Genomic DNA, 72,089 nt, shown 5'->3' with positions numbered 1-72,089 from the left:
CGATGGCACGTTCAAGATCTTCGACATCATCAACCGCAAGCAACGCAATGGATCGAGGTAAACAGATCGCTGCTGGTCCTGTCGATTTTGTTCCTCACCCACCCTCCCGTTTGGATGCATATGCGTATCTGGCGGAGCCTATGGAGATGACGTTCGGAAGGTTTCGCTTTCGCGTCGAGAAGGAAGGATCGTATCGTGTCGAAATTCCGATTTCGTCGGGATTGTCGGCGGTCGATTCTGATTTTTCAAGCTATACATCGTGAACCGAATCAGGAGAAGAAGAAACTTCGTCGTCACGCTACATCAGCACCAGGGCAAGAGAGAAACTCGCCAAGATCTTCAGCGACATGTCGTTTGAGTCATCTGCGGACTCATATATAAGCGATGACTCAAGCAGTGTCGACAGTTACGACTTCATCGACAAATCTACTACAGTGGGCAAGGTCTTCACCAATCTCAACGATGGTGTCACCAAACCCAACATAGATCTGAATACAAAATATCATCAGATTTATGTCATTGGAGAGCCAAGCAATGACCAAGAGGAAACGTCTGAGGCTTTCGACGATCTGGGAAATCCATACGTCGATCCCTCCGATCTACGACGAGGCTTGGGCAACAAATACGTCGGGCCACAGCCGCGGCACAGAGTTCGACTCCCGCAAGCAGCATGGGATAGAGCCGCGGGAGCTATGTACGGCTCAGAACCAATGGCCACCATAGCCACGCCAGAGGAATTACAAGCATATCAATATAGGCTCGCACGAGCGGCAAGGGAATTGGAAAAATAGACAGCTGAGTTAAACAGAAGAAAGGAGGCAGCTTCTGCATCCAGCAGGAGAAGGGCAGAGCTGAGTCGACAATCTAGAACTTCGGGTGATAGCCACAGGGAGGCTCGGAACAGAGCAAGATCAAGGTTACAGCATATACCCGAAGCAGAAAGAGAGCACCTGGTCCAAAACCTCGATATGTCCTTTATGTCGATAGACACAAGAGGAAACATCATCCCTAAGACACCAGAGGCTGGTTATATGGCGACACATGCTTTTATCCTCGCATCTAAACCACCTCCAGGAGATCCAAGGGAAACACTGTACAACATGGCGATAGCAGGAGTTGGAGCCATGGGGACGGCGTTTGTATCAACACCTCCCGAAGGAACAGCAAGGCAAAATAGTCCACGACCTGCGGCAGCAATAGCAGCAGTTCCTGAAGGACCAAGTGGAGCAAGAGATACGGCAGCACAAGCAAGGGTCGACAGAGCGTGACAAAGCATAAGAGAACATCGACAGTCCCCAGAGTTAAGCGATGAGGATATGTGCGGTTTGCCGTGCTTCACGAGGAGAGTGCGGAAAACTCGAGTACCTTCGGGATTCAAGTTGCCTGACAATTTCAAAAAATTCGACGGCCTTCAAGATCCAGAAGATTGGCTAGTTGATTATCTCGAGACGGTGAAACTCACAGGAGGAACCAGAGCAACAGCTATGCAAAGCATCCAGGTGCATTTGAGTGGAGCCGCACGGTCTTGGATAAAGAAACTCCCTCCAGGATCTATCGACAGTTGGGAAAGCTTCGAGGACGTGTTCGTCAAGAACTTCAGGTCCACGTCCAAAAAACCTGCGTCATTAGAGGAGTTGAGAGCATGTCGACAAAAGCCAGACGAGCCAATGAGAAAATATATCCAAAGGTGGAACATCATCAAAAACTCGACAGAAAATATATCTGACGAGAGAGCGATAGATGCGTTTGTCGCAGGAATCAGGCGTGGAGATTTTGTCGAGGACTTGGGGAGGACCAACCCAAAGACAGTATCCGCGTTAATGGAAATAGCAAACAGATGGGCAGATGGAGAAGATGCTGTCCACAATAAATGGCACAGGTCACCAGAGGAGGACCATGGTCGAAATTATCAACCGAGGCGACGATTTCCTCGGCAGTACCCGAACTATGATGCTCCAGGACAAATTTCGGCAGGCTTTCGAGCAAACGCAGGAGGAAACAACAGAGACGATTATCAGAGAAGCAATGAGCAGCGAGGCGATAACAGAGACGATTCTCGAAACAACAGGCAAAATAGCGGGCCTAGGTTCCCGAGGCCTTTCGTGTCTCCTGAAGAGATGATGAATGGGCCGTGTCAGATGCACTTTTTCCTCGATAGCAACGGAAAAAGACAGTCAGGACATCTGCAGAAAGATTGTCGCAATTTCCAGGCAATGTTAAGGTGGGCAGAGCATGCTAACGCTCGAGCAGCACAGAGAAATCCTCGAGAACCCAGGAGCGAGATTCACTTTCCACCTCCTCCCGCAATTACGGAAGACAATCGACATCAGCTCAGAATAGCGGCAGCACCACCACCACCACCTTACGTTGATCCTAACTCCAACGGAGCGGTGTCGATGATTCAGAAGGGAAGGCCATCCAATAGAGCTCAGAAAGTAATCTCGCGACAGGTGTTCATGGCAGAAAAAATGCCTCCACCAACAGTGGAGTATCTTAATTGGTCAGGGCAAGATATTGGCTTCACCATAGCAGATCATCCGCAGCAAGTTCCTCGACCAGGGCAGTCATCACTTATTCTACCAGCGGTCATTGCGGGATTTGATGTCTCTCGAGTGTTCATAGATGGCGGCAGCAGCTTAAACCTTATGTATGCAGATACATTGAGGAAGATGAATATATCTTTAGCAAACTTGAAGCCAACAGACACGAGGTTCCATGGTATCACACCGGAGAAACCAAGTTATCCATTGGGAAAGATTAATCTCGACATTCAGTTTGGAACCCGAGAGAATTATAGAATCGAGAAGCTGGAGTTTGAAGTTGTGGATTTTCCGTCGCAGTATCACGCTCTGTTGGGACGACCAGCATATGCTAGATTTATGGCGGTACCACATTATACATATCTGCTGTGGAGGATGCCTGGACCTAAGGGACCAATCACAGTCAAAGGAAGCTTCGCCTTAGCTGATAAGTGCGATAAGGATTTTCATCGGATATCAGAAACTTTCGGGATGCAAGCTGAGTATTTGGCGTCAAGGAGTATGACTGACTACGACGTGCTGCCAGACGTTGGAAGGCCAAATAAAGAATCAACTTTTAATACCGAGAAAAATTCTAAGGAGGTGCAGATTCACCCGACAGACCCAAAAAAGACGACGTCCATCGCAAACGACATGGACCTCGCATAGGAAAGCGCACTCGTCGAGTTCCTCCGTGAGAACTGGAAAATCTTCGCATGGTGTCCAGCTGACATGCCAGGAGTACCCAGGGAACTTGCCGAGCACCACCTAAACTTGGATCCACTAGCGAGACCAATCAAACAACCTTTGCGGCGTTTTTCGGAACCAAACCGCAAGGCTATGCTGTCAGAAATAGACCGACTACGAGAAGCTGGTTTCATCAAGGAGTTGCATACAGAAGCCACATGGGTAGCAAATCCTGTGTTGGTGCCGAAGAAAAACACTAAGGTCCTCCGCATGTGCGTCGACTTTACGTGTCTCAATAAACATTGTCCAAAGGATCACTTTCCCCTCCCGAGGATCGATCAAATTATCGACTCGACGGCTGGATGTGAATATCTTTCCTTCCTGGACGCATATTCTGGTTATAACCAGATTAGATTGAAAGAAGAAGACGAAGTAAAGACAGCGTTCATCACACCTTATGGCGTGTTTTGCTACAGAACAATGCCCTTTGGTCTGAAAAACGCGGGAGCAACATATCAGAGGATGATGCAGAAGTGTTTGGCGACACAGATTGGGAAAAACGTGCAAGTATACATCGACGATGTCGTCATAACGTCAAAAAAGGGGGCGACGCTGATCGAGGATCTCAAGGAAACCTTTGACAACCTCGACAAATTCTGCCTCAAGCTGAACCCGACGAAGTGTTCTTTCGGCGTCCCAGCAGGAGAACTTCTGGGCTTTCTAGTTTCAGCAAGAGGAATTGAAGCAAATCCCGACAAAATACAAGCTATCGTGACAATGAGGAAGCCAACAAAGTTGAAAGAAATACAGCAGCTAACTGGGCGAGTCGCAGCTTTGAGCAGATTCGTCGCCAGGCTAGGAGAAAAAGCATTACCATTTTACGCTTTGATAAAGCAAGGGGAGAAATTCCAGTGGAACGAAGAGGCCGACAGAGCTTTCGAGGATCTGAAGCGCACAATCTCGACACCACCAATCCTGGTGGCGCCGAAGGAAAAAGAACCTCTCCTGTTGCACATTGCAGCCACGCCCCAAGTGGTTAGCACGGTGCTAGTTGTTGAAAGAGAAGAGGAAGGGAAACTTCATGGAGTGCAAAGGCCAGTATATTTCATCAGTGAAGTTTTATCGCCTTCCAAACAGCGGTACCCGCAGTACCAGAAACTAGCATATGGAGTAATTACAACGGCAAGGAAGTTGCGCCACTATTTTTTGGCACACCCGATAATAGTAGTCAACGAAGTACCTCTTTCAAATATACTGAACAATCCAGAAGCTACAGGGCGTGTCTCCCTTTGGGGAATAGAACTTTCCCCTCGGGACATCACGTATGAAAAAAGAAAGGCAATCAAGTCGCAAGTTCTACCAGATTTCATCACAGAGTGGATGGAGCTGCAAAACACGGGACCCCCAGATTTGTCGAGAACCTGGACCATGAACTTCGATGGGTCCAAGAGAGTAGAAGGAGCTGGCGCAGGAGTGGTACTTATATCACCTGAAGGCGACAAGTTAAAATACGTCCTCCGGATGACGTTCCCTAACGCATCTAACAATGAAGCAGAATACGAAGCCCTCATACACGGGATGAAGATGGCGAAAGCTTGTGGTGCAACTCGATTAAAAATCTTTGGCGACTCACAATTGGTGGCTCAGCAAGTTATGAACCAATGTGATGCAGTCAATGATAGCATGATGGCATACAAGGAGGTGTACAATGAGCTCGAGAAGCTGTTTGATGGGTGCGAGGTAAATCACATCAGTAGATTGAGCAATGATGAAGCCGATGTTCTCGCGAACATCGGGTCGCAGTGCCTCCCAATCCCGCCAGGAGTATTTTGGGAAGAAATAGCGGAGAGATCCACGAAGCCGAAAAAGGTGCAGAAAAAAGCAAAGGAAGAAAAAACTTCGGCGCCTCTCAAAGAAACCACGGAGGACGAAGAGGACCAAGAGCTTGTGATGATGGTAGAAGTTCCTTGGATGCAAGCATATATATCATATATCCTCAGGAAAGAAATACCCGATGATCCAGTTGAGGCAAGGCGAGTTATTCGACGATCCAAGGCTTTCACAGTGATCAAAGGGGAGTTGTACAAGCGAAGCATTTCAGGCGTCCTGCAAAGGTGTGTCACACCCGAAGAAGGAAGAATAATTCTAAAGGATGTACATGAAGGAATATGTGGCCACCACGCAAGTAGTCGAGCTATTGCAGCCAAGGTTTTTCGGGCAGGATTCTATTGGTTGACAGCAATCGAGGATGCCAAGGAAATAGTACGAACCTGCGACGCGTGTCAAAGATTTGCCGCAAAACCTCACTCTCCAGCGGCAGAATTAACACCAATACCATTGTCGTGGCCCTTTGCCCAATGGGGACTTGATATGGTGGGCAAGTTGCACAAAGCTTCGCCAGGAGGATATGAGTACTTGCTGGTCGCTGTCGACAAATTCACCAAGTGGGTAGAAGCAAAGCCAATAAATTCACCAGATGCAGCGTCGGCAATAAAGTTTGTGAAAGGCCTCGTTTTTCGGTTTGGAGTGCCTCATAGCATTGTTACAGATAATGGTTCAAACTTTACATCCAAGGAATTCAAGGAATACTGCGCAGAAGTAGGCATTAAATTGCACTTTGCGTCAGTTGGGCACCCACAAACTAACGGACAAGTCGAGAAAGCCAATGGTATCATCTGCAACGGCCTCAAGAAGCGCCTGCTAGGACCGCTTGAAAAAGCTTGACATACTTGGCCAGAAGAATTACCAAGTGTTTTGTGGAGTATCCGAACAACACCAAATACGGCGACACAAGAAACTCCGTTTTTTCTCGTCCACGGAGCCGAAGCAGTATTACCAATCGAAATAGAGCATGATTCTCCAAGAGTAGCAGAGTATGACGAAGAAACATCACAAAAAGCTCGGGAGGATGATATGGACGCACTCGACGAAGCTCGAGATGAAGTACTTTCAAGAGTCACCAAATACCAGCAAGACCTCAAAAACTACCATAGTCAACGGTTAAGGCCAAGATCTTTTCAGGTCGGGGATTTGGTCTTGCGGTTAAATCAAAAAAGTACTGAGAAGCTCGAATCACCATGGTTAGGGCCTTACGTTGTCACGGAAGTCATCGACGGAGGAGCATACAGGATCAAGGACAAGAAGACGGGGGCTCCAGAGAAAAACCCCTGGAACGTGGCGCAGCTCAGGCGGTTCTACGCCTAGAGTTGAAATATAGTCCTCCTCTGTAAAAATACAATGTACTGAAACGCCCGCGAGTTTTCAAACGCACTCTTTTCCTTTTCGGGGCACCGAGTGGGGCCGGAAAGGTTTTTAATGAGGCGGGCTCGCGGTGCTGCAATATAATAAAGATAGTGGAGATATACTTCTTATTCTTCGACACGCTCGGGGGCTCAACGCCTTCAAGTCTCAAAATACGTACAATATAGACAAACTAGACTTACCAAAATATTTCGCCTTGGTACACTAACACCTCGCCAAATATAAACATCGGAAGTTAATAGTTATAAATATAGTGTACACGTCAAAAATCTTATTGCTTTGGTCCAAGAACCTCGCAACAAAAAATATAGAACTTCGACACTAAGATACTCGAGGGTTTGCAACCCATCAATGAAAAAACAAAGATGTCTTATTACAACAGGAGGGAAAATCTTCGAAACAGTATAAACTCCAGCCAAAGGCTCGGGGGCTCGGTGGTAAAAAACAGAAAAAAATACAGAGTTGACAGCTTTACAATATAGATTGTGTTTACACATACACAAAGATATATCAATGATGGAAATACAGCAAGAAGAGGGAAAGGTATTCAAGGGAAACCTAGCACATGGTCTATGGTTATTCGCTCAGTAGAAGGATGAGTACTATGCTCAGCATAGTTTCCCTTCACGAAGAACTCAGAATCCATCCGAAGAAGTTCATCCATCATATCTTCGGCAACAGGAGTAACCAAATCATCAATCTTGCCCATATTTCTCTTTTTCTTTGCCATCTTCGCCAAGCAAGTAGGAACAATTTGATCTATGGGCAATTTTGGATGGCAAATTTTTATCATCATCATGGCAAATCTAGCGCCAGCAGAAAGTTGAGCCCGCACAAAGCCATGGATTCGAGGAGCATCTCGAAATTTTTCCATTAAAGCTGGAAGGGTCTCTGGCATCTTGTTCCGAGGGAACATGGTCCCATAAACCAAGAATAAAGTCTTTGTACAGAAGTCAAGGAAGTCACGGACCTGAGCCGCGCGATCTTGAAATCTGACGATTTGGCGAGTACGCTCAGGAGTAACCCAAAAGTTAGATCCATGTTGCGCAGCCAGTCTCAGCAAAACAGTGGTTCGAGCTTCAACACGTTGGTCTTCGGCAGCAGTATCCAGAAACGAGCCTGACACAACAAGCAAAATATCAAGGAACGAATAAAAAAGAACAACATCCAACACGGTTATGAGCAGGAAACATACCTGTCATGTCCAAACTGGCGTCAGTCATTAGCTGAAGCATATAATTCTCGCGAGAAGAAGTTTCAGCAACCTCAGCAATAGCAGCATCCTTCGCAGCGATGGCCTCTTTTGCCTGTTGAAGAGCAATTTTCTCTCCTTCAGATGCTTTTCGAGATTGTTCCATCATTGCCAGAGTCTGTTTCTTCATGGATTGAAGTTGTTGTCGAAGTTCTTGCAAATCTTCGGACAAATGTTTGCTGGAAGAACCTTCGAGGGGATTATCATCGACTAGTATTTTCTTCGAGAAGGAAGAAGCAGGTGAAGCATCGGCAGAGCAAGGGTTGGTCGAATAGTTGTCAAATGTTAACTGGAAAAGAAAGTCCCATGCTCAATGATAGTGCCAAGAGGAATTTCATTGATTTTTGGAAAGTTTACACGGACATTACAAAAGAAGTTCTCCAAAGGGACTAACAGGATAATCGTCGCCAAAGCTAAAATGGCGACAATAGCAAAAGAAATAGAGAAAGCAAGGAAAGAAAAAGAAAAGGCATTCAACTAGACCTCCGGCCTTGATGAGCTAGGAGTTGCAGATGGCTTGATCCCGAGATAGGCCAGGATTTTCTTCGTGTTGGGTTTGGCTGCCTTGATCAACGACCGCCATTTTGTTTGCTCTATCTGCTCGGTGTCGCCAACCTTCATCCAGTCAACAGTTTGTTGGCTGTTAGCGACCAAGGCAATAGTGTTCTCGACAGCAACCTTCATGTTCTCCTGGCGCATCTTCAGTCCAAGATCCTCCAGTGGATTGAAGTCCTTGGCAAGGGCAAGGAAAGTTTTAGGCTCCTCTTTCTTCGGGAAGAAGTAGGGGAACAGCTTCGACAATCCTGCGTCAGCATTCACCACGCCTTCGCGAATTTCTTGGCCATGGAACTCCAGATAAGAAAGTGCGTCAAGCAGAGGATCATTGGTGGGATTCTCAAGATCAAACTCTTGGCTTGTTTGACCTGCCATAGAAAGTATATGTTAGTCGACAGCAAGCAAAAATAAAAGAAGGCAAGTCCTAAGGAAAATAGGAGGGATTGACAAAGTTACCGAGGAAGCGACGATTTTGCGTGTTCAAACGCTTCAGGATTCCCTTTTCACGAGTAGCCTGTGCTGCTTTGTGCTCGTTTAAAGCAGCTTCAGCATCCTCAAGTTTCTTCTGTAGTTCTTCGACACTAGCAGCTTTTGCCTTGGCCTCATCAGCCTCTGCTTTGGCTTGGCTAGCATCAAGCTCGGCTTTCTTGCGAGCCGTTTCACTTTGCTCCAGTTTCTGAGCAAGAGTGTCGGCAAGCCTGTTGGCCTCTGCAAGTTTCTCCGTCAAAATAGAAAAGAACAGTCAAAATTGCGACAAAGAAGGAGCAAGAAGTTAAAAACAATGGCAGCAAAAAAGTTGTTACCTTCAGTCCTGCTGGCATATTCACGGTACCCAATGAATTGGGATCCAATGCGAACAAGCTCTTTGATCATGGGCTGTCAAAGAAGAACAGAGAAAGAAAATATCGATACGAGAAAAATATGAAGGCACAAAAGAAGCAAACAGAGGAAATACAGATACTGGTATGAAAATCAAAAACTTACATCATCTAAGAGCGAATGAGAAGAGCTACCCAACTGAGGGGTAGGCTCCACAATTGTTTCAAACCTTGTCCTTTTTGGCGAAGGAGCAAGGGGGCTTGAAGGAGGAGTGGTGGTGACGACGTTTTGTTGAGGAGGCGAGGATTCTTCTCCCTCAATTGGCATCTCCGAAACAAGTAAAGTATGTGACGTGCTCGTCCGAGGAGCCACGTCACGAGTTGGTACTTCCTCCTCATCATCACTGCGATTAAAGATCGACAGCATAAAAAGCAAGATGAGACAAAAATCTTCGAGTACAGAAATAAGGGGAAATCAAGGTGACTTACGAGCTGACGAGGGAGGCGAGATATGGATCATAAGTTGCCTTCTGGCGTGAAGGATCAATTTCTTCGGCTTTGGAGGTGCCGGAATCTTCGACATCATTCCTCTTCCTTTTGTTCCTTGGAGAAACAGCAGGAGGAGGAGATTGCGCTGATGCAGTACCTTCGGAAGCACCGTCTTTTTCAGAAGAAGCCGCAGATTTTAGAGAATCCATGGGTTCATTCACAAAAGAGGGAGCCTCTTGGTTTTCATCAGGGACAATGGCCCTTTCTTCGACTTCTCCACCTTCAGGAAGAGGAGGAAGCGAGACAAGGTTTGGATGGTTCTGTACAACATAAAAATAAAATAGGGGAAGATGTCAGAAAAGGAGTTGCAATAAAAATAGCAAGGCAATAACAAGACAATCGACAAAGGTTACCTTGGGAAGTGGATTGGCGGCGCTGAATGGTTTTACACGACAAGAAGAAGGGACAGGATCTTTTTTGCTGAGAGACGAGATTTTTCGGACAAGCTTTTCCAAGTCTTTGACCTCCAAATCCACCGACAGCCGATCTTCGTCCTTCTCGCCAGCATATTTCCAGAGAGGATACTTGCGAGCTTGAAGTGGCTGTACTCTAGTCCTAAGAAAGTATGCAGTGATTTGGATACCCGATAATTCTTTGCCGCGAGTATTTTGTAACTCGTGGATGCGAGCCATCAAGGGTTCTGTCGACGCTTTTTCTTCATCGGTAGCCTCTGCGTCCCAGGAGTGGCGGCGAAAGATTTTCTCGGCACCATCGAAAGGAGGGATGTTGTCCTCAGCACATCCGTGGTTCTCCTCCTGAATGTACAACCACTTCTTGCGCCATCCTTGAACTGAGTCAGGGAGTTTAACATCGAAGTAGTCGACAGTGGACCGAACAGAAATTACAACGCCGCCTATATTATAGGCGACATTGGGGGAGCCATTACGGCGACAGAAGAAAATGCGCTTCCATAGCGCCCAGTTAGGCTGGACGCCAAGGAAGGCCTCGCAAAGTGTGATGAAAATGGAGATATGAAGAATTGAGTTTGGCGTGAGGTGGTGGAGTTGCAGACCGTAGATAAAAAGCAGTCCGCGGTGAAAAGGATGAATGGGGGCGGAAAGGCCGCGGATGAGGTGGTCGACAAAACTTACCCGGTACCCCATTGGAGGGGTTGAGTAGCTCTCTTCACTGGGGAAGCACAATGCCTTGGGTTTCTTGCTGATCCCCAGCTTCTTCAGCATGTTGATGTCTTGAGTGGAAATTTTCGATCTTTCCCACTCCGCCGCCCCAAGATCCACGGCGGCCATGGAGGACTCTGGCGTGCTGTGCCTTGTCAATCGACGAGGTGGCATCAACAATGGCGCAGGGTTTGCAGCTTGGAGGCGAGGAGCTTAGGTGGCTGTGGATCGCAGGAGGAAATTTGCAGATGAGAGAAGGAGGACGGCGCGAGCGGAAGTGCTCAAGGAGGAAGAAGACGATCTTATATAGGGGTGCGGTGAAACGACGAACCGTTGTATAAGGAAAATGTGTGCAGATGATAGCCACGTGGCAACAAGGGTAAAAAAGTAATTCAACGTTGGGGAAGTTACGGTGCGTGCGCCAGAAAAAGCGGAGGACGTGTGTCCCCCACTTGCACGACGTGTCAAGATAGTGGATTAATGGGGCCCGCATGGCAGCGAGAAAAGACTTGTCGCAAATTTCTGACTAGCAATCGTGGCTATCGTCAGCAATAACGTCACCTTGGCAGAAGAAAAAATTCGACTCAACAGCTTCATAAAAGGCGACACGGAAAAATAATGCTGAGCCTTTGATCAAATACAAGTTTTTGATCAAATGCTCGGGGGCTACTTTGGAAAAAGGGAAAAGATCCAGAAGGACAAGATAGAAATGGCGTGAGCCTATGACCAAATACAAAATATTTGCTCATAGCCTCGGGGGCTACTCCCATCGGGAGCGCTGTTCGCGCACCCGAGGAATTATAAAACTTCGGGAGATAAAAAGAAAATATAGCGGCATAAGGCGTGGAGCCTACAGCCAAGTACAAGTCCTTGGCTGTAGCCTCGGGGGCTACTCCCATCGGGAACGCTGCTCGTGTGCCCGATGAAATTATAAAAAAAAAGAGAGTAGAAAAAAGACGAGAAAAGAATGAAAGAGCAAAGAGAAATATATCAGAGCAAAAGAGTATATTTCGAGTTATAAATAACTCTGCATATACTCCCATCGGGAGAGCAATATAAGTCATCTTTGACTCGATAAAATGTGCCATTCCAACAGCCGAAAAAGCACTCGACAATATATTCTCAGAACGCAAAGTTGCGATCAATTTCTGAATGCCGCAAATTTGCGAAGGTAAGACCCCAGATCCGTTCTGCTGGGCGTGGCATCGCCGAAGACTGCGCTCTGCTACTTTTATCCGTATCAATAGATACGAAGAAAAATCCTAACGGACGCGTTAGGTACCCGATAAATTTTACTGGGACTCGACAGAATGGTAAGACCTTAAGCGGCACCTGTCGAAATTTACACCAGTATCCCGAGGTCATGTCTAGGGACGTGATCTTGAAGTAGGTTTTTGCGGATTGCCACTAGAGCAGTTAACTAGTACCTGATCCGTCAGATGAACTAGCCCCAACTACCATTATCCCTATACAATATAGAAGTTTATGAGAAGAAATATAGAAAAGTCGAAGTTGTCGAATAAAAATAAACAGTGGAGATTTTCCTTAACTCTGCGATTCAAGCAAAATCTCGGGGGCTACTGACATAGGCATCCCAAATGGGCCTGCCGAAGATAGTACCCGGGGTTTACTGAAGGCCCACTACCCGAAGAATAAAAAGATTCGGAAGCCCAAGATATTATTAAAGAAAGCTAGAGTTGTAATAGAAAGTCTTATTTGTAATCTTGCGGGATGAGTTAGAAACCTTCCCGGACTCTGTAACTTGTACGGCACGAATCCCTCGGCTCCGCCTCCTATATAAGGGGGAGTCGAGGGACGCAGAAATCATCGAATCATTGTTTTACTAAACCCTAGTTTCATAATCGTCGAGTACTTTTCGGCTGAAACCTTCGAGATCTACTTGCCCTCTACTTCCAACTAAACCCTAGCCTACAATCCATAGGCATTGACAAGTTAATACCTTGTCAACTGCTGACTCCCAGCTTTCGACGTTTTGAAAAGCGTCACCGTAACGTCACAAGTAGCCATTAATGACGTTTCAGTGACACCTTTATTTTGTCAACTTATGGCAGATTTCTTGTAGTGGCTACGAACCCCATCAGTGGTATCAGAGCCATGTCTATGCATAGATCTGTTGCACGAGTAGAACACAATGGTTTGTGGGCGGTGATGCTCTTGTTGCTTTAGTTTGTGTACTTTGCTTCTTGCGGGATGGTGGAATGAAGCGGCCCGGGCTAACTTTACATGACCGCGTCTCATGAGACTTGCTCCACGCTTGACATGCAACTTGTATTGCATAAGTGGCTTTGCGGGTGTCTGTCTCTCCCACCATAGTGAAGATTGTAATTTGCACTTCTATTGTCAACACTAGTATCATCGTTGTGGTTCATGTTCGTAGGTAGATTAGATCTTACTCGAAAACCCTAAACCACGTAAAATATGCAACCTAAATTAGAGGCGTCTAACTTGTTTTTGCAGGGTTTGGTGATGTGATATGGCCATGATGTGATGATGATTATATTTGATGTATGAGATGTTCATTATTGTATTATGGCAACCGGCAGGAGCCTAATGGTTGTCTTTAATTTTTGTTAAAGACATGCGTGTCTATTCATCATGTAATAGCTTTATTTCAAGTAGTTGTTATAGTAGCTATAAGTGATGGACAACCATGAAGCGGCGCCACTGACCTTGACACCATGCTGGTGATGATGGAGATCATGTCCGTGCTTTGGAGATGGAGATCAAAAGCGCAAAGAAGAAAGGCCATATCATATCACACATTATGAATTGCATGTGATGTTAATCCTTTTATGCATCTTATTTTTCTTAGATCGCGACGGTAGCATTATAAGATGATCCCTCTCACTAAATATCAAGATAATAAAGTGTTCATCCTTAGTATGCATTGTTGCTAAGACTTGTCGTTTCGAAGCATCTCGTGATGATCGGGTGTGATAGACTCTACATGTGCATACAACGGGTGCAAGCCAGATTTGCACACGCGGATACCAAGGTTGCCTTGACGAGCCTAGCATGTACAGACATGGTCTCGGAACACGGGATACCGAAAGGTAGAGCATGAGTCATATTAATGATATGATGAACACTTTGAGTGTTCGCCTTTGAAGCTACATCTTTTCTCGTGAAGATCGGACTTGGTGTAGTGGATTTGGTTCGTGTAATTACTAAGACAATGCGAGGGATGTTGTTTTAAGTGGGAGTTCACCTAGTTAATTTCAGAATTAAAATTGAACTCAATTTATCATAAACTTAGTCTAAACTCTTTGCAAATATGTTGTAGATCATGGCGCCCCCCTCCATCAATTTTAACCAGTTCCTAGAGAAAGAAAAGCTTAAGGGCAATGGTAGCAACTTCACTGACTGGTTCCGTCATGTGAGGATTTTCCTCACTGGTGGAAGCCTGCAATATGTGCTCGATGCACCGCTAGGTCCCCCACCACCTCCTGCAGTGTCCGAGGACATAAAGAATGTTTATGAGACTCGGGAAACTTGGTACTCCGAAGTTCAGTGTGCCATCTTGTGCAGCTTAGAGGCAGAGCTCCAAAAGCGTTTTGAGCACCACGACCCCTGTGAGATGATGCGTGAGCTCAAACTTATCTTTGAGACTCATGCGGCCGTGGAGAGCTATGAGGCCTCGAAGCAGTTCTTTAGCTGCATGATGGAAGAGGGCAGCTCCGTTAGTGAGCACATGTTCGCCATGTCCGGACATGCGAAGAAGCTCAGTGACTTGGGGATGATGATCCCTAACCAGCTGGGTATTCATCGTGTCCTTCAATCACTGCCACCAAGTTACAAGAACTTCGTGATGAACTACAACATGCAGAACATGAATAAAGATTTACCTGAACTCTTTTCCATGCTGAAATCTGCTGAAGTAGAGATTAAGAAGGAGAACCAAGTGTTGATGGTCAACAAGACCACCGGTTTCAAAAAGCAGGGCAAGCCTAACAAGGGTAACTTCAAGAAGGGCGGCAAGAAAGTTGCATCGCATCCTGAGAAGCCTAAGGCTGGTCCTAAACCTGAGACTGTGTGCTATTACTGCCAGGGGAAGGGGCACTGGAAGCGCAATTGCTCCAAATACTTGGCCGATCTGAAGAGCGGCCACGTCAAAAAGAAAGGTATATTCGATATACATGTTATTGATGTCTATCTTACTGGTTCTCGTAGTAGTGCCTGGGTATTTGATACTGGTTCGGTTGCTCACATTTGTAACTCGAAACAGGAACTGCAGAATAGACGAAGCCTGGCAAGAGACGAGGTGACGATGCGCGTTGGAAATGGATCCAAAGTCAATGTGATCACCGTCGGCATGCTCCCTCTACATCTACCTTCTGGATTAGTTTTAAACCTTAATAATTGTTATTTGGTACCTGCGTTGAGCATGAACATTATATCTGGATCTTGTTTAATGCAAGACGGTTATTCGTTTAAGTCTGAGAATAATGGTTGTTCGATTTATATGAGTAATGTCTTTTATGGCCATGCACCTGAGATGAATGGTTTATTCTTTTTAAATCTCGATAGTAGTGATACACATGTTCATAACATTAATGCTAAGCGAATTAAATTAAATGATAATTCTACTTATATGTGGCAATCGCTGCCTTGGTCATATTGGAGTGAAGCGCATGAAGAAACTCCATTCCGATGGACTTCTTGAGTCACTTGACTTTGAGTCACTTGACAGATGCGAGGCATGTTTAATGGGAAAAATGACTAAGACTCCATTTTCTGGTACAATGGAGCGAGCTACAGACTTATTGGAAATCATACATACGATGTGTGCGGACCAATGAGTGTAGCATCGCGCGGTGGTTATCGTTTTGTTCTAACCTTCACGGATGATCTGAGTAGATATGGATATATTTACTTTATGAAACATAAGTCCGAGACTTTTGAGAAGTTCAAGGAATTCCAAAGTGAAGTAGAAAATCAACGTAACAAGAAGATTAAGTTTCTGCGTTCTGATCGCGGAGGTGAATATCTGAGTTATGAGTTTGGCATGCATTTGAAGAAATGTGGAATACTTTCACAGTTGACACCGCCGGGAACACCACAGCGCAATGGTGTGTCCGAACGTCGTAATCGAACTCTCTTAGATATGGTTCGATCTATGATGTCTCTTACCGATTTGCCGTTATCGTTTTGGGGTTATGCATTAGAGACAGCCGCATTCACTTTAAATAGGGCATCATCTAAATCCGTTGAAACGACACCGTACGAACTATGGTTTGGAAAGAGGCAATAATAAAGTGGTTATTATAATATCTTTGTGTTTATGATAAATGTTTGCATAGCATGCTATAATTGTATTAACCGAAACATTGATACATGTGTGTTATGTAAACAACAAGGAGTCCCTAGTAAGCCTCTTGTATAACTAGCTTGTTGATTAATGGATGATCATGGTTTCGTGATCATGAACATTGGATGTTATTAATAACAAGGTTATGTCATTAGTTGAATGATATAATGGACACACACCCAAATGAGCGTAGCATAAGATCAAGTCATTAAGTTCAATTTGCTATAAGCTTTCGATACATAGTTGTCTTAGTCCTTCGACCATGAGATCATGTAAATCACTTACACCGGAAGGGTACTTTGATTACATCAAACGCCATTGCGTAAATGGGTGGTTATAAAGATGGGATTAAGTATTTGGAAAGTGTGAGTTGATGCATATGGATCAATAGTGGGATTTGTCCATCCTGATGACGGATAGATATACTCTGGGCCCTCTCGGTGGAATGTCGTCTGATTAGCTTGCAAGCATATGATTTGATCATAAGAGATGGCATACTGCGGTACGAGTAAAGAGTACTTGTCAGTAACGAGGTTGAACAAGGTATGAAGATACCGATGATCAAACCTCGGATAAGTAAACTAGCGTGTGACAAAGGGAATTGACATCGTATGTAAATAGTTCAATCGATCACTAAGTCATTGTTGAATATGTGGGAACCATTATGGATCTCCAGATCCCGCTATTGGTTATTGCTCGGAGAGGAGTCTTGACCATGTCTGCATAGTTCGCGAACCGTAGGGTGACGCGCTTAAGGTTCGATGTCGCATAAGTAGATCTGAATATGGTATGGAGACGAAGTTTGTTCGGAGTCTAGGATGTGATCCAGGATGTCACGAGGAGGTCTGGAATAGTCCGGAGAATAAGATTCATATAAGGGAAGTTGATTTCTGGGTTTCGGAAAAGTTCGGGATTTTTCCGGTGATTGACTAGAAAGTTCTAGAAGGTTCCGGAGGGGTCCACCATGGGGCCCTGATGCTGGCGCGCAGTCAACGTGCCCGTTGGGAACCCCAAGAGGAAGGTGTGATGCGTACAGCGGCAAGTTTTCCCTCAGTAAGAAACCAAGGTTTATCGAACCAGTAGGACCCAAGAAGCACGTTGAAGGTTGATGGCGGCGGAGTGTAGTGCGGCGCAACACCAGTGATTCCGGCGCCAACGTGGAACCTGCACAACACAACCAAATTACTTTGCCCCAACGTGACAGTGAGGTTGTCAATCTCACCGGCTTGCTGTAACAAAGGATTAGATGTATAGTGTGGATGATGATGTTTGCAGAGAACAGTAGAACGAGTATTGCAGTAGATTGTATTCGATGTAAAAGAATGGACCGGGGTCCACAGTTCACTAGAGGTGTCTCTCCCATAAGATAAATAGCATGTTGGGTGAACAAATTACAGTTGGGCAATTGATAAATAAAGAGGGCATGACCATGCACATACATGTTATGATGAGTATTGTGAGATTTAATTGGGCATTACGACAAAGTACATAGACCGCTATCCAGCATGCATCTATGCCTAAAAAGTCCACCTTCAGGTTATCATCCGAACCCCCTCCAGTATTAAGTTGCAAACAACAGACAATTGCATTAAGTATGGTGCGTAATGTAATCAACAAATATATCCTTAGACATAGCATTGATGTTTTATCCCTAGTGGCAACAGCACATCCACAACCTTAGAACTTTCTGTCACTGTCCCAGATTTAATGGAGGCATGAACCCACTATCGAGCATAAATACTCCCTCTTGGAGTTACAAGCAAAAACTTGGCCAGAGCCTCTACTAGCAACGGAAAGCATGCAAGATCATAAACAACACATAGATGATAGATTGATAATCAACATAACATAGCATTCCATATTCATCGGATCCCAACAAACGCAACATGTAGCATTACAAATAGATGATCTTGATCATGTTAGGCAGCTCACAAGATCCAACAATGATAGCACAATTAGGAGAAGACAACCATCTAGCTACTGCTATGGACCCATAGTCCAGGGGTGAACTACTCACACATCACTCCGGAGGCGACCATGGCGGTGAAGAGTCCTTCGGGAGATGATTCCCCTCTCCGGCAGGGTGCCGGAGGCGATCTCCTGAATCCCCCGAGATGGGATTGGCGGCGGCGGCGTCTCTGGAAGGTTTTCCGTATGGTGGCTCTTGGTACTGGAGTTATTATCGACGAAAGCTTAAGTAGGCGGAAGGGTAGGTCAGGGGGCGCCACGAGGGCCCCACACGCCAGGCCGGCGCGGCCAGGGCTTGGGCCGCGCCGCCCTGTTGTGTGGCCGCCTCGTCGCCCCACTTCGTTTCCTCTCCGGACTTCTGGAAACTTCGTGGAAAAATAAGATCCTGGGCGTTGATTTCGTCCAATTCCGAGAATATTTCCTTACTAGGATTTCTGAAACCAAAAACAGCAGAAAACAGCAACTGGCTCTTCGGCATCTCGTTAATAGGATAGTGCCGGAAAATGCATAAATATGACATAAAGTATGTATAAAACACGTAGGTATCATCAATAAAGTAGCATGGAACATAAGAAATTATCGATACGTTGGAGACGTATCAGCATCCCCAAGCTTAGTTCCTACTCGTCCCGAGTAGGTAAATGATAACAAAGATAATTTCTGAAGTGACATGCCATCATAATCTTGATCAATACTATTGTAAGCACATGTAATGAATGCAGCGATTCGAAGCAATGTAAATGCAATGAGTAAACAACTGAATCATATAGCAAAGACTTTTCATGAATAGTACTTTCAAGACAAGCATCAATAAGTCTTGCATAAGAGTTAACTCATAAAGCAATAAATTCATAGTAGAGGCACTGAAGCAACACAAAGGAAGATATAAGTTTCAGCGGTTGCTTTCAACTTGTAAGATGTATATCTCATGGATATTGTCAACATAAAGTAATATAATAAGTGCAATATGCAAGTATGTAGGAATCAATGCACAGTTAACACAAGTGTTTGCTTCTTGGGATGGGAGGAAATAGGTAAACTGACTCAACATAAAAGTAAAAGAAGGGCCCTTCGTAGAGGGAAGCATTGATTGCTATGTTTGTGCTAGAGCTTTTATTTTGAAAACAAGAAACAATTTTGTCAACACTAGTAATAAAGCATATGTATCATGTAAATTATATCCTACAAGTTGCAAGCCTCATGCATAGTATACCAATAGTGCCCGCACCTTGTCCTAATTAGCTCGGATTACCTGGATTATCACCACAATACATATGTTTTAACCAAGTATCACAAACGGGTACCTCTATGCCGCCTGTACAATGGTCTAAGGAGAAAGCTCGCATTGGATTTCTCGCTTTTGATTATTCTCAACTTAGACATCCATAACGGGACAACATAGACAACATATAATGGACTCGGAAATGGTGAATGGAACCTGGGTGCGCGCGCACCCATTTACGGAAAGTTCAAAAAAGTTCTATTTAAAAGTTTTAAAAAAATGTGAAGTAAATTTTTGCATGTATATATTATGTTGATACTTACTCGTGTGTGTTTTCACGGAAAAATACCATTGTGTGTGACCTACACAAAAATGACATAATGCAAATTCCTATTCCTGTGAATAGTAAAATTCCTATTCACTATTCTCATTTGGATATTTTGTCATTTTTATGCAGGCCATACACAATGGTATTTTTTCGTGAAAACTCACACGAGTAAGTATCAACATAATATGTACATGCAAAATTTTACTTCACATTTTTTTAAAACTTTTAAATAACATTTTTTGAACTTTTCGTAAATGGGTGCACGCGCACCCAGGTTCCAAACGTCCGGGTCGATAATGGACTCCTCTTTAATGCTTAAGCATTCAACAACAAATAATTTTCTCATAAGAGATTGAGGATTGTTGTCCAAAACTGAAACTTCCACCATGGATCATGGCTTTAGTTAGCGGCCCAATGTTCTTCTGTAACAATATGCATGCTCAAACCATTCAACTCATGGTAAATCGCCCTTACTTCAGACAAGACGAACATGCATAGCAGCTCACATGATATTCAACAAAGGGTAGTTGATGGCGTCCCCAGGAACATGGTTATCGCTCAACAAGCAACTTAATAAGAAATAAGATGCATAAGTACATATTCAATACCACAATAGTTTTTAGGCTATTTGTCCCATGAGCTATATATTGCAAAGATAAAGGATAAAAATTTAAAGGTAGCACTCAAGCAATTTACTTTGGAATGGCGGAGAAATACCATGTAGTAGGTAGGTATGGTGGACACAAATGGCATAGTATTTGGCTCAAGGATTTGGATGCACGAGAAGTAATCCCTCTCAATACAAGGCTTAGGCTAGCAAGGTACAGCAAAACTCACATAAGAGACATATTGTAAGCATTATAAGACTCTACACCGTCTTCCTTGTTGTTCGACCCTTACTAGAAAATATCTAGACTTTAGAGAGACCAATCATGCAAACCAAATTTTAGCAAGCTCTATGTATTTCTTCACTAATATGTGCAAAGTATATGATGCAAGAGCTTAAATATGAGCACAACAATTGCCAAGTATCAAATTATTCAAGACGTTTTACCAATTACCACATGTAGTATTTTCCGTTTCCAACCATATAACAATTTAACGAAGCAGTTTAACCTTCGCCATGAACATTATGAGTAAAGCCTAAGGACATATATGTCCATATGCAACAGCGGAGCGTGTTTCTCTCCCACACAATGAATGCTAGGATCCAACTTTATTCAAACAAAACAAAAACAAAAACAAACAGACGCTCCAAGCAAAGTACATAAGATGTGATGGAATAAAAATATAGTTTCATTAGAGGAACCTGATAATGTTGTCGATGAAGAAGGGGATGCCTTGGGCATCCCCAAGCTTAGATGCTTGAGTCTTCTTGAAATATTCAGGGATGAACCACCGGGGCATCCCCAAGCTTAGAGCTTTCACTCTCCTTGATCATATTGTATCATCCTCCTCTCTTGATCCTTGAAAACTTCCTCCACACCAAACTCAAAACAACTCATTAGAGGGTTAGTGCATAATCAAAATTCACATGTTCAGAGGTGACATAATCATTCTTAACACTTCTGGACATTGCACAAGGCTACTGAAAGTTAGTGGAATAGAAAAATCCATCAAGCATAGCAAAACAGGCAATGCAAAATAAAAGGCAGAATCTGTCAAAACAGAACAGCCCGTAAAGACGAATTTCTAAGAGGCACCAGACTTCCTCAAATGAAAATGCTCAAATTGAATTAAAGTTGCGTAGGTATCTGACGATCACTCACGTAAATTTGCAGAATTTTCTGAGTTACCTACAGAGAATTCAACCCAGATTCGTGACAGCAAGAAATCTGTTTCTGCGCAGTAATCCAAATCTAGTATGAACCTTACTATCAAAGACTTTACTTGGCACAACAATGCAACAAAACTAAGATAAGGAGATGTGGCTACAGTAGTAACAACTTCCAAGACTTAAATATAAAACAAAAGTGCTGTAGTAAAATCATGGGTTGTCTCCCATAAGCGCTTTTCTTTAACGCCTTTCAGCTAGGCGCAGAAGTGTGTATCAAGTATTATCAAGAGAGGAAGCATTGGCATTCTTACCAGAGGCTCTACGCTTACCCTTCTTACTCTTTGGTTTAGGGAATATATGATGGCATCCAGGTATGAAGGAACTTAGAGTGCCTTTTTCCACATCTATGGTTACTCCGAAGAGCTTTAGCAGGGATATTACAAGTGTGATTTGTCCTGTACCTACACATTCAGTGACGAGATAATCAGTGGATACCGTTTTTCCAAGAAGGTTTGTGAATACTCCTTCAGCTATTCCCTTGGGAATTATAACAGAGTTATCCGTGAGAGTTATTCCTTCTCCTCCTTCAGTAAGTCCCCAAAGTATCAAAGATTTATAAATATTTTCAGGCATAAGGCAAAATTCAGTCATAATATCACAACGAGCATCAAAAATTTTACCATCAATAGTAACTTTAATAGTGGGGTCCCACATTGATGGTTCAGAGTTTATAGGAACATAATCAAAATGCTCACGAATCCGACCATACCCTTCTTTTAAGCATGATACATGTGTCTCAAGAGTATTCAATCTATTATAGACACTAACAAGGGATGGATCATAATTATTAGTGGAGCTAGATGATGCAACCAATTTTTTATGGCATTAAAAGCTTGATCCCCATCACAGTGAAGGAAATCTCCTCCCACTACAACATCTAAGGCATATCTGTAGCGAAGAATAAGCCCAAAATAAAAATTACTAAGAAGCAAACATAGTGTCATTTTAGGTTCAGTTTTATTATAAGAATCAAAAATTCTAGACCAAGCTTCTTTAATACCCTCTTCACCCCTTTGTTTAAAAGTGAAGATCGATTCCTCGGGTGATAGAGTAACAACTACAGGACTAGTCATAGTAACAAAAATAAGGTAAATGCAAGTAACTAATTTTTTTGTGTTTTTAATATGGAGAATGCAAACAAGATAAATAATAAAGTAAAGCTAGCAACTAATTTTTTTGTGTTTTTGTTTTAGTGCAGCAAACAAAGTAGTAAATAAAATAAAGCAAGACAAAAAAAGTAAAGAGATTGGAAGTGGAGACTCCCCTTGCAGCGTGTCTTGATCTCCCCGGCAACGGCGCCAGAAAAAGTCTTGATGCCGGCGCGTAGTCAACGTGCCCGTTGGGAACCCCAAGAGGAAGGTGTGATGCGTACAGCGGCAAGTTTTCCCTCAGTAAGAAACCAAGGTTTATCGAACCAGTAGGAGCCAAGAAGCACGTTGAAGGTTGATGGCGGCGGAGTGTAGTGCGGCACAACACCAGCGATTCCGGCGCCAACGTGGAACCTGCACAACACAACCAAATTACTTTGCCCTAACGTGATGCTGAGGTTGTCAATCTCACCGGCTTGCTGTAACAAAGGATTAGATGTATAGTGTGGATGATGATGTTTGCAGAGAACAGTAGAACGAGTATTGCAGTAGATTGTATTCGATGTAAAAGAATGGACCGGAGTCCACAGTTCACTAGAGGTGTCTCTCCCATAAGATAAATAGCATGTTGGATGAACAAATTACAGTTGGGAAATTAACAAATAAAGAGGGCATGACCATGCACATACATGTTATGATGAGTATTGTGAGATTTAATTGGGCATTACGACAAAGTACATAGACCGCTATCCAGCATGCATCTATGCCTAAAACGTCCACCTTCAGGTTATCATCCGAACCCCCTCCAGTATTAAGTTGCAAACAACAGACAATTGCATTAAGTATGGTGTGTAATGTAATCAACAAATATATCCTTAGACATAGCATTGATGTTTTATCCCCAGTGGCAACAGCACATCCACAACCTTAGAACTTTCTCACATCGTCCTGCATTTAATGGAGGCATGAACCCACTATCGAGCATAAATACTCCCTCTTGGAGTTACAAGCAAAAACTTGGCCAGAGCCTCTACTAGCAACGGAGAGCATGCAAGATCATAAACAACACATAGATGATAGATTGATAATCAACATAACATAGCATTCCATATTCATCGGATCCCAACAAACGCAACATGTAGCATTACAGATAGATGATCTTGATCATGTTAGGCAGCTCACAAGATCCAACAATGATAGCACAATTAGGAGAAGACAACCATCTAGCTACTGCTATGGACCCATAGTCCAGGGGTGAACTACTCACACATCACTCCGGAGGCGACCATGGCGGTGAAGAGTCCTCCGGGAGATGATTCCCCTCTCCGGCAGGGTGCCAGAGGTGATCTCCTGAATCCCCCGAGATGGGATTGGCGGCGGCGGCGTCTCTGGAAGGTTTTCCGTATCGTGGCTCTCGGTACTGGAGTTATTATCGACGAAGGCTTAAGTAGGCGGAAGGGTAGGTCAGGGGGCGCCACGAGGGCCCCACACGCCAGGCCGACACGGCCAGGGCTTGGGCCGCGCCGCCCTGTTGTGTGGCCGCCTCGTCGCCCCACTTCGTTTCCTCTCCGGACTTCTGGAAGCTTCGTGGAAAAATAATATCCTGGGCGTTGATTTAGTCCAATTCCGAGAATATTTCCTTACTAGGATTTCTGAAACCAAAAACAGCAGAAAACAGCAACTGGCTCTTCGGCATCTCGTTAATAGGTTAGTGCCGGAAAATGCATAAATATGACATAAAGTATGTATAAAACATGTAGGTATCATCAATAAAGTAGCATGGAACATAAGAAATTATCGATACATTGGAGACGTATCAGGCCCACGACCTAGGAGGGCTAGCATGGGCCAAGGGGATGCCCCCTGGCCTAATGGGCCGGGGGCACATGCCCCCCAAGGCGCAGGCCAGCCAACCCCTAGGGTTTCCCTAGGGGGGATCAACTTGGGGGAGGGGAAAGCCCTCTTCCCCCTTTGGCCGCCGCCCCCTAACCCTAGATGGGATGGGGGGCCACCCCACCGACCTGGCCCCCTATATAAAGAGGGGAGGGGGTGGCCGGCTACCCTACCCCATCATTGCCTCTCCTCTGGCCTCCTCTCTCCTCCACCATACGCTGCTCTGGCTTAGGCAAAGCCCTGCAGTTTTTCTTCCTCCACTACCACCACCACGCCGTCGTGCTGCTGGAATTTGGAGGAGATCTACCACACCTCCGCTGCCCACTGGAACGGGAGAGGAAGGAGCTTCATCGACACCGTACGCGCGACCGAGTACGGAAGTGCTGCCAGATTGCAGCACCGGGGACGATCGTCTACACCAACAACGAGATTAATCTCGTAGGCTTTGGAATCTTCGAGGGTTAGTCTCATCTTCATCTCGTTGCTTCGATCTTGTAGATTAGATCTTGGGTGTTCCATAGATTAGATCTTGGATTTATTCGTCTTTGCGGTAGGAATTTTTTTGTTTTCTATGCTACGAACCCCATCAGGCTTCGCGTTCCTTCTGCTGCCACTTCATCTGTCAGTTCTCTGCGCGGTTCTTTTCATACATCGGATTTTTTCAGCAGTGGCATCATCGGCTGGGTCACCTCTGTGGCTCCCGTTTATCGTCATTAGTTCGTCGTGGTCTTCTGGGGTCTGTCTCAGGAGACGTGTCGTTGCATTCGTATCAGGGTTGTAGGCTAGGCAAACAGATTCAGCTTCCCTATCCTGCTAGTGCGTCTGTATCTCAGCGACCTTTTGATTTAGTTCATTCGGATGTTTGGGGTCCGGCTCCCTTTCCTTCGAAAGGGGTCATCGATACTATATTTTGTTTATTGATGATTTTTCGCGATACACCTGGTTGTTTCTTATGCACTCTCGCAGTGAGGTGCTTTCTATTTATCAGCATTTTGCAGCCATGGTTCGTACTCAGTATTCCACGCCTATTCGTGTGTTTCGTGCTGACTCTGCAGGAGAGTATATCTCCCAGCACCTGCGTGGTGTTCTTGCTGAGCAGGGAACCCTTGCCCAGTTCTCATGTCCCGGCGCCCATGCTCAAAATGGTGTCGCCGAGCGTAAGCATCGTCATATTCTTGAGACTACCCGTGCTATGATGATTGCTTCCTCTCTTCCGCCGCATTTCTGGGCTGAGGCTATCGCTACGTCGACTTACCCCATTAACATTCAACCTTCTGCTTCCCTTCAAGGTGGCATTCCTCTCGAGCGTCTTTTTGGTTGCTCTCCAGATTACTCGACACTTCGTTTATTTGGTTGCGTTTGCTATGTTATTCTCCCTCCTCGCGATCGCACCAAGTTGACCGCTCAGTCTGTTGAGTGTGTTTTTCTTGGATACAGTGATGAGCATAAGGGCTATCGCTGTTGGGACCCCGTTGGTCATCGGATGCGCATCTCTCGTGATGTCACGTTTGATGAGACGTGTCCCTTCTATCCTCGTCCCACCTCGGATACTTACACGGTGGATGATATCCATTTTCTTCTTTTTCCGGATGCACCCCCTGCTATCCCGTCTCCTCCCCCTCCTAGTCCTGATGCGCCCTCTTAGACGCCATCCTCTCCTCCGTCTAGTCCACCTAGTACTCCTCGTTCTCCGGCTTTGGATCCTTCTGATGCTGTCCCTTCTTCCACTTCTTCTGATGAGTTGTCCTCTGCTGATGACCTTCCCCCTTCACGGCCTGTCCGTCAGCGTCGTGCTCCAGCTCGTTACTCTCCTAGTCAGTATGGTCTCTCTGTCGTTTCCGAGCCGACTTCTTATCGGGATGCCGAGCGTCATCCTGAATGGCAGCTTTCCATGGCTGAGGAGATCGCTGCGCTTGAGCGCACTGGCACTTGGGATCTTGTGTCTCCACCTTCTGGTGTTCGTCCTATCACGTGTAAGTGGGTCTATAAAATTAAGACTTGCTCCGATGGATCTCTTGAGCGCTATAAAGCGCGTCTTGTGGCTCGTGGTTTTCAGAAGGAGCACGGTCGTGACTATGATGAGACTTTTACCCCTGTGGCTCATATGACTACTGTGCGTACCCTTCTTGCTGTTGCTTCTGTTCGCCGCTGGTCTGTCTCCCAGCTTGATGTTCAGAATGCTTTTCTTAATGGCGAGTTGAGTGAGGAGGTTTACATGCAGCCTCCTCCTGGGTATTCTGTTCCCGATGGGATGGTTTGTCATCTTCGACGTTCTCTCTATGGTCTCAAACAGGCCCCTCGTGCCTGGTTTGAGCGCTTCGCCTCTGTGGTTACTGCTGCTGGTTTCTCTCCTAGTCTTCATTATCCAGCACTTTTCGTTCACACTTCTCCTCGTGGACGTACTCTTCTTCTTCTCTATGTTGACGATATGATCATTACTGGTGATGATCCTGAGTATATTGCCTTCGTCAAGGCTCGGCTTCGTGATCAGTTTCTTATGACTGATCTTGGTCCTCTTCGCTATTTTCTTGGCATTGAGGTTTCCTCCACTTCTGATGGCTTTTCTATCTCTCAGGAAAAGTACATTCAGGATCTTCTTACTCGTGCTGCTCTTGGGGATGAGCGCACAGTCAATACTCCTATGGAGCTTAATGTTAAGCTTCGTCCTACTGATGGTGATCCTCTTCCTGATCCCACCCGTTATCGCCATCTTGTTGGGAGTCTTGTTTATCTTGCTGTCACTCGTCCTGATATTTCTTATCCTGTTCATATTTTGAGTCAGTTTGTCTCATCTCCTACCACTGTTCACTATAGTCATCTCCTCCGTGTTCTTCGTTATCTTCGTGGCACGATCACTCGTCGCCTTTTCTTTCCCCGTTCCAGCTCTCTCCAGCTCTAGTGCTATTCGGATGCTACGTGGGCGAGTGATCATACGGATCGTCGTTCGCTTTCTGCTTACTGTGTGTTTCTTGGTGGTTCGCTTGTTGCTTGGAAGACGAAGAAACATGTCGCAGTTTCCCGTTCGAGTGTTGAGGCTGAGTTGCGGGCTATGGCTTTGTTGATTGCTGAGGTGACTTGGTTACGGTGGTTGCTTGCAGATTTTGGGGTCTCTGTTACGACACCCACTCCACTTTTGTCTGACAATACATGTGCTATCAGTATTGCACGTGATTCGGTCAAGCATGAGCTGACCAAGCATATCGGTGTTGATGCTTTTTACACACGTGCACAGGTACATGATGGTGTTGTTGCGGTTCATTATGTGCCTTCAGATTTGCAGTTGGCGGATTTCTTTACGAAGGCACAGACTCGAGCGCAGCATGATTTCTTACTCTTCAAACTCAGTGTTGTGGATCCACCATGAGTTTGAGGGGGGGTGTTAGATGTATATATCTGTATTTTGTAGTTTCCACATATGTTAGGGGGCTTTCTGCATATGTGCACCTGTACATGTACTATATATTGTGGTCTTTGGCCCCCCAGGTAATACAACAAGTATATTCCCTCACAGTTGCAAGAAGCATTAGTTCGGGCGTGATTTGAATCCGAACTATTGTTAGCAATAGTTCCGATTCCAACAGCTAGGACGCGTGGCCACCCCTAGTCCTAATTCGATCGAGACCTTTAGACCTGGTTGGCCTAATCAACCACAACTAAAGAAGCTGTGGTAAGTGCGGCGGGTCACAAGCACCTTTAGTGCGAGACTAAAAATATTCTATTTACCCCAAAACAACGGCGTTGAAGAAGTCGGAGGAGTCGTGAGAGTAGTCGACAATTACACCCGCGGCGCGCCTTCCCGAGCGGAGAGGACTCCTCGTGTTCGTTTCGGAACTTGGAAGCAGTAAGAGCATATTTGGTAGGTATACTCCATCTATAATTCTAAACTCGCATAGATGGGTTCATTTTTCCGTGAAAATCTTAAGCCAAAGAACCAGATACCCTATCCTAAATTCTAAACATGATTTCTTAAATTTAGCAAGAGAATTTTAAAGTAGTTTGTCTCAGATAATTTAGAAAGATTTGCAAAATCGTAAACTCGATTTCTACCTAGCTAGTCCGCGATTCATCTACATCACTGGGACTTGGGGTTTTTCGTCGTCAATGATGGGAGCAGCGGAGCATCACGCGTCCTCGGTGTCGGAGACTGGTGTCGCCACCTCTCCAAGGACCGGAATGATCATCTCCATCCGATGGGTCTACATTTATCGCTGAATATCATCAAGTACTCTTCATGTCCCCGCCATTCTTGCAACCTTCACCTGTAATCCACGCAGGTGTGTCCAGACCCCTGGAGTCCACCGACGAGAAAGAAATGATTGTTTTTTAGAGCAACCCCAGGTTCCAGACACATGAGCTAACGTGCAACCGCTTTCGCGCTAGTTTCTCAATCCATTGCCTGCTTCTCTTCTGTCTTGGAAAAGTTAGGATTTCCTATCTGATACAAGTGTTTTGAGATTGAAGAAATCACTACAAACGTCTCGCTATTAACGAGAACATCTCCTCCCATTGAAAGAGTACTCCACCTTTATCAAACATGGGATTTGAACTCTCTGGTGGGCTGTGTACAACTACCCTCCTAGCCACACCATACCTCAGGCCGTTCTTGGTTTCCTATTGGGGAGAACGTTTTCGTCTTAGAATACTCATAGTGGAAGTAACTAATGTAGTAATAACATGCAACTAGTACATGCAATGCCAACTAGATATTTTAATAACATGACATGTCACTAAATGAAGAGGGGCAACTAGTACATGCAATGCCAACTAGACATTTTAATAACATGACATGTCACTAAATAAAGAGGGGGTGGTTGTGTTAATTAGTTACGTTACCATAACATCATTATTTCAAGATAAAGTAAGTCTATAAGCTAATTAATGTACCCATAATGATACTTTCTCCGCCCAAAATGTAAGGCGTCTAAGGATTAGTTAAAAGATCAATCTTACTCATTTTGACTAAATATTTAAGAAAAAAAAAATCCAAATCCAGAATATTGAATGGACACAATAAGAACATATACTTTATCTTGAACCTATTGATATTGATTCAGAATTGTAATTGTTCTTTTTTTTTTGTATAAACTTGGTGAAATTTTGAAAACGATTATTTTTAATTAATCGTTGGACGCTTTACATTTTGGATCGGAGGGAGTACTACATCTATTTTACTATGCACTATAAAGATAGTAACATCGAATAGTGGTATATGCATGCACTGACGAAGATTACGGCATTGTCGTGATTATATCGAACACGACAAAGAGACCGCCGAACACGGTAAAGACTTTGCCGTGTACATACGCACGGAAAAGGTTACACGGTGTAGATCCCTCAAAGATTCTTTGCCGTGTGTTTTTGGACACGGACATGACGAAGAACCAGTCAGACGACATCGACAAATTTTCGCGTAGTGATGATGCTACTCTATGCTACTCCCTGCTATGACTAGTCATGCCACTTCTTCGGCCTCTCCGGCCACTTCTGGGAGAAGCTTCTCCCTGCCAGCTTCTTCCAGAAGCCCAAATCCTAAATTTGTTTTGGCTTATAATCTAGTTTGATCTAAACTTGAATTAAGATAAATTTAAAATCCGAGCTTCTGAGAGAAGGTGGTAGGAAGAAGCTTCCTCCATAAGCCATTGTAGAAGTTGAAAAGAAGTGGGCAGGGTCAAGTACTTGTGAGCCAGTAATGCTATACATACGGGAGGTTTTCTACGGATTGGATCCCACAGACAGACTTGGAGGCGTGCCACTAGGTTGAATCCCTGGAATCACAGAGGGGTGGAGAAATTAAACCAACCACTTGTTTACACGTCAGTCCGTATCATCTTCCTGTAAGCCTTTGTCCGTAAGTCGCGCTGCCGTAATTGTTCCTGCGCGATGAGACTCTTTAAATAGCTGGGCGAGCCTCTTGATCAGAAATCACGAGAATCAAGTTTTTGAGCTGAGCTGAGAGGCCACTGATAGGATAGCTAGACTTCAAGAGCTGAGCCCAAGCAACAAGAATGCCCAGCACCGCCGACGCGACGATGATCTCCCCGCCGCCATCCGAAGGGCGGCTCATCACGGTGCTGAGTATCGACGGCGGCGGCATCCGTGGCCTCATCCCGGCCACCATCCTCGCCTGCCTCGAGTCCAAGCTCCAAGTTCGTCTGGATCGTCGCCTTAGATATAGCTAGATAAGTTGATTCCAACGGATCGAGTGCTGATTTCTTTTTGCAGGAGCTGGACGGTCCGGACGCTCGCATCGCGGACTATTTCGACGTGATCACTGGGACGAGCACCGGTGCGCTGGTGGCGTCGATGCTTGCGACGCCGGACGAGAACAAACGACCTCTCTTCGCCGCCAAGCACTAGTAGAAAAACGCCCATCTATACCGGTTCCAGAGGGCCATTCGTACCGGTTTAGCAACCGGTACAAATTATTCGGCACTAAAGCCCCCCCCCCCTTTCGTACCGGTTGCTTACGAACCGGTATAAAACGGGCCTCCACGTGGGCCACCAGGAGAGCTCAGGGCTGAGGATCTTTGGTACCGGTTGGTAATACGAACCGGTACCAAAGGTTCCCCCCGCGGCAGGGAATTTTCCCAAATCTCTGCCGCGGCAGAGAATTGGCTTTTTAGGGTTTTGGAGAGGTTTAGGGATATCGGTTTGATTCATATCGCGTCGATGCACCAGAAACGCGTTTGGGTTTAGGTAGTACATGAAGATCAAGATGATGCATAGCAAGTTGGTGCATATAATATAACACACATGTTATTGCATGAGATCGCAAATTAAGTAGCACTATGCATGAAGATCGATCTTCATGCATAGTGGTGCTCTCCGAGGCGTACTCTATATATGTCTATTACATGTAGCATAGTGGTACTCTTCGAGTCAACGATATATGTAACATGTACATCTTCATTCATTGTGGTGCTCTGCGAGTGGTGGTATGACGTCCCGAAGGAAAAATCCCGCCAATTCCTCGCCTATTGCTATGAAGCGGTCATCGATTGAGAGCTTGTTCCGCTTTCTTGCCAACTATAAAAGAATAAGATACAAATGAATACATGAAACAACTATTACTGAAACTCGGCACAACTTATGATAACAAAACAAATTTGTGAAGATTGTTTTTGTACCTCTTTATTTCTCTCATTATTCGTTCTCTCGTTGACAATTCTGCGGATGAACTCGCAAACGAAGAATCCACAGAGATCGGTCCCCGGAGGTTGTTGCGGGCATTTCTTTACAAGAATATAATTCAATCAAACAATAGTCAAGTATGATAATTGAAAGGTGTGTGGACCTAGGTAGTACTACTTACTTTCGCACGCCATCGCAGCTTCGGTGGCCATTCACGGGACGTATCTTCCTTGATGAAAGTTTGCCATACGCTGCTCGACAAAAGAAAATGCATAAAAGAGTCATCAATTAGTTCAAAGCAGGAAATTAACGAAACAAACCGATAAGAATTCAAATTACCTTCTGAGCATTAAAAAACAAGACACGTATAGATCCTTTTCTTTGGTTAGTGAGTCCAAGACTTCAACTTCTCCAATTTCCAAATTGATGACGAGAAGAATAAAGTGAAACCTACGCACGTTTCAATATGTAGTCATTAGTTAAAATTTTGACATACGGTGAGCAAAATATAATGTGTTATAAGACGGTAAGACTCACTCGAAGTTGTAAGGCCAAAGTATTAGCTTTTTGTCACGTTGTCGCTTCAAAAACCTTAGCAAAGTCTGCGGTGTATCCTTGTTATAGAGGGGATCATCTATGGTTTTGACATGCATTGTGTTCGGGTCAATGAACCCAATGTCTGTGATATCGTCCCTTTTGCATTCGAGCATCTTCGATCTGCATAATATAGCGCACAAAAGATTATAATCTGCAGACAATGAACGACTTCTCAAATTAAATAAATAAATCACTTACAGACAATAGCAACTGATGATTGATTTGTCGAGGGCCCGGAGATTATATAACTGAAAGAGTTCGGCGAAGTCAACGTTCACACAGTACTCCTGAAGTAGTGCTCTTCCCTAACTCGCACCATGATAGTCTCGATCCCTTCCTTTGAGGCCTTAAGGTACCACGAATGCAAGTTACGCATACATGTTGGTACCTTCCTGAGATTCTCGACCAAATCTTTCCCTTGAACAAACTGATATGCTCGTTCAGCTAAGGCGTAATCAGTTGCGTCTTGTCGAGAACTTTGAACGGTCTTCCCGTCAAACACCTTGAGAGGGGCGACCGATTGAACGGGTTGTTGTCCGAGCTGGTAGACACTTTGTGTATCCCTTTTATCTCCCCGATACCCGATTTAACGGGTTTTGTCGCCTCGATCATCTTGTCATACGACCTTTCAATAGAACGCGCATAGTCGGATGGCGGCGATGGTACAGGGTCATATAGATTGTCAACGGTACGCACAACTTTCTCCCGATCTAGTGTCTTCTCGAAAGGTATCTACTGGCACTTTCGGCGCAAAAATTTCTTCACCTCGGCCTTAACGGCCTCCGCGTTTTCCTCTGGAGTTTTTTCCCAAGGTAACTTCTCAGGAGGCGGCAGTTGTTTCTCCTTTCTAGCTTTCTTCCTAGGCGGCGTACCGTTCCGCTTAACGGACGCTGTCTTACGCGGAGGATCTCGAGATGGTGGACTCACGCTGGGGTCCCTCTCAGGTAGGTGTGGACTTGGCTGCTCACCAGGACTGCCACCAGGAGGAGTCGATGGCATTTGCTGCTCATGTGTAGGAGTCGGTGGCCTTTGCAAAAGGACGACGTACTTCTTCGGCCATAGGGCGAAACCGTGCTTGACATCGCCCAGTGTCCTCTCATCTTCACCTCTAGGAATATCAAGCTCCACTTTTTCAAACCCCGAAACAACTTCATCCACCCCGACACGAACACAACCAGGTGGAATGGGCATATGATGGTGCATTGCTCCATCTTCACTTGGGTACACATAGCCGACCGCCACCTTAACGTACGCGGTCCCGATTAACATATGTAGCTCGCAATCTGTCTTCTCCGTGACATAATCCACGGGGTAGCTTCCTCCACATCCGTCAAGATGCGAGGAACCGACACCGCTTCTTCGCTGAGATGGGGCAGCATCGGCTTGTGGATCTGTAGAAACAGCGGCTGATCGGTGCCCTCTGATTTCTCTCAAGAGCCTCCACCCTAGATAACAACTCCGTTACAATGTCGGCGTCCTTCTTCTTCTTTCGCGAACGGCTTCTATAAGTGTCGGCGCTGTCCGGCCACGCTTCCTTCATGGTGAGACACAGGGCGAGCTCGTACCCGTCCAACATGTTCAGGGTTCCCGTGAGCGAGTGTCAGCTCGTCATTCTCTCGATCGGGAATGTACTCTCCCTTTCTGACCTTTTCAATTGCATCTACCAGCTTCGGTACAATTGCCTCAATTTTTTCCTTCCATTTTCCCTTCGCAACGATCAACCCTGTCTTTGGGTCCAACCCTGCCCCATGAGCGAACAACCAGAACTTGGACCGTTCGGGCCAGTCCCATGTCTGTGGAGTGATTCCATGATCCATCAGTTTATTCTCAAACGCTGTCCACTTCGGAATGGCACTCTTGTAGCCACCTGACCCCAAATGATGCGGAAGTTTCTTCTTTGCAGCATTTTCGGTATTTTTCTTCGATCGGGACACAAACTTAGACGATTTCTTATACTCCTTAAATGCGGCCCAGTGATCTTTTATCTTCACTAGATTTTCGGTATTATCATCGAATACTGGATCTTCATTCTTATATTTGTCCCATAAATTTTTCTTGAAGCTCTGGAATTGTATGGCCATCTTCTTCCATGTCCATTCCTTGACTTTATCCTTCTGGCCTTCCGTCATGTCTTCCCAGAGGCTGAACTTTGTCGATAGCGTTTCCCAAAGAAATTTTTTCATGCCGTCGTTGACATAAGTAGCACCACTCTCCGGGTTCTTCGGCTTATGCCACTCTTGAATGCTGATCGGTACATGGTCCCTAACAATAACTCCGGATTGACTTGTAAATTTGCGGCAAAACTCCTTGGGCTCCACTGGTTCACCATTAGCCTTGAATGCCGTGAGGGCTAACCTGCCCTCGCCCTTTAGCACCCGCGTCGGGCCTCGTTTTGTTCTAACAGACTTGCTCGATGATCCAGAAGGCTAAAAGAAAAAATTATTCGTTAATAAGTGCAATACAAATAAATGAATGCATCTAGGGATGAACACAGACTAATTGATACATAGATATACACCTCGCCGGAGTTTGTGATGGACACTTCATTGTCTTTTCTAACTTGTTCAGACTCAAGTCCCTCGCCAAAATCATTCAGAAAGTCGGCGTACTCGTTGTCATCTCCATCGTCGGGTTCCGGACCACGGGCACTCTCATAGATCAATCGCTGCACCGCTTCTTCCCCCTCCTCATCTCGGACGAAGGTGCCGTCCTCCATACCTCAATGTCACTGCAAAATTAAGAAAGCAATTGTATTTCATTCATCATGTAATGATCATATAACAGATTGCTAGATGGATAACAATTGAAATGAAGAAAGAACAAAAACCCTAACGGACCGCCACGGCCACGGACACGGTGTTCCCCCTCCTCCTCTCGCTCTTCTCTCTATGTCGCGGCGGCACCGCCACGGACTCGGCACCGCTACAGACCCTAACCCTAACACTCGGCGCTCGTCCTCTCGCTCTTCTCTCTATGTCGCGGCGGCTGTCTATATATCGACCGTACACCCCTCGCCGTATGGATACACGCCTAGCACTACTAGTATTTAAACCGCATCGTGCAGATGCTAATTAACTTCCCAGTGCTTCTTCATGGTCAGATTTGCAAATCATGGAAGGTTTTGTTCGGTTCTGATTTTGCTCTGTTTTCAGATAATGGGCGACGACATGGCGACGGGATGTGGGAGGCAACGACGAAACACGCCAGGCAATGCGAGGCCGGCGACAGGGTGTACGCGTACACCGCAGGGCAGACCGGCGGCGTCGGCGGCGCCACCGTGTACGTGAACTCCATCTGCCGGCGGCGTCGAGTGCGTGCCGCAGCACCTCAACAGGGCGCAGAAGGCGTACGTGCACCAGCTGCTGCTGGAGGCGTTCGAGCAGCGCGCCAGCCTCCAGGAGGCCGACATACTCCTCCACGCCAGCCACAGCAGCGCGCGTTCAGGTCAGTAACTTGAGCGGCCCTTCGCTGCATCGCCGAGCATGTTGCGCATGTTGTCGCCGCAGCGCGCGTACAGCGTGGCGAGGGTGTTGGCGACGTAGGGCATGGCGTCGATGCCGAGCTTGGCGCAGAGCGCGTGCACCTCACGGCCGCGCAGCAGCAGCCTGGCTTCGCCTCGGCGCACGCGGTGAGCACAGCGGCGCATGCGTGCGAGTCGCAGGGCACCCCGAGGCGCGCATCTCAGCCGAAGCGGCGGAGCGCGTCGTGGCGTCGGCCCGCCCGCGTCAGCGCGCCCACGAGCGTCGGCCCGCCCGCGTCGGGCGCCCACGAGCATTTCGTCGAACACCCTGAGCGCGAGGCGGCCGGCCTTGGCGTAGGCGTGCGCTAGCGCGGTGGCGTGGCCGGCGTCGGAGGAGACGGCCGAGGACTCGACGGCGAGCGTGCAGCGACGCGGCGTGGCCGGCGTCGGCGGCCGCGGCGCAGGCCTTGAGCGCGAGGCTGACCACGAAAGGGTCGGCGGCCGCGAGCGGGGAGGCGTGGATGCGGGCGGCGGAAAAAAGGAGGAGAGGGCCGGGGAGGTACTGCGGGCGGCGGCTGCGTCGGCGGTGGCGGCTGCGTCTGCGGCGGCGGCTTCGTCGGCGGCGGCGGCGTGGGTGCGTCGGCGGCGTGGGTGCGTCGGCGTCGTCGGCGGCGTCGGGCCTCTCGTCGCGCGGGGGAGAAAGAAGATTTTGGGATTTTTCGTCGCCGGCTAAGTGTAAAACAGGGCGATGGGCCTTTAGTACCGGTTGGTACCACCAACCGGTACGAAGACTTTTCGTATGCGGTTGGTGGTACCAACCGGTACTAAAGGGTTTTTTTGTTTTCTTTTTTCTTTTCTTGTTTTCTTTTCTTTTCTTTGTTTCTTTTTCTTTTCTTGTTTTCTTCTTTCTTTTCTGTTTCTTTTTCCTTTTATTTTGTGTTTCTTTTCTTTTCTTCTCATTTTCTATTTCTTTTCATTTTCTATTTCTTTTCTTTTCATTTTCTATTTCTTTTCATTTTCTATTTCTTTTCTTTTCATGTTCGTTCCCCTTTCTTTTGTGTTTCTTTTCTTTTCTATTTATTTTGTTTTCTGTTTCTTCTTTCTTTTCTTTTATGTTTTTTTTCTTTTCTTTTGTGTTTCTTTTCTTTTCTTCTCATTTTCTATTTCTTTTCATTTTCTATTTCTTTTCTTTTCATTTTCTATTTCTTTTCATTTTCTATTTCTTTTCTTTTCTGTTGCTTTTCTTTTTCTGTTTCTTTTATTTTTTTATTTTCTTTTCTATTTCTTTTCTATTTCTTTTTTCTGTTGCTTTTCTATTTTTTTTTTCTGTTTCTTTTCTATTTATTTTTTCTATTGCTTTTCTATTTATTTTCTTTTCTGTTGCTTTTCTTTTTCTGTTTCTTTTTTTTTTTATTTTCTTTTCTATTTCTTTTCTATTTCTTTTTTCTGTTGCTTTTCTATTTATTTTCTTTTCTGTTTCTTTTCTATTTATTTTTTCTATTGCTTTTCTATTTATTTTCTTTTCTATTTATTGTTTCTATTTCTTTCTTTACACTCCCGCCACGACGCCGTTCGCGCGGGAAAGTTTCCCGCCTCGACGTCGCGCAGGAAACTTTCCCGCCACGACGTCGCGCAGGAAACTTTCCCGCCACGACGCCGCGCGTGGGAGAAAAAAGGCGAGAAAGAAAGGGCGGGAATAAATTTTTATTACGATTGAACTCGAATTAAAAGTACATAGCTAACTGAAAATTAAAGATACATGGCCAAATTCTACTGTTGGAGTCATTCAGTCATACTCGTGCCTAGCCCTGTAGTAGTCGCCACTGTAGTCGTCGTAGTCGCCGTCATCATCGTCGCTGGCATCGGGGTCGCGGTACTCTCCGGTCGGCGGGTGAGCACGCGTGGGCTGGGACTGAGGGTAGCGCAGGCGGGGGCCACGGTAGGCCATGACGCCCTGGAGAGTTGCGGAAAGGGTTGGGAAATCACCCGTGGCGGAACTTCTCGAATATGCCCTTGGTGCACATGCCCTATATATGGCATATTCGGAAGTTCCGCCTCGGAAAAATTTCCCTGCAAGCCCGTGGAAGACTCCATCTCCTCTAACAATGTTGGGGAAAGGGTTGGGAAATCTCCCGTGGCGGAACTTGTCGAAGATGCCCTTGGTGCACACGCCCTATGGCATCTTCGGAAGTTCCGCCTCGGAAAAATTTCCCTGCAAGCCCGTGACTTAACTAGTAAAACAAGCCAACCATCTCCATTGTTAATATCTTACATACAGTAACATCATTACACAAAAGTGATTTCCATATTGAGATACACAAGTTATACTCCATCTCCTCTAGTCTTCTGAGTTTTCTTCGCCCGTTTCCCTTTCTTCTTACTGCGACGCAACCATGGACAATCTTCATTGTTTAAGATGATGCTTGGGTCAATTTTTACCTTGAAGGGTGGAATATCGTCAAACTTATTATAATCTTCTGACATGTCTGTCTTGTCCTCTACTCCCACGATGTTTCTTTTTCCTGAAAGAACTATGTGCCGCTTTGGCTCATCGTATGATGTGTCCTCTTGCCTTTCTTTTCTTTTTTTCGGTTTGCTAGACATATCCTTCACATAAAAAACCTGAGCCACTTCACTGGCTAGGACGAATGGTTCGGTGTCGTACCCAAGATTCTTGAAATCCACTGTAGTCATTCCGTACTGCGGGTCTACCTGTACCCCGTCTTTCAGGTTGAACCATTTACACCGGAACAAAGGGACCTTGAAATTAGGTCCATAGTCAAGTTCCCATATCTCCTCTATGTACCCATAATATGTGACCTTGTTCCCATTGCCATCTTCTGCATCAAAGCGGACACCACTGTTTTGGTTGGTGCTCTTTTTGTCTTGGGCGAAAGTGTAAAATGTGTTCCCATTAATCTCGTACCCTTGAAAAGTCGATATAGTAGAAGATGGTTGCTTGGCCAACAAGTACAGCTGCTCGTCATCGGTGACATTCATGAGACGTGTTTGCAACCAACCGCCGAAAGTCTTCATGTGTTCTCCATCAATCCAATCTTCACGTTGCTCCGGGTATTTAGAGCGTAAGATCTCCTTGTGTTCCTCTTTGTACGGAGCCACCAAGATGGAATTAAGTAGAACTGTGTAGTGTGCTTGAGTGAAAGAATGTCCGTCCATACACGTTGCTGATTTCTTTCCTAGCGTGCCTTTTCCACGCAGTCTCCCCTCATAGCGCGATTCAGGAACACCGATCGGCTTAAGGTCAGGAATAAAGTCAACACAAAACTCAATGACCTCCTCTGTTCCATAGCCCTTGGAGATGCTTCCTTCTGGCCTAGCACGGTTATGAACGTACTTCTTTAAGACTCCCATGAATCTCTCAAAGGGGAACATGTTGTGTAGAAATACAGGACCGAGAACGCCAATCTCTTCGACCAGGTGAACTAGGAGATGTGTCATAATATTGAAGAAGGATGGTGGGAACACCAACTCGAAGCTGACTAGACATTGGACCACATCCTTCAGAAATTTTGTAGAGTAAGTGGATTGATCACCTTCTGAGAAATTGCATTGAGGAACGCACATAGCTTCACAATGGGTACTCGAACATTTTCCGGCAGAAGCCCCCTCAATGCAACCGGAAGTAATTGTGTCATAATCACGTGGCAGTCATGAGACTTTAGGTTTTGAAACTTTTTCTCCGACATGTTTATTATTCCCTTTATATTCGACGAGAAGCCAGACGGGACCTTGATGCTACTCAGGACTTCAAAAAAGATCTCCTTCTCCTCTTTGGTAAGAGCATAGCTGGCAGGACCTTGATACTTCTCTGGATTCAGGTTGTTTCCTTCGTGGATACTTTGCTGGTCCTGCCGTGCATCCGGTGTATCTTTTGTCTTCCCATACACGCCCAAGAAGTTTAGCAGGTTCACGCAAAGATTTTTCGTCACGTGCATCACGTCGATTGCAGAGTGAACCTCTAAGAATTTCCAGTAGGGTAGCTCCCAAAATATCGACTTCTTCTTCCACATGGGTACGTGTCCGTCAACATCATGCGGAACAGATTGTCCGCCGGACCCTTTCCAAAGATCACTTCTAAATCCTTGACCATATCATATATAACTTCCCCATTAGGGCGGGTAGGCTTGGTTCGGTTATCTGCCTCACCTCCGAAATGCTTTCCTCTCTTTCTTACGTGATGTTGTTTTGGAAGAAATCGACGATGCCCCAGGTACACATTCTTGTTTCCCAAATAAATACTATCAGTCTCACCTAAACAGTGTGTGCATGCATTGTATCCCTTGTTTGACTGCCCTGAAATGTTACCAAGAGCAGGCCAATCATTGATGGTTACAAATAACAACGCTCGTAGGTTAAATTCCTTTTGTTCGTGCTCATCCCACACAGGTACACCTTCGTCACGCCACAACTCTAAAAGTTCTTCAACCAATGGCCTCAGGTACACATCAATGTCGTTGCCGGGTTGCTTCGGGCCCTGGATGAGCACTGGCATCATAATGAACTTCCGCTTCATGCACAACCAAGGAGGAAGGTTATAGATACATAGAGTCACTGGCCAGGTGCTATGACTGGAGCTCTGCTCCCCGAAAGGATTAAAGCCATCTGTACTTAGACCAAATCTTAAGTTCCTTGCGTCATCTGAAAATGACTTGAACTCTCTGTCGATTTTTCTCCACTGCGACCCGTCAGCGGGGTGTCTCAGCATCACATCTTTCTTACGGTCCTCTTTGTGCCATCGCAACAACTTGGCATGCTCTTTGTTCTGGAACAAACGTTTCAACCGTGGTATTATAGGAGCATACCACATCACCTTCGCAGAACCCTCTTCCCGGGGTGGACTCACCCTCAACATCGCCAGGGTCATCTCGCCTGATCTTATACCTCAATGCACTACATACCGGGCATGCATTCAAATTCTCGTACTCCCCGCGGTAGAGGATGCAGTCATTGATGCATGCATGTATCTTCTGCACCTCTAATCCTAGAGGGCAGACAACCTTCTTTGCTTCGTACGTGCTAGAGGGCAACACGTTCTCCCCTGGAAGCATCTTTTTTATTATTTTCAGCAACTTTTCAAATCCCTTGTCAGAAGTACCATTCTCTGCCTTCCACTGCAGCAATTCCAGCGTGGTACCCAGCTTTATCTGACCATTTTCGCAATTTGGGTACAACAGTTTGTTGTGATCCTCTAACATTTTCTCCAACTTCAACCTCTCCTTTTCATTTCCGCAGTTCATCTTCGCATCAAGAATGGCCCGACCCAAATCGTCATCCGGGTCATCAAAAATCGGCTCATCGAAAATGAGCTCTTCTTCAGCTTCGTCTTCCCCCATTCTACTACCACCGTCTTCAGTGAATAAGCTGGGATAGTTGTCACTATCCTCTTCTTCTTCGTTGTCTTCCAATATAACCCCTCTTTCTCCGTGCTTGGTCCAACAATTATAGCTGGGCATGAAACCATTCTCCAGCAGGTGGACGTGAAGGGTCTTCGAGGTAGAGTAATCCTTCATATTCTTACAGGAACTACATGGACAATACATGAAACCATTCGACTGCCTGTTTGCCTCAGCCACGTTGAGAAAATAATGCATGCCAGTAATGAACTCGGGATGGCACCGGTCACCGTACATCCATTGTCGACTCATCTGCATTTTATATGTATATCAAAAATCATTAAGTACACAACATCATGGATATATGAGTGACCAACTTAATTAATATTCAAGTTCATCACATAAAACTAATTGTTTTTTATAAAAAAGAAGAGGGGCTCACCGAGGTGGTACCGTGCCGGCTAGGGGACGACGCTAGCGATCGACGGCGGTGAGGACGGGGATGATACTAATTAAAACCTACAAAACATACCATAATTTCAGCTCAAATTGCATATAAAAAAATAAAATCACTAACTTAGGCATTTCATCGAACACCTTGATTGCACTACAAAAATAGTACGAGTTAAAACTACCAAAGAACTGAGCTAAATTAGGAACGCCGGAAGGAAGGATGATATTGCTAACCCTTGGATAGATGTATGCCGTTAATCTTGTTAAAATGGTGGAGAAAAATAAAGATTATTGGAGTGTGTGAGAGGTGGAGAAAAATTTAGAGTGTGAGGAAGAAGAGAAAAATGAGAGCCAGGGGGCTCGGGACGATCTGGGCGATTTTTGATATGGCTGGGTACCCTTTGGTACCGGTTCGTGTTACGAACCGGTACCAAAGGTCCAGCCCGGGCCCCACCACGCGTTTTAATTTTGGCCGAAGACCTTTCGTACCGGTTCCTAACACGAACCGGTACGAAAGCCCCTACCAAACCGGTACGAAAGCTCCTCGCCCACCTGAGCCCTCAAACCGGTACAAATGGCCCCATTGGTACCGGTTCGTAAGGGAACCGGTACCAATGGCTTAGATGGATGTGAGGTTTTCTACTAGTGAAGGATATCAGTCAGTTCTACCTCGAGAACGGGCCCAAGATCTTCCCGGAGAAGACGTATGTACCCACAGCTTCCATCCATGCGGCTCGATCGATCGAGGTGACACCTTCCTTATTAATGAATAATCGGTCAGTTCGTTACTGCAGCTTCCTGGCTTGGTTAAGGAATTTTATCGCCTCGGTGACGGGTCCTAAGTACGACGGCAAGTTCCTGCACGATAAGATCAAGAGCATCACCGGCCACGTGACCATTGCCACTAGTAGAAAACCTCACATCCATCTAAGCCATTGGTACCGGTTCCCTTACGAACCGGTACCAATGGGCCCATTTGTACCGGTTTGAGGGCTCAGGTGGGCGAGGAGCTTTCGTACCGGTTTGGTAGGGGCTTTCGTACCGGTTCGTGTTAGGAACCGGTACGAAAGGTCTTCGGCCAAAATTAAAACGCGTGGTGGGGCCCGGGCTGGACCTTTGGTACCGGTTCGTAACACGAACCGGTACCAAAGGGTACCCAGCCATATCAAAAATCGCCCAGATCGTCCCGAGCCCCCTGGCTCTCATTTTTCTCTTCTTCCTCACACTCTAAATTTTTCTCCACCTCTCACACACTCCAATAATCTTTATTTTTCTCCACCATTTTAACAAGATTAACGGCATACATCTATCCAAGGGTTAGCAATATCATCCTTCCTTCCGGCGTTCCTAATTTAGCTCAGTTCTTTGGTAGTTTTAACTCGTACTATTTTTGTAGTGCAATCAAGGTGTTCGATGAAATGCCTAAGTTAGTGATTTTATTTTTTTATATGCTATTTGAGCTGAAATTATGGTATGTTTTGTGGGGGTTAATTAGTATCATCCCGTCCTCACACCGTCGATCGCTAGCGTCGTCCCCTAGCCGGCACGGTACCACCTCGGTGAGCCCCTCTTCTTTTTTATAAAAAACAATTAGTTTTATGTGATGAACTTGAATATTAATTAAGTTGGTCACTCATATATCCATGATGTTGTGTACTTAATGATTTTTGATATACATATAAAATGCAGATGAGTCGACAATGGATGTACGGTGACCGGTGCCATCCCGAGTTCATTATCGGCATGCATTATTTTCTCAACGTGGCTGAGGCAAACAGCAGTCGAATGGTTTCATGTATTGTCCATGTAGTTCCCGTAAGAATATGAAGGATTACTCTACCTCGAAGACCCTTCACGTCCACCTGCTGGAGAATGGTTTCATGCCCAGCCTATAATTGTTGGACCAAGCACGGAGAAAGAGGGGTTATATTGGAAGACAACGAAGAAGAAGAGGATAGTGACAACTATCCCAGCTTATTCACTGAAGACGGTGGTAGTAGAATGGGGGAAGACGAAGTTGAAGAAGAGCTCATTTTCGATGAGCCGATTTTTGATGACCCGGATGACGATTTGGGTCGGGCCATTCTTGATGCGAAGATGAACTGCGGAAATGAAAAGGAGAGGTTGAAGTTGGAGAAAATGTTAGAGGATCACAACAAACTGTTGTACCCAAATTGCGAAAATGGTCGAAAAAGCTGGGTACCACGCTGGAATTGCTGCAGTGGAAGGCAGAGAATGGTACTTCTGACAAGGGATTTGAAAAGTTGCTGAAAATAATAAAGAAGATGCTTCCAGGGGAGAACGTGTTGCCCTCTAGCACGTACGAAGCAAAGAAGGTTGTCTGCCCTCTAGGATTAGAGGTGCAGAAGATACATGCATGCATCAATGATCGCATCCTCTACCGCGGGGAGTACGAGAATTTGAATGCATGCCCGGTATGTAGTGCATTGAGGTATAAGATCAGGCGAGATGACCTTGGCGATGTTGAGGGTGAGTCCACCCCCAGGAAGAGGGTTCCTGCGAAGGTGATGTGGTATGCTCCTATAATACCACGGTTGAAACGTTTGTTCCAACAAATAGCATGCCAAGTTGTTGCGATGGCACAAAGAGGACCGTAAGAAAGATGTGATGCTGAGACACCCCGCTGACGGGTCGCAGTGGAGAAAAATCGACAGAGAGTTCAAGTCATTTTCAGATGACGCAAGGAACTTAAGATTTGGTCTAAGTACAGATGGCTTTAATCCTTTCGGGGAGCAGAGCTCCAGTCATAGCACCTGGCCAGTGACTCTATGTATCTATAACCTTCCTCCTTGGTTGTGCATGAAGCGGAAGTTCATTATGATGCCAGTGCTCATCCAGGGCCCGAAGCAACCCGGCAACGACATTGATGTGTACCTGAGGCCATTGGTTGAAGAACTTTTAGAGTTGTGGCGTGACGAAGGTGTACCTGTGTGGGATGAGCACGAACAAAAGGAATTTAACCTACGAGCGTTGTTATTTGTAACCATCAATGATTGGCCTGCTCTTGGTAACATTTCAGGGCAGTCAAACAAGGGATACAATGCATGCACACACTGTTTAGGTGAGACTGATAGTATTTATTTGGGAAACAAGAATGTGTACCAGGGGCATCGTCGATTTCTTCCAAAACAACATCACGTAAGAAAGAGAGGAAAGCATTTCGGAGGTGAGGCAGATAACCGAACCAAGCCTACCCGCCCTAATGGGGAAGTTATATATGATATGGTCAAGGATTTAGAAGTGATCTTTGGAAAGGGTCCCGGCGGACAATCTGTTCCGCATGATGTTGACGGACACGTACCCATGTGGAAGAAGAAGTCGATATTTTGGGAGCTACCCCAATCGGAAATTCTTAGAGGTTCACTCGCAATCGACGTGATGCACGTGACGAAAAATCTTTGCGTGAACCTGCTAAACTTCTTGGGCGTGTATGGGAAGACAAAAGATACACCGGATGCACGGCAGGACCGGCAAAGTATCCACGAAGGAAACAACCTGAATCCAGAGAAGTATCAAGGTCCCGCCAGCTATGCTCTTACCAAAGAGGAGAAGGAGATCTTTTTGAAGTCCCGAGTAGCATCAAGGTCCCGTCTGGCTTCTCGTCGAATATAAAGGGAATAATAAACATGTCGGAGAAAAAGTTTCAAAACCTAAAGTCTCATGACTGCCACGTGATTATGACACAATTACTTCCGGTTGCATTGAGGGGGCTTCTGCCGGAAAATGTTCGAGTACCCATTGTGAAGCTATGTGCGTTCCTCAATGCAATTTCTCGAAGGTGATCAATCCACTTACTCTACAAAATTTCTGAAGGATGTGGTCCAATGTCTAGTCAGCTTCGAGTTGGTGTTCCCACCATCCTTCTTCAATATTATGACACATCTCCTAGTTCACCCGGTCGAAGAGATTGGCGTTCTCGGTCCTGTATTTCTACACAACATGTTCCCCTTTGAGAGATTCATGGGAGTCTTAAAGAAGTACGTTCATAACCGTGCTAGGCCAGAAGGAAGCATCTCCAAGGGCTATGGAACAGAGGAGGTCATTGAGTTTTGTGTTGACTTTATTCTCGACCTTAAGCCGATCGGTGTTCCCGAATCGCGCTATGAGGGGAGACTGCGTGGAAAAGGCACGCTAGGAAAGAAATCAGCAACGTGTATGGACGGACATTCTTTCACTCAAGCACACTACACAGTTCTACTTAATTCCATCTTGGTGGCTCCGTACAAAGAGGAACACAAGGAGATCTTACGCTCTAAATACCCGGAGCAACGTGAAGATTGGATTGATGGAGAACACATGAAGACTTTCGGCGGTTGGTTGCAAACACGTCTCATGAATGTCACCGATGACGAGCAGCTGTACTTGTTGGCCAAGCAACCATCTTCTACTATATCGACTTTTCAAGGGTACGAGATTAATGGGAACACATTTTACACTTTCGCCCAAGACAAAAAGAGCACCAACCAAAACAGTGGTGTCCGCTTTGATGCGGAAGATGGAAATGGGAACAAGGTCACATATTATGGGTACATAGAGGAGATATGGGAACTTGACTATGGACCTAATTTCAAGGTCCCTTTGTTCCGGTGTAAATGGTTCAACCTGAAAGACGGGTACAGTAGACCAGCGACGGAATGACTACAAGTGGATTTCAAGAATCTTGGGTACGACACCGAACCATTCGTCCTAGCCAGTGAGTGGCTCAGGTTTTTTATGTGAAGGACATGTCTAGCAAACCGAAAAAGAAAAGAAAGGCAAGAGGACACATCATACGATGAGCCAAAGCGGCACATAGTTCTTTCAGGAAAAAGAAACATCGTGGGAGTAGAGGACAAGACAGACATGTCAGAAGATTATAATAAGTTTGACGATATTCCACCCTTCAAGGTAAAAATTGACCCAAGCATCATCTTAAACAATGAAGATTGTCCATGGTTGCGTCGCAGTAAGAAGAAAGGGAAACGGGCGAAGAAAACTCAGAAGACTAGAGGAGATGGAGTATAACTTGTGTATCTCAATATGGAAATCACTTTTGTGTAATGATGTTACTGTATGTAAGATATTAACAATGGAGATGGTTGGCTTGTTTTACTAGTTAAGTCACGGCTTGCGGGAAATTTTTCGAGGCGGAACTTCCGAATATGCCATATATAGGGCATGTGCACCAAGGGCATATTCGAGAAGTTCCGCCACGGGTGATTTCCCAACCCTTTCCGCAACATTGTTAGAGGAGATGGAGTCTTCCACGGGCTTGCAGGGAAATTTTTCCGAGGCGGAACTTCCGAAGATGCCATAGGGCGTGTGCACCAAGGGCATCTTCGACAAGTTCCGCCACGGGAGATTTCCCAACCCTTTCCCCAACATTGTTAGAGGAGATGGAGTCTTCCACGGGCTTGCAGGGAAATGTGTCCGAGGCGGAACTTCCGAAGATGCCATAGGGCGTGTGCACCAAGGGCATCTTCGACAAGTTCCGCCACGGGAGATTTCCCAACCCTTTCTTCCATCCATGGTGATGAAACTCTCCATCCATGTTGGCTTGTTGAGCTGCTTCCCATGGTCTATCGATGCTCCTTTTATAGGCAGAGCGTCCTTATCCTGCCGACAGCTTTAGTACCGGTTGCAGACACGAACCGGTACTAAAGGTTACCCACGCGTCCTTATCCCACCGACAGGGCGTCGTGCGCTACATACTTTATCTCATCGAGCAGGGCGTCCTTATCCTGCCGACAGCTTTAGTACCGGTTGCACCTACCAACCGGTACTAAAGGTTACCCACGCGTCCTTATCCCACCGACAGGGCGTCCTTATCCTGCCGACAGCTTTAGTACCGGTTGCACCCACCAACCGGTACTAAAGGTTACCCACGCGTCCTTATCCCACCGACAGGGCGTCCTTATCCTACCGACAGCTTTAGTACCGGTTGCACCCACCAACCGGTACTAAAGGTTTGCCTCTGTCTTCCCGCCTATTTTCTTCCCACGCTTTCCACCGGTTCCCGCCTTTGTCTTCCCGCCATTTTTTCACTATATATATGTAGGCTTGGCCACCATTTACATATCACATCTAGACTCATATCTGCAAACCTCATCATTCTCTCCCATGGCTTCCATCGCATCTCTAACCCCCGGGAGGCGGAGGCGCTTTGCGCCTCGAACTACCCCTGCCCGCCGGGCTACCGCGTCCCGACCGGCTGGTTGCTAAGCGTCGGAGGCGTACCGGTCCCTCCAGTCCCTCTAGGTGTGGCGCGCGAGATGGCCATCACGAACCACTACTACTTCGAGCTCACGCCAGAGCAGCGGAGGAATCCCCAGTGGCATCCCGACTACAGCCCGACTTGGGAAAGCTTCTTCATCAATCGGCGTGAGAGGGCGCTTTCCAGGCATGAGGAGGGCGGTCCGCCTCCTTCGAACTTCAACGAGGCCGGCCGTCGGCTGTGGTGGCGCGGCCGAACTCTCCAGGGCGTCATGGCCTACCGTGGCCCCCGCCTGCGCTACCCTCAGTCCCAGCCCACGCGTGCTCACCCGCCGACCGGAGAGTACCGCGACCCCGATGCCAGCGACGATGATGACGGCGACTACGACGACTACAGTGGCGACTACTACAGGGCTAGGCACGAGTATGACTGAATGACTCCAACAGTAGAATTTGGCCATGTATCTTTAATTTTCAGTTAAGCTATGTACTTTTAATTCGAGTTCAATCGTAATAAAAATTTATTCCCGCCCTTTCTTTCTCGCCTTTTTTCTCCCACGCGCGGCGTCGTGGCGGGAAAGTTTCCTGCGCGACGTCGTGGCGGGAAAGTTTCCTGCGCGACGTCGAGGCGGGAAACTTTCCCGCGCGAACGGCGTCGTGGCGGGAGTGTAAAGAAAGAAATAGAAACAATAAATAGAAAAGAAAATAAATAGAAAAGCAATAGAAAAAATAAATAGAAAAGAAACAGAAAAGAAAATAAATAGAAAAGCAACAGAAAAAAGAAATAGAAAAGAAATAGAAAAGAAAATAAAAAAAGAAAAGAAACAGAAAAAGAAAAGCAACAGAAAAGAAAATAAATAGAAAAGCAATAGAAAAAATAAATAGAAAAGAAACAGAAAAAAAAAATAGAAAAGCAACAGAAAAAAGAAATAGAAAAGAAATAGAAAAGAAAATAAAAAAATAAAAGAAACAGAAAAAGAAAAGCAACAGAAAAGAAAATAAATAGAAACGCAATAGCAAAAATAAATAGAAAAGAAACGAGAAAAGAAAATAAATAGAAAAGCAACAGAAAAAGAAATAGAAAAGAAATAGAAAAGAAAATAAAAAAAGAAAAGAAACAAAGAAAGAAACAAAAGAAACAAAGAAAAGAAAAAGAAAAGAAACAAAGAAAGAAAAGAAAACGAGAAAAGAAAAACAAAAAACAAAAAAAAACCTTTGGTACCGGTTGGTACCACCAACCGTACGAAAGGCCTTTCGTACGGTTGGTGGTACCAACCGGTACCAAAGGTTCTTTCTGTAAAACACTTAGCCGCGCGGCCATCTTCTTCTCCATTCTCACACTTAGCCGTGCCGCGCGCCGTTCGCACCCACGCCGCACCGCCGCGCACCCACGCCGCGCCGCCATCGGAGCCACGCCGCGCCGCCATCCGAGCCACGCCGCGCCGTCCGCAGCCCCGCGGTCGCCGTCGCCGTCGCCGCGCCCCGCAGGTAAGTCCGCCGCTCCCTCCCCGGCCTTCTTCCTCCCCCGCTCGCACGCGCGCCGCACATCCGGCGTCGGCGCCGCCGACTTCGCCTCACCACGCCCCGCCGTGCCCGACGTCGCCTCAGCACGCTCCGCCGTTCCCCGACGCTCGCAGACGCCCACGCCGACGACGCCAAGCCGCACTCTGCGGCTTCGTCGACACCACCCTTAGGGTGTTCGACGAAATGCCGCAGACGCCCACGCCCATGCCCCTGCCCCTGCCGCTGCCGCTGCCGTGCCCTGCCCGTGCCGTGCCGCTGTCGCTGCCGCTTGCCGTGCCGTGCCACTGCCCGTGCCGTGCCCTGCCCGTGCCGCTGCCGGCTGCCGCTGCCGTGCCACTGCCCGTGCTCTGCCCGTGCTCTGCCCGTGCTCTGCCCGTGCTCTGCCCGTGCCGCTGCCGCTGCCGTGCTCCTGCCCGTGCCGCTGCCGCTGCCGTGCCCTGCCCCGTGCCGTGCCGCTGCCGCTGCCGTGCTCCCTGGTGCCACTGCCCGTGCCGCTGCCGCTGCCGCTGCCCTGCCCGTGCCGTGCCCTGCCCCTGCCGCTGCCGTGCCCTGCCCGTGCCCTGCCCGTGCCCTGCCCCTGCCGCTGCCGTGCCCTGCCCGTGCCCTGCCCGTGCCCTGCCCCCGCCGCTGCCGTGCCCTGCCGTGCCGCTGCCGCTGCCGTGCCCTGCCCGTGCCCTGCCCGTGCCCTGCCCCTGCCGCTGCCGTGCCTGCCCCTGCCCTCGCTGCCGTGCCGTGCCGCTGCCCTGCCCCTGCATCAATAGTACTCATAAAAGTGAACAACTTGGTTAAAGTCAACCTTGCTGATTCAAAGTCAAACTCTTAATATAAGCATGCAAAGTGGCAACTTTGAAACAAATTTTAGATTTCCCCAAATTTTGGAATATTCACAAACCGCCGCGACATAGAGAGAAGAGCGAGAGGAGGAGCGCCGAGTGTTAGGGTTAGGGTCTGTAGCGGTGCCGAGTCCGTGGCGGTGCCGCCGTGTCATAGAGAGAAGAGCGAGAGGAGGAGCGCCGAGTACATGATTGTGTTTTTGTTTGGCATATTCATTTCAAAAGGAGGGCATATGTGTTTGTATTTCACATGATTATGCTATTAATTGCTTTCTTAATTTTGCAGTGACATTGAGGTATGGAGGACGGCACCTTCGTCCGAGATGAGGAGGGGGAAGAAGCGGTGCAGCGATTGATCTATGAGAGTGCCCGTGGTCCGGAACCCGACGATGGAGATGACAACGAGTACGCCGACTTTCTGAATGATTTTGGCGAGGGACTTGAGTCTGAACAAGTTAGAAAAGACAATGAAGTGTCCATCACAAACTCCGGCGAGGTGTATATCTATGTATCAATTAGTCTGTGTTCATCCCTAGATGCATTCATTTATTTGTATTGCACTTATTAACGAATAATTTTTTCTTTTAGCCTTCTGGATCATCGAGCAAGTCTGTTAGAACAAAACGAGGCCCGACGCGGGTGCTAAAGGGCGAGGGCAGGTTAGCCCTCACGGCATTCAAGGCTAATGGTGAACCAGTGGAGCCCAAGGAGTTTTGCCGCAAATTTACAAGTCAATCCGGAGTTATTGTTAGGGACCATGTACCGATCAGCATTCAAGAGTGGCATAAGCCGAAGAACCCGGAGAGTGGTGCTACTTATGTCAACGACAGCATGAAAAAATTTCTTTGGGAAACGCTACTGACAAAGTTCAGCCTACCGGAAGACATGACGGAAGGCCAGAAGGATAAAGTCAAGGAATGGACATGGAAGAAGATGGCCATACAATTCCAGAGCTTCAAGAAAAATTTATGGGACAAATATAAGAATGAAGATCCAGTATTCGATGATAATACCGAAAATCTAGTGAAGATAAAAGATCACTGGGCCGCATTTAAGGAGTATAAGAAATCGTCTAAGTTTGTGTCCCGATCGAAGAAAAATACCGAAAATGCTGCAAAGAAGAAACTTCCGCATCATTTGGGGTCAGGTGGCTACAAGAGTGCCATTCCGAAGTGGACAGCGTTTGAGAATAAACCGATGGATCATGGAATCACTCCACGGACATGGGACTGGCCCGAACGGTCCAAGTTCTGGTTGTTCGCTCATGGGGCAGGGTTGGACCCAAAGACAGGGTTGATCGTTGCGAAGGGAAAATGGAAGGAAAAAATTGAGGCAATTGTCCCGACGCTGGTCGATGCAATTGACCAGGGCCGAACGGGAGAGTACAATCCCGATCGAGCGAATGACGAGCTGACACTCGCCCGGGGAACCCCGAACATGTTGGACGGGTACGAGCTCGCCCAGGTCTCACCATGAAGGAAGCGTGGCCGGACAGCGGCGACACTTATAGAAGCCGTTCGCGAAAGAAGAAGAAGGACGCCGACATTGTAACGGAGTTGTTATCTAGGGTGGAGGCTCTTGAGAGAAATCGAGGGCACTGATCAGCCGCTGTTTCTACGGGATCCACAAGCCGATGCTGCCCCATCTCAGCGAAGAAGCGTGTCGGTTCCTCGCATCTTGACGGATGTGGAGGAAGCTACCCCGTGGATTATGTCACGGAGAAGACAGATTGCGAGCTACATATGTTAATCGGGACCGCGTCTCGTTAAGGTGGCGGTCGGCTATGTGTACCCAAGTGAAGATGGAGCAATGCACCATCATATGCCCATTCCACCTGGTTGTGTTCGTGTCGGGGTGGATGAAGTTGTTTCGGGGTTTGAAAAAGTGGAGCTTGATATTCCTAGAGGTGAAGATGAGAGGACACTGGGCGATGTCAAGCACGGTTTCGCCCTATGGCCGAAGAAGTACGTCGTCCTTTTGCAAAGGCCACCGACTCCTACACATGAGCAGCAAATGCCATCGACTCCTCCTGGTGGCAGTCCCGGTGAGCAGCCAAGTCCACACCTACGAGAGGGACCCCAGCGTGAGTCCACCATCTCGAGATCCTCCGCGTAAGACGGCGTCCGTTAAGCGGAACGGTACGCCGCCTAGGAAGAAAGCTAGAAAGGAGAAACAACTGCCGCCTCCTGAGAAGTTACCTTGGGAAAAAACTCCAGAGGAAAACGCGGAGGCCGTTAAGGCCGAGGTGAAGAAATTTTTTGCGCCGAAAGTGCCAGAGATACCTTTCGAGAAGACACTAGATCGGGAGAAAGTTGTGCGTACCGTTGACAATCTATATGACCCTGTACCATCGCCGCCATCTGACTATGCGCGTTCTATTGAAAGGTCGTATGACAAGATGATCGAGGCGACAAAACCCGTTAAATCGGGTCTCGGGGAGATAAAAGGGATACCCAGTCTCTACCAGCTCGGACAACAACCCGTTCAATCGGTCGCCCCTCTCAAGGTGTTTGACGGGAAGACCGTTCAAAGTTCTCGACAAGACGCAACGATTACGCCTTAGCTGAACGAGCATATCAGTTTGTTCAAGGGAAAGATTTGGTCGAGAATCTCAGGGAAGGTACCAACATGTATGCGTAACTTGCATCTTCGTGGTACCTTAAGGCCTCAAAGGAAGGGATCGAGACTATCATGGTGCGAGTTAGGGAAGAGCACTACTTCCGGGAGTCTTGTGTGAACGTTGACTTCGCCGAACTCTTTCAGTTATATAATCTCCGGGCCCTCGACAAATCAATCATCAGTTGCTATTGTCTGTAAGTGATTTATTTATTTAATTTGAGAAGTCGTTCATTGTCTGCAGATTATAATCTTTTGTGCGCTATATTATGCAGATCGAAGATGCTCGAATGCAAAAGGGACGATATCACAGACATTGGGTTCATTGACCCGAACACAATGCATGTCAAAACCATAGATGATCCCCTCTATAACAAGGATACACCGCAGACTTTGCTAAGGTTTTTGAAGCGACAACGTGACAAAAAGCTAATACTTTGGCCTTACAACTTCGAGTGAGTCTTACTGTCTTATAACACATTATATTTTGCTCACCGTATGTCAAAATTTTAACTAATGACTACATATTGAAACGTGCGTAGGTTTCACTTTATTCTTCTCGTCATCAATTTGGAAATTGGAGAAGTTGAAGTCTTGGACTCACTAACCAAAGAAAAGGATCTATACGTGTCTTGTTTTTTAATGCTCGAAGGTAATTTGAATTCTTATCGGTTTGTTTCGTTAATTTCCTGCTTTGAACTAATTGATGACTCTTTTATGCATTTTCTTTTGTCGAGCAGCGTATGGCAAACTTTCATCAAGGAAGATACGTCCCGTGAATGGCCACCGAAGCTGCGATGGCGTGCGAAAGTAAGTAGTACTACCTAGGTCCACACACCTTTCAATTATCATACTTGACTATTGTTTGATTGAATTATATTCTTGTAAAGAAATGCCCGCAACAACCTCCGGGGACCGATCTCTGTGGATTCTTCGTTTGCGAGTTCATCCGCAGAATTGTCAACGAGAGAACGAATAATGAGAGAAATAAAGAGGTACAAAAACAATCTTCACAAATTTGTTTTGTTATCATAAGTTGTGCCGAGTTTCAGTAATAGTTGTTTCATGTATTCATTTGTATCTTATTCTTTTATAGTTGGCAAGAAAGCGGAACAAGCTCTCAATCGATGACCGCTTCATAGCAATAGGCGAGGAATTGGCGGGATTTTTCCTTCGGGACGTCATACCACCACTCGCAGAGCACCACAATGAATGAAGATGTACATGTTACATATATCGTTGACTCGAAGAGTACCACTATGCTACATGTAATAGACATATATAGAGTACGCCTCGGAGAGCACCACTATGCATGAAGATCGATCTTCATGCATAGTGCTACTTAATTTGCGATCTCATGCAATAACATGTGTGTTATATTATATGCACCAACTTGCTATGCATCATCTTGATCTTCATGTACTACCTAAACCCAAACGCGTTTCTGGTGCATCGACGCGATATGAATCAAACCGATATCCCTAAACCTCTCCAAAACCCTAAAAAGCCAATTCTCTGCCGCGGCAGAGATTTGGGAAAATTCCCTGCCGCGGGGGGAACCTTTGGTACCGGTTCGTATTACCAACCGGTACCAAAGATCCTCAGCCCTGAGCTCTCCTGGTGGCCCACGTGGAGGCCCGTTTTATACCGGTTCGTAAGCAACCGGTACGAAAGGGGGGGGGGGCTTTAGTGCCGAATAATTTGTACCGGTTGCTAAACCGGTACGAATGGCCCTCTGGAACCGGTATAGATGGGCGTTTTTCTACTAGTGTGCCGACACCGTCACCAACATCATCCTGCCCACCTTCGACATCAAGTTCCTGCAGCCGGTCATCTTCAACACATACGAGGCCAAGAAGCAACCTCTCAAGAACGCCCACCTGTCGCGGATAGTCACTTCTAACGGAGCCGGTAACTACCGGACTCCCAGCAACCAATCATGTGGTGCCAGCTGATCTAGTACAGGTCTACCACATCTATGTATTCTTGTGTATGCGTTCATTGTGTTATTTTCTGCTCCTACGTAGGCCCCACCCACGTGCCTTTGTCCCTTTGCATGCACCTTCTCTCTCTTGGCTTATTACGCCGACTCCACAACAGCTAGCTAATAATCCCATATTACACTAAAATCTATTTAGAGTACTTTTTTTCGCTACAAGTTTTGAAATTATGATTAGTATAAATTTTTAAAAATAAGTTTAGTTCATTTTTCACCCATACTTCAGTTAAGGTATTTTCCAAATTTCAATAAAATATTCTTCAAATTTCTATGACCAACCCAAATCAAACGAACAAGATATTTGTCTACGTATGGGTTTACATAATTTTTTAGATTTTTTTTAGAATTTTAGTTCATTTTTCACATATACTCCAATTATTTCTGTTTTTTCACATAAATATGATTCACACATAATCCAGTTATATATTTTATGTTATAATAGTTTAATTATATTTCAGAATTTCAATAAAATATTTCGTGAACAAGATATTTTATGGAATTAGCTCAAAGATATATAAAAAATTGTTTTTTTAAATGTACTGAAAAATTTCTGAAAACAAAGCAAAATAATTGAAACACATGTGAATCGTAAATAATTTTTTAATGGAAAGCTTGGAAAATCATGTATAACCCTTATATGCAATATGTCATATCTCTTCTATACCAAAATGTTAGTGAAACCATACTTGAAACATCTCTTGTTCATTTTATGGAATTAGCTCAAAAATAGAAATATTTTAATTGTATTTTGTTATTAATGACATATATGGATAGTAAAGGATTTCTCAAATGGTGCCGTAAGATCACTAGTAGTGGCGCACCCCTCTAGTGGTGCTCCACTGCTATATAGCAGTGGCGCACCAAAAACAGGTGCCCCACTGCTATGAAATTACTAGTGGCGCACCACAACAACCATGCGCCATTGCTATATTTATTTTATGATTCAGCTCCACCCCGAGACTTAGCAAAGGGCGCACCTAATATAAGGATGTGTCAAGGGTGGCGCACCTATAAGTTAGTAGTGGCGCACTAGGTAGTGCGCCACTGTTACTTGAGTTAGCAATGGCGCATGAGTAGTGCGCCACTACTAGGCGTGATAGTAGTGGCGCACCACTAGTTCGCCACTGATGACAAAAAGTGGTGCGCCACTGATAGCCTGTTTTCTAGTAGTGAACTATAATATATGTGAATCATATTTGTGTGGAAAAGAAATAAAACAGGAATATGTGCGAAAAAAGGAGCATATTTTCTTAAAAATAATCATGACCTAAAACTTTTATGAAAACAATGTAAGATGATTGGAGTATATGGTAATAATATATGGAACTTCTATGAACTTACGAAAATAGGAAATTGTGACATGATATTTCGTAGGAAGATTTTGTCATTTATTTAAAAAGCGATACAATATTTGAAACATGGTAAATGTGGCATATGTAGTTTGTACCAACTTGATATTAAAAAAAAGTCTCACATTTTAATATTATATACCATAATTTGTTCATATCATAATGCTATCCATAATCAAAATAGTTGATGTCCGAAACCTAGCTAGTTGGATTGTACTAGGTATGAAAAAAAATTATATAAATGTGAGTAATATCTGTAAAATTTCTTTGATTCCAAGATGTTACAGAATCTGATTTGAGTAGCTCACAAATTTTGAAGATATTTTGATTTTTTCTGAAACAAACTTACACTGTTCTGGAAATAAAGAAATATAACTGGAATATGTGTAAATCTTGTAGGGAGCTTCTATAAAGTTGTTTTAAAAATTTACAAAGCATAACTTCAAATTTGTATTGAAAATAGTTAAAATATATTTCACCCTCACATGTTGTGGTGGAGGCGGAGATCAATAATTAAAGAGAGAGAGTATGGAAAGCACATATGGGTAATAATGCAGACACATCCACGTGGAAGGGCCGCGCCTTGAGGCTGCGCTGGCCATGGCTTCGATGGACTGACCCTCAGCGGCCCTGGGTGGGCTCCAAGCTTCCACGTGACGATACCGACATGGCCCTTTTAGGGCGGCAACGAAGATCACCATCGGCAATGGGGAACTTACTTCCTTACGGTTCGATTCATGGTCCGAACGCGGGCCACTATGCTTGTGGACCCCGATCTTTTAAGGTGGCCACCAGAAAATCAAGATCCGTCGCCAAGGAATTCCTCGATGACAACTGGATCCACTCCATTGCCGGCCTCAGCACGCCGGTTCAGCTAGCGCAATTCCTGGATGTCTGGAATCTCGTGATGTCCACCCACCTGAACCCGGACACCCTGGACACCATTGCTTGGTCTACGAGCTCGCAGGGGACTTACTCTGCGGGGTCCGCTTACCACCTACAGTTCCTGGGCAGTTTTCCCAAGTTTGACGCCGCCAAGATTTGGCTTGCACACGCGGAGCCAAAATGCAAGATCTTCGCATGGCTTGCCCTTCACGCTAAACTTCTCACCGCCGATGCTCGCCATTCGGGGGTGGCCGCATGACCCAGTCTGCCCCCTTTGCTTGTCTGCCCACGAGACGGCTACCCACCTCTGCAAGGATTGCCCTTTCACCACAGCTATATGGAACAACATCCACCAAAACGGCGACCACAACCCGGCTTCACACGGCCAGACTTTCATGTCTATCAATGACTGGTGGGACAACATCATTGAGAGCAAGCCGGGCTCTGAAAGGCGCCGCCTCAGTGGACGCTTTCTCTATGTGATATGGAACGCCTGGAAAGAAAGAAACAGAAGCATCTTCATTGGACATTGCCTCACCTACATCGAGGTGGCCTCAATCGTCAAGGAGGATATTGAGCAAAGGCAGCGTGCTTTCGCGCCTGTTAGAGTCGCCATCCCAGCGGAGCCTGACTAGGCAGCTGTGTTTTTCTTTTTACCTCGGTGGTTTCTGGCATGTTCTACACCTCAATCTAAACATGCCTTCTTTGTACAGTTTTGGTTTTCCCCCTTGCTTATATGAAAAGGCAGTGCTCCTGCCGGTTGCTCCAAAAAAAGGGATGTGGTGGGGAGATCGCCCCGGTGGTCTCCCGCGCCGGATCTGGAGCTGTTGCCTTTCTGCGTCAAGCTCGACCCTGCCCAACCCTAGACTTGCTCTGGTGGGTTGCTGCTGTTGGAGGTGGAGCGCCAGACCGGGGGAAACTCTTGGCCGACGGGGCGGCCACGAAGTCGTCGACGCTGTTGGTGCCGATCTCCTTCTTTAAGGCGATTTCGAGGTAGTCTATCCCCTCCCTGTCTAGCCTATCTCGGGTGAAAACCCAAAAGCCTCGACTTGGGCGGCGGCGGCGCACCGGCGTCGTCCCCTTCCTCAAGGCGCCGCCTTGGGATGGCTAGGTCAGTGGTCGATTCTTCGACGGTGGTTTGGCTGCTGGGAGCGGGCGTTTTCTAAGTATGCGTACATATAATATATTTTGTACAATTATATCAACAAAGTATAGCATACACCATTTATATATGAGACATCCGTTTACAATCCATATTTGTGCAGAAAATAATTTCCACGCATTGTTACAAAATCTCATTAACAAATCAAATTGATTACAATCATTTCTTTGCACCACAAGTGTTTCACAATTTTACGGAGAAAACAGACAAATCAACTTTTTGATATGTTACATAAGTTAACTGAACCCAAGCAGATATGTTACGAGAATTACTTTGGATGTCAAATTAAGAAAAATACAAATGTCACATTTTGTTGATAAAAAGTATGATATGGAGAAGTGAATGGTAGGTCCAATCATACGGACAAGATATGATTCAATATTGAGTTCTGTAACATCTCAGTTTAGGGAACCATGACATGTAACTTTCAATAATGGGTTCTGTAACATCTCAGTTTAGGGAAACATGACATGTATTCCTTTCTGAAATTTGGTCGATACCAAATACGACCCATTCATTTTTTAGAGATTGATCACACCTCTTAAATTGCTGGTACCTAACCAATCAGATGCTATAATGGCGAGTAGTAAGCCACAGATCCAAGCATGAGAGAACATTACAGGCAAACAACATGAGAAAAAAAAAAAGAGGGTTGAGGGATCCAACAGCGGATGAAGAACTGAACATTTTCTGGCTGAAATGGCTGGGGAAGCCGATGAAAATACTCAAAAAGATTGCAGGCAATCTCTGGGAAGAGCACGAGCGGGAGAGGGAGCAGAGCGAGCTCCTCGAGCCCATCGATGCAGGCCTCACCTCGGCCGACGGCAGGCGGCCGCCTCGCCGTTGTTCCGGCCGCAGAACTGTCGACAGTCTTCACGCCAGCTTGTTGCCCTCCGTTGCTGCCTTGCGGCAGGAGCAGCGGCGCTGTCTCGCCGTGCAAACACGGGCAGTCCGGCCGCCATCTTCACGCCATTGCGGCACCGCCGCCTTTTCCGGATCGAGATGCGGGGAGAGGAGAGAAACGATGAAGAGCGCGCCGGATGGTGGCCTGTGCGGTTGTGGCTAGATATTATCGGGTCAAGTGGGACATGTATGTATTATATGTATCCTATGTGCAAGAATAAATACCCAGCAAGAGAGGGAAATACCAGAATCTCACGCCCGAATCGCGCGCAACATATCCAACGATGAGATCGTGACCGGTAGTTACCGGCTCCGCTAGAAAATCCGCGTTCCACCTGTCGGACATCTGCATCAGCACGTCGGCGGCACCCACCTTCTTCCCGCCGCACTACTTCAAGACCTACAATCCATGGGGCAAGGTCCGCGAACGCGAGTACAACCTTATAGACGGCGGCGTGGCCGCCAACAACCCCACCATGGCTGCCGTGTCAATGATCACCAAGGAGGTCTTGTGCCGGAACATGGACTTCAACCTCGGCAAGCCCGCCGAGTACTATCCGCAGACCTCATCCTCTCCGTCGGCACCGGCTCGGCCAAGCTGGCGGAGATGTACACCGCGCCGGAATGTGCCAGGTGGGGCCTCCTCCAGTGGCTCCACGATCGCTGCTTCACCCCGATCATCGACATGTTCTGCCACGCCAGCGCCGACATGGTCGACATCCACGCCGCAGTGCTCTTCAAGGCTCTCGGGGCTGAGAAGAACTACCTTCGCATCCAGGACGACTCACTCCTTGGGGACACCGCGTCCGTGGATATCGCCACCGAGGAGAACATGGTGGCACTAATCGAGATTGGCAACAAGCTGCTCAACAAGAAGGTGGCCAGGGTGAACATCGACACTGGGAGGTACGAGTACGTCAAAGATGAGGGAACCAATGAGGAGGAGCTCGCGCGCTTTGCCAAGGAGCTCTCCCGAGAGCGCAAACTGCGCCAAACCACCCTCTCCTCCTACTAGGACAGACACGGACTCGGAACAGAGATGATCGATATTGGGTCAATCGATCCAGAGTTGTAATGCGAGTGAGTGATCAGCTGTTATGCATAATAATTACTCCATGTAAAGAAAGATGTGGAATAATGGACTGTCTCTCCCCGTGGACAATATTATAACATAAATAAATGGCGTCGTATCTTATGAATCCGGCCAATTCATGTACCTGTGCATCCATGTGATTTCGGCCGAACGATTAAAATCATGTGTCTCACGTCCAGTCAGAAGGAAATTTACCATGGTACCTGTTATGCGCATGATACCATGGTTATTTTTGAGGGCTCGGACTTATATATCCAGAACACCAAGTTCCCACTCCTCTGTTTTGAGACCATGTCGGATCTCAAGATTAACTTTGATAAAAGTGAGGTTGTGGTCTTGGGGTACCCCCGGAAGTTCAGCAGCGGATCGCTGACAACCCCAACTGCAGGTTGTCATCTTTCCCTATGAACTACCTGGGAGTTCCTATTAGGGATTCTAGGGTCCTTATTAGAGATCTCGCCTCCTTATTGGGGCGAGTCAGAGCGAAGGCTGAACCATGGTGCGGGTGGTTCACCTCCAAGGGTAGCAAGATGATTCTCATTGATTCGTGCCTATCTAGTCTTCCCATGTATATCATGGGTCTGTACATCCTTCCTGAAGGGGTACATGCTGCCTTTGACAAAGAGCTTTCCCGCTTCTTTTGGCAAGACAGGACTGGACGCCAGAAATACCACATGGTCAAGTGGGCCGATGTGTGCGCCCCCAAGGACCTTGGGGGCATAGGGATTATCTCCTCTCGCCACATGAACGTGGCCCTCATGTTGAAATGGGTGTGGAGGATCCTGTCTGACGATGGGGGCTTGTGGCTTAAGCTGATTAAGGCTAAATACCTACGGGGTCGGCCTCTCCTTGCTTGTGACCGCCGGGAGGGATCTCAGTTTTGGAGAGCCCTCCAGGACATCAAGCATGAGATTAGAGCAGGACTCTCCCTCTCCATAGGCGATGGTAGAGGGACCATGTTCTGGCTCGACCCTTGGCTTGGCGACCGCCCCCTGAGTCTTGACTTCCCGGACCTCTTCGCCATTTGCACCAACCCCTCTATCCTGGTGGCCGACGTGGCGCAGGAGGGATGGGTTATTTTGTTCCGCCGCGGTCTCACCCAGGGAGAGGCCTTGGGTCTGGCCTCACTGCGGGACCTCCTCCCGGACGATCTGCCGGGAGGATTAGATGCGCCGTCGTGGCGCTTAACGCCTTCCGGCTCGTTCTCCGTGCGGACGGCCTACAAGGCCATGTTTAGGGGGCCTCTGCTGCCCTGGACGGTCCCGCTTTTTAAGGCCCCTATCCCGCTTAAGACGAAGATTTTCTTATGGCAGTTGCTTAGGGATCGCCTTCCCTCGGGGGTGGAGGTTTCGAAGCGGCACGGGCCGGGCGATGGGCTTTGTCCATTATGTGCTATGCCGGAGACGACGACACACATCATGTTCTCCTGTCCCGCGGCACGTTTCCTTTGGAGCTTCTGCAGAGGCGCCAGGGCCCGAGTGGCAGGCCTCGGCCCTCGGGGAGTTCATCGAGGCCCGCGCGAACAACACTGGTAGGAGGAGGCGCCTCTTCTGGTTGTTGTTCGCGGCCTTGACCTGGACTCTGTGGACTGTGCGCAATAAGATGGTCATCGAGCGTATCTTACCTCGCCGCGCTTCTGACTCTGTCTTCTCTTTCTTGGCTTTGTTGCAGCAGTGGTACCCGCTGTGTAGACAGCGGGACAGGGAGCGCCTGGACGGCATGTTGGAGGATCTTCTTGTGGCTGCCCGTCGCATATCTACACCGTCCAGCCTCTGAGTGCCCCTCTTCTGTGGGGTGGTGTATCGTCTATCTCGGGTGTGTGGGCATGTTGTGCTGTTGCCCAGCAGACTTTTGATGTGGGGTGTGTGCTCTGTGTGTTGTATCTGAACTATGTATGGATGTGGTTGCTTTATTTATAAAGCGGGGCGAAAGCCTATTTCGAGGAGAAGGAAATTTACAATTACACACCCGCTTTCGAGTAACTACGTCTTATTTTTTGCGAAAACCTCCTCCACTAGACTGTAGCCGCCATGTCTCAGATCTAGGGCTCGCTCTGACGGTGACTAAGGGCGGCCAGACCACGACGGCAGGGCGCGCTCGGCGGCAGTCGTCCTCAAGTTCTTCCTGTTAGATTGAAGATAAACATGAAGCCCTATTCAGCTGGACTCCACCGTGATCCATGCAACGCATGTTGTGCATGCACCCTTGTAGCTAGGATCTCAACCGTATCCCGTGTGCATGCGTGCGTTGTCTCCCTCTCTCTGTACTGCTCTATAAGTAGCATGTACTAGGTTGTATGATGATCAAGCATTGCAGTGTGATGCACACACAAAGTCTCCGACTATACATTCTTTCATGGTATCAGCTTAGGCCACGTTCCTATGGCTGATCTCCCTGGCGCATCGGCCGGCCTGCAGGCACCGGTCATCTCCATGGCCCCGTCGACCTCCTCCGCACCTCTTCCCATTGCCCCGGTACGTCCTCCTCTAGCCCTTGCTCCAACTGGCTTCTTCATCTCCTACCAGATGCGGGGTGTCCACATCAAGAATATCATCCCCCGCACCCTCGAGCTGTCCTCGGGTTCCTACACCCAATGGCGCAACCTGCTCGAGCTCACCGCCGCGGAGTACGGCGGCCTGGATCACCTGACGGAGGACACGGCGCCCGCCAACCCCGACGTCGAATGGTGCACCATCGACCCGATCCTTCAGCGCTGGATCTACGGCTCCATCTCTGTGGAGCTCACCGACATGATCACCGACCCCTCCAAGACGCGCGGCAGCTCTACGTCACCCTCGCTGCGGTCTTCCTCAACAATAAGTGCCATCGTGCTGTCCACCTCACCACCAACCTCCATGACCAGCGCCAGGGAACTCTCAGCATCGCCCAATACTGCGCACGGATCAAGACCGTCGCCGACGCTCTTTGTGACGTCGATCAGCCGCCCTCCAACGACACTCTCGTCACTGTGCTCACGCGCGGGCTGAACGAGCGGCACGCCATCATCGCCAAGATCCTCCTCGCCGCGTCCGGGAAGATCACCCTCGACGACGCCAGGAACATGCTGCTTCTAGACGAGATGCAATCTCGTGCCACCGAGCGCGTCGCCTCCCAGTCCGCCCTCATCGCCCTTGGACGCGGTGCCAGCGGTGGCGGTTATGGCGGCGGCTACGGCGGTGGCGGTTACGGTGGTGGCCCTGGTGGCGGCGGCCCCTACTACCAGCCCGCCTTCCTCCCTCCAGCTCATCCTGGCGGCATCGACACCTTCGGCAGCAACTACGGCGTGCCGTCCTCGCCCTCGCCCAACTAGGGCAAAACAAAACGCACATGCGTCACCAACCATGGTGGCTACAACCCTAATGGCGCCCGAGCAGCGCCCCTGGATGGGCTACGGCAACAACTGGCAGCCGCATCGGCCCTTCTTCCACAACGGCATCCTCGGCCCTCGTCCGCAACAGTAGCAGGCCTTCGCCACGTTCGCGTCTCCACCAAACGGCGCGGTGCCCTTCCCCGCGTCCGTCTACGCCGCACCTCCGTCCGTGCTCCAGTCGCCCTACTACGGCGTTCCTCCTCCACCGCCTCAGCATCTGCTGATTCCATGCCACGGACAAGCCTTCGGCCAGGACCCTCCGCCGCCCCTGTACCAGGCGCCGCCCCTGTTCACCGTCTCCGCCATGTCGCAGCAACAGCAGCCCGGCCCCAGCTCCGCACCACCCTCCTTCGACCAGGCCACCCTCATCGGCGCCCTCACAGACCTCTCCATGGGTGGTCAATCCGGGCCTTGGATCGCGGATTTCGGCGCTTCTGCGCACCTCTCTGCAACTCACGGTAATTTCTCTTCCCCTCGACCAGTTTTCAACATGCACCGGTTATAGTTGGCAATGGATCGCACCTTCCCATTTCTCACCTAGGACAACCTATCCTTCCATCTTTGCATCGTCCATTATATCTGCAGAATGTTTTAGTTGCTCCCGATATTGTTCAAAACCTCCTCTTTGTCAAACGCTTTACCACTGATAATTTACTGTTAATGGAATTTGATCCGTTTGGTGTATCTGTGAAGGATCTACGCACGGGGGCCCTTCTTCTTCGATACAACAGTGAAGGTGATCTCTACCTGTTGTTCCCACCGACGCCTTCACCAAGCTCCAACATTGCCCTCTCCACGACGTCCTCATCCTTGTGGCACCGTCGCTTAGGCCATCCAGGGCATTCTTTAATTTTCGTTCATTACATTGTAATAAATCAACCAGGCTTTGTGATGCTTGCCAATTGGGAAAGCATACCCGGTTGCCATTTTTCTCTTCCTGTAAGGGTATATTGCCCCTATGTGTTGTTTTGGTAATTAGTGAAACCCCTATGGACTAATGTTTTCATTGAGTTTATATGAAGGAATATTCCATAGGTACTACTTGTAGTCCATGTGTTGGATTCAAGTATGGATGCCATGAAGATAAAGATATACCTTGAGTATTGGCATCAAGATCATCGATTTGAAGACATATATGTGATATGATCAAGAAAAAGATATGAAGATGGAGTTCCTATGTGGAACTCAATATTAGCCATGCTCTAGCTTATGTGATAAGCAATGGATGATCAAGATCTTGAGTGCTTGATTCCAAGTGAAGAATTCAAGTTATGGCTCTAAGTTGGTTTCATGATAGTCTCATAAGTTGAGCTATGATTGACTAAGATTTAGAACATGCAAACAAATAAATAATTCTTTATACACCTCAAGATAGTATGATAGAGCATGAGAAGATACAAGGTTGACCAATACAAAGAGTGAAGAATAGATTCAAGTTTGGTCAACACATGAAGCATGAAGAATGTGCCACGTGAAGTCATGTGGTATGGTAAGCCTTGTCAATTATGCTTTATGAACTAACCCATCATATATGTGCCCTTGTGTTGTCTATGTGGGTTAGGTATCTTTCCATGGGTGTGCATCAAAAGTGAGATCTCATATAGCCCATGAGAGGATGACATCAAGTGGTGATCGTCATCAAGGTCGAGTTGGACAAGTTCAAGATGAGCATCTAAAGTGGATCACATGCTTGAAGCTTGTCGTCCATTTGGTGATAATGGACATGTGAAGATGTGCATCAATGGAGCTTTCCCATCATGGTGTATGGGGGAGCATTTGTGAGTCTTCACGAAGCAACAATGATCAAGTGAGATATTCCGGCTTGAGTGGAGCTTGAAGAGTTATCATCAAGATCAAGCGGGATGTGCAAGGCAAAGGTATGACCTTGCTAGGTTTTCCTTTTACCAGTCTCAAGGTGGTTGTTGGGAGACCAGATTATAGGATACATAGCCGCACTATCAGGAGGGGCTTTCGGTTGGGTAACTTGATCACATCGTCTTATCGAGCTCAACCCTTTGCATGCTTTGCATTCCATAAATCTTGTTGCTTCTTGGTGTTTCTCTGTGTGAGGTTCTTGAGCTTGTTGCTAGCTTTACAACAAGCCCAAGTTCATCGAAAACGGAATTCGTATGCATCTTCTATTGCGTTTTCGAGCTTGGAGGTTTTACCGGTGTCTCTTTTATAGATAAGTCAAAACCTTTTACATTATGTTTCTTAATCAATAGTTTGACTATGATTTTTCTATGCATAATGTTGTAGAGCTCGTTGTCGTGATTCCAACGAGCCCAAGATCATCGAAAACGGAGTCCAGTTCGATGCAAAAGTTATCGCAGTTTCGGTACACAGCCCGGTCCACTGAGTGCTGCTACCGGGTAGGTCGGTAGCCAGCTCGGTACTACCGAGTGCTGCTACCGGGTGGCTCGATTTTGCACCCAAACGGTCATATTTTGGTGGGATATAAAAGGGGACTTCTTCCCCATTGTTCTTAGGGTTCTTAGGCACGTTTTGACCACCATTGTTGACCTTCTTGAGCTTGCTTCCTCTCCAATCCCTCCTATGATTCTTGCATATTCTTGGGGGATTTGAAAGAGGAGATCTAGATCTACAACCTCATTCAATCCATTTCTCCTCTAAGTGATTTGTTGATTTCCTCCATTGTTCTTCCTCTCTAATCTCATCCTAGCATTTGTTGCTTTGGTGAGATTCGAGTGTGAAGGATTTGAACACCTCTAGTGTTCTTGCTTTGCATCATTGCATAGTGTTGAGCTCTCCACCACGATTAGTTCGAGTGATAGACCGTGAGCTTGTTACTCTTGGAGGGAGACCTCCTAGTTGGCTTGGCGGTTGGTGCTCCGGTGATCTCTTCAATGAAGATTGTGAAGAGGCACGGGCTTCTCCTTCGTGGAGCTTGTGAAGTGGTTATGGAGCTTGCCATCTCCGGAGTGAAGGAAAAGCTAACCATAAGGAAAGGGCCATTATCCTTCGTGGGTGTGGCTCGGAGAATAGAGTGAGCCTTCGTGGCGTTGGGGAATCCTTCATGGGACCTCCACTCCTCCAAACGTGACGTACCTTCTTGCAAAGGAAGGGAACACGGGAATACATCCTCGTCTCCGAGTGCCTCGGTTATTTTTATACCCGAGCTTACTTTCCTTGTGATAGCATCGTGATTGAAGTACATATATCTTGCTATCACTTGTGCTTCATATATCTTATGCCTATCTTTCTTAGCTCTAGTTGTTATTGTTGTACTTAGTTGAGCCTAGCATATTTAGGAGTTGTGCTTGTAAACTAAACGTTAGTTTAATTCCGCATTCTTACAAGCCAAATCCGCAAGAGTTTTTAAACGCCTATTCACCCCCTCTAGGCGACATCTCGTCCTTTCAATTGGTATCAGAGCAAGTTCTCTCCTTGTTTTAGGCTTCACCGCCTTGAGAGTAAAGATGTCGGCTAGTAATATAGTGCACAATGACACAATTATCTTTGATGGCACAAATTATCTTTTGTGGAGAAATCGCTTGCTTTGTAATCTTGGGACCTTGTGTCCAAATATAGAGCGATTTCTAGATGTAGGTTTTTGTCCTCCGATGGATCCTCAAAATATCTTTAGAGGATGAGAAAAACTTACATCTTGAAGCTCGAGTATCTAATGAGCTTCTATTCTCCTTGAGACCAGATTTTCGTAGGTTCTTGATATATATAAAGCGAAAGTCATCTCATGAGATATGGATCAAGCTTAAGGAAATGTTTGGTGGATCCATTTCTCATTTGGTCGGTGGTGTCTCCGAGGAGCTCTCTTCCCCTTCACATCATGAAGAGCTCCAAGTTGTTTCCACCTCCGGCCGTGATGAGTTCTCATCTTCTTCCACTTCACCAACGTGTAGCAAGACACGAGGTAATGATATGGTGGGTGGTGAGGAAAATTGCAATGTTAATATTGTGCTCAATAATGATGATTCTGAAAGGATCGTATGCCGCACCTAGAGGGGGGGGGGGGGTGAATAGGTGCTAACCAATTTTTAGTTCTTTTTTAATTTAGGCTTGACACAAAAGGTAAATTCTCTAGATATGCAACTAAGTGAATTTACCTATATGACAAGGCTAACAACTAAGCAAGATAAATCTAAGCAATATAGAGATAGAATAGGATAGAGGTAACCGAGAGTGGAGCACGCGATGACACGGAGATGATTCCCGTAGTTCCCTTCCTTTGCAAGAAGGTACGTCTATGTTTGGAGGAGTGTGGTTGCTACGAAAGCCAAACCAACAGCCACGAAGGCTTCACTCAGATCTCCGATGAGCAACGCCACGAAGGCCTAGCCCACTTCCACTAAGGGATTTCCTCGAGGCGGAAACCGGGCCTTTACAAGGTTCTTGGGGCACACATCCACAACCAAATTGGAGGCTCCCAAATCTGTTACAACACAACAATCAACAACAATACATCAACACAAATCAACTAGGGAACCAAATAGGAACACTAGCATGAGATCCCTCAAACAAGAGAGGGGGAAATGAAGAACGCTTCGGTGAGGATGTAGATCGGTGTCTTCTCCTTCGAATCTCCAAAGATCAAGAGCTTTGGTTGGGGGAGGAAGGAGATCTTGCAAATCTTGAGTTTCTTGAGGTGGCTCTAATGGAGGTGGCTTGGCAGATTTCTTGTGTAATGATTGAGCAAGCAACCAAGGTAGAAGAAGGGGGTTATTTATACCTCCCCTCAAAATTGAGCCGTTGCAGCTTCCGGGGGGCCGGATATTCCGGCCTAAGTAAGGGCCGGATAATCCGCCCCCCGGATAATCTGGCCCACGGAACAAAACAGTGACATTATCCGGCCAAATGTCCGGCCCTATGCCAGAGAAGCTTTTCTTCCAGTCCTTAGCCAAAATCGGGGGGGGGGGGGGGCGGATATTTCCAAAATATCCGGCCCGGATATTCCGGCCCTGGTACAATACCGGGACAATATCCGGGCAAATGTCCGGCCCCCATACTGCGCTGCTTTTCCTCGAAGACTTAGCCAAAAACAGGGGGCCGGATATTTCAACAATATCCGGCCCGGATTATCCGGCCTGGCCAACTTTTTCTGATTTCTTTTGACAGACGATCAAATCCAACACACATGAATAAATAACTATGTAATCCCTGTACCACTTAAACAAACATTAGTGTATCACATATATTGACATCAAACACACAAAACATAATGTGAGAGATGTTCTTTCAATCTCCCCCTTTTTGGTGTTTGATGACAATATACGGATTTGCAAGGGAATCACTATAGAGACAAGCATGATGGCAAAACATAGAGGCACTCCCCCTACATGTGTGCATATAAGTAATTTGCATTTGAATACAAATACACAACACATAGGAGTATGGTGCCTCAACACAAGAGATATCCAACATGAGCTCTAACAATAGACATTGACACATATGAAGTTGAGATAGGATGCAAGAAATCATACCCATGTGTAGATATATAATGCGGAGATATAGCATCACACATAATGTAATATCCTTGATCTCAACAAATAGAAATCCGAAAACCATAACAATGTCTCACACCACATAGCACATAGTTTTGAACGGCACACAAACAAACCAAATAGTTCAAATAAGAGGGAACACAAGCAATATAAGAATGATAAACGCATATGCTTGTGCCCAAACCATGCAAATCCCCGAGAATCCTAATAGAACACTTCTCCCCCTTTGGCATCGAGACGCCAAAAAGGGGACAAGCGCGATGCTACACGTCCCATGGGAATCACTCGGAGGCATAATCATCATCGGACTCTTGCGCCTCTTCTTCTTCTTCTTCTTCTTCTTCATCAGTGTCAGGTGCATCCGGAGAACGACGAGAGGTGTTGGACCTTTGAAGGCAATCATCAAGATCACTCCAAGGAACCTGTGCAGAGTGCCAACCACTGTAACCCTGGTGAGCTGGAGGCTGAGGCGGGGGACCTTGATCACCACTGAGCTTGTGTAGAATAACCGCCTGAGTATGCTTAATCTCAGAACGCTCTCGGCTAGCTGCATAGTTCTCCTTATGGACCTCAATGTTCATGCAAAGGATGTGACGCTGAAACCAACTAAGCCGGGTCACTTGCTTCCTCATAGCCGGGACATCAGGATGACGAGCAGGAGCAAAACCACTAGAACGAGCAGCACCCATGAAAGTGTCAGGTGCAGGTACAGCTGAAGAGACTGGCTTAAGCTTGTAGGCCTTCTTGACATGGTGCTTCACAAGAGGATACCCACTCAAGTCTTCACCACTCACAGCCACAGAGTTGTTGATGAGAAGCTGAATGTAGGGTGCATAGGGTATGGTGGTCCGGGAGACCATGGCATCATGGATCTCATGGAAGATAAAGTCCATGATATCAAGAGAGTAGTCCCGGTCCTCATTAGTCTCACGAGCACACTTATAGCTGAGGTGCATAAGGTCCACAAGGGCTCCCCTGAGAGCATCATTGTTACCACCACTTGGGCAATTGGTTGCCCGAAAGAGCCGGAGCAACTGACTGTATATGGGAAGCAGCCCCTTGGTAAAACCAACTTTTCCCGCTGAGGTATAGAGATGCACAAGAGCATTCTTATCTGTCTGTTGAGGTCCATGAAGGCGACGACCCTCATCAACAGGAACTCCAATAATACCAGCAAATCGGCGCAGAGTGGCACTGCAGTAAGTGGAGCCAGTCATCCATTCCATAGTGCGTTCCTCATCTTTCTTGATTGCCAAAGTGGCAAAGAATTGCTTCACCAAATCTGGGCTATAGTCACATTGAATCTTCATGATATCATGCAAGCCCAGCCTTCCAGCTACCCAGATTGCATCTTCAAAGTGATTATTGACCGCCAGAATGTCCACATCGATAGCTTGCATGGGTCTCAGATTCTTCATGGGCTCATAGACATCCTTGTAGATGAACTCCTGCTCCATGCACCAGAATCTCCTGTCCTCTATCTCTTCATCCCTTGGAACATCTTCATACCAGTTCTTCATGCGGATAGCGGAATAAGAGACTGGGTCCATGGCCTTGTAGTTCTCCCTCACTTCCTTGTTCTTCCGCCTTGAAGTGACGGACTTGCGAGGTGCATTGGGTGCATACTCGTCACTAGATCGATCATGCCTTGAGCGTCTCCGACCACCCCGAGAAGCACCACCTGTGAGAAGCAAAGGCGGGTAGCAAAGAGAAGGTAATGCTCATAAGTCATGTAAGATACAGTAATATACTCGAGAAACATGCTATAAGTCGGTACAAATCTAGACATGATAGATTGAAGCAAAAACTGCAGCGGCGATGAAGCTCCAGGCCGGATAATCCGGGGTCCCCAGGGGGCGGATAATCCGGCCGGGCCGGATAATCCGGCCAGCGCGGGGGCCGGATAATCCGGCCCTGCGAAAGTTGCAGTTTTCCAATCAAAAGCTTGTCTAAGACTAGATCGGCCTCATAGCATGCAAGAGGAGTACACTACACGTGATTTGGAACAACTAGACACCAATTCCACCAAGAAAATAGCACATATAAAACACAACATCTAGGGTTAGAGATTGTGAATCATACCCACATCCATTGTGGAAACCGCTTGGAGGAGAAGGTAGCTAGGGAGGAGATGCACCCGATCCACCCAAGAACTCCGAGAGAGGGCGGACGGAGCGTCTCCGGCGAGGAGGAGGAGGTCCGGCGATCTTGAGAGGAGAAAGAGGAGAGAGAGGCGCGTGGGGGGTGGTGTGAACCGTTTGCCCCCCCCCCGCGGCCTCGACCTCAACCCTTTCAAGATCTGCCCAGGCCAGATAATCCGGCCCTAGCTTAGGGCGGATAATCCGGCCGGGCCGGATTTTCCGGTTTCTCCTGGGGCCGGATTATCCGGGGTTCTGGAAAATTCCAGAATCACCGGAACTGCCCATCTTTCGTTGGTTATTTGCATGACCCATATGTGATACAATAATGTATCACATCACATATAAGGTGCAAATTTACCAATAAGATGGAGCAACCAAGATCATCCGACCGAAAACACCTCAAACTCCAAGTTTTTACCAAACATGACAAATGAGCAAGATGGAAATGGCTTATAGGAGAGAGTAGGCTTAGGTTTTAGAAGATACAAACTGTTAATGGTACATGGTCACTCAAGTTTGCAAGATATGAGCAAATAAGGCCAAACTAGAGTGATTTCCCATAAGAACATGGAGATGTCAATAAAATCCAATGAAAATCCAAACAACTCCAACTCTTCACGAAGAAGAGTGTGGTGGCCTAGGCCACCATATATGAGTGTTGTGGCATGGCACCGCAAAGATATATCTTGGGTCCAAGCCACTACTCATCATTTAAGCTCACATATCAACATATGATATAACGAGAATGAAATCTTTAATGTTGGCATTATGGGGGAGGGATAGCTCAATTATTTAAACCGCACTCCCCCTATTTCCATGCCCACATCTAAACCAAATAAAGTTTTGAGACGAAGGTGTGTTTGCAAGATGGTCAAGCTATACTCCTTGAATCGATGATATTTAGCTCATTCCTCAAATAAGTGAACCTTGCTTCATCAAGAGGCTTCGTGAATATATCGGCAAGTTGAACTTTGGTAGGAACATAGATGAGCTCAATATCACCACGGGCAACATGATCCCTAATGAAATGATTCCAGATCTCAATATGCTTCGTTCTTGAATGTTGCACCGGATTATAGGCAATCTTGATAGCACTTTCATT

General features: G+C 46.7%; 1 long non-coding RNA gene and 1 pseudogene across 1 annotated transcript; one reads left to right on the top strand and one right to left on the bottom strand.

Annotated features, from left to right (window-relative positions):
* Window positions 1-30,429: 30,429 nt before the first annotated feature.
* LOC127321679 (patatin-like protein 1) lies at window positions 30,430-59,918 on the top strand (annotated as a pseudogene).
* On the bottom strand, window positions 31,396-32,440 carry LOC139833046 (uncharacterized). Its single transcript, XR_011748088.1, has 5 exons — window positions 32,351-32,440; window positions 32,093-32,272; window positions 31,895-32,005; window positions 31,737-31,806; window positions 31,396-31,656 (listed from the first exon to the last, which is right to left on the bottom strand). It is a non-coding gene; the product is annotated as an uncharacterized lncRNA (long non-coding RNA).
* Window positions 59,919-72,089: the final 12,171 nt, after the last annotated feature.

This window comes from Lolium perenne, chromosome 7 (genome assembly GCF_019359855.2).
Source record: "Lolium perenne isolate Kyuss_39 chromosome 7, Kyuss_2.0, whole genome shotgun sequence".
Classification (NCBI taxonomy): domain Eukaryota; kingdom Viridiplantae; phylum Streptophyta; class Magnoliopsida; order Poales; family Poaceae; genus Lolium; species Lolium perenne.
This window is presented reverse-complemented; position numbering and strand designations above follow the sequence as displayed.